The 72,089-nt window shown below is 31.2% G+C and overlaps 4 protein-coding genes and 2 long non-coding RNA genes across 12 annotated transcripts in view; 4 read left to right on the top strand and 2 right to left on the bottom strand.

Moving 5' to 3' along the window:
• Positions 1–277, bottom strand: part of LOC105773938 (importin subunit alpha-1a-like) — a 2,754-nt gene extending 2,477 nt beyond the window's left edge. For both annotated transcript variants that reach the window (XM_012596157.2, XM_052633006.1), the window contains exon 1: positions 118–277. In XM_012596157.2, the coding sequence (XP_012451611.1) occupies positions 118–146 (29 nt within the window). In that variant the 5' untranslated portion in view covers positions 147–277. The remainder of the gene's footprint in view (positions 1–117) is intronic.
• A 696-nt stretch (positions 278–973) lies between these two features.
• Positions 974–6,188, top strand: LOC105773937 (uncharacterized). The gene is made up of 3 exons (XR_008197128.1): positions 974–1,099; positions 1,322–1,391; positions 5,299–6,188. It is a non-coding gene; the product is annotated as an uncharacterized LOC105773937 (long non-coding RNA).
• Positions 6,189–17,636: 11,448 nt separating this feature from the next.
• On the top strand, positions 17,637–18,792 carry LOC105773979 (protein OXIDATIVE STRESS 3 LIKE 6). Its single transcript, XM_012596247.2, has 2 exons — positions 17,637–18,155; positions 18,249–18,792. Exons 1-2 carry the CDS (start codon positions 17,869–17,871, stop codon positions 18,658–18,660), a joined length of 699 nt encoding a protein of 232 aa, XP_012451701.1. The 5' UTR covers positions 17,637–17,868; the 3' UTR covers positions 18,661–18,792.
• A 22,437-nt stretch (positions 18,793–41,229) lies between these two features.
• Positions 41,230–42,461, top strand: LOC105772774 (uncharacterized). Its single transcript, XM_012594219.2, has 2 exons — positions 41,230–41,608; positions 42,129–42,461. The coding sequence occupies exons 1-2, from the start codon at positions 41,264–41,266 to the stop codon at positions 42,309–42,311; spliced, it is 528 nt and encodes a 175-aa protein (XP_012449673.1). The 5' UTR covers positions 41,230–41,263; the 3' UTR covers positions 42,312–42,461.
• Positions 42,462–42,877: 416 nt separating this feature from the next.
• On the bottom strand, positions 42,878–52,934 carry LOC105772773 (coatomer subunit beta-1). Of its 6 annotated transcripts, none has more exons than XM_052632854.1 (8): positions 52,654–52,934; positions 50,701–50,880; positions 49,580–49,878; positions 44,900–46,959; positions 44,154–44,663; positions 43,846–43,931; positions 43,308–43,551; positions 42,878–43,230 (listed from the first exon to the last, which is right to left on the bottom strand). In XM_052632854.1, the coding sequence occupies exons 4-7, from the start codon at positions 46,943–46,945 to the stop codon at positions 43,347–43,349; spliced, it is 2,847 nt and encodes a 948-aa protein (XP_052488814.1). In that variant the 5' UTR covers positions 46,946–46,959; positions 49,580–49,878; positions 50,701–50,880; positions 52,654–52,934; the 3' UTR covers positions 42,878–43,230; positions 43,308–43,346. The 6 variants fall into 6 exon arrangements, with proteins under 6 accessions (XP_052488814.1, XP_052488813.1, XP_052488816.1 ...); XM_052632853.1 differs by having other exon boundaries at positions 52,649–52,909; XM_052632856.1 differs by lacking the exon at positions 50,701–50,880 and having other exon boundaries at positions 52,654–52,909.
• Positions 52,935–57,605: 4,671 nt separating this feature from the next.
• On the top strand, positions 57,606–60,919 carry LOC105774392 (uncharacterized). Its single transcript, XR_008197036.1, has 3 exons — positions 57,606–59,904; positions 60,424–60,504; positions 60,602–60,919. It is a non-coding gene; the product is annotated as an uncharacterized LOC105774392 (long non-coding RNA).
• The last annotated feature ends 11,170 nt before the right edge of the window (positions 60,920–72,089 follow it).

Genomic DNA, 72,089 nt, shown 5'->3' on the forward strand with positions numbered 1-72,089 from the left:
ACATTTTTCGTTACAGGCAACAAAGAAACAAAGAAAGGCAACAAATTTCAGGCATAAAATCGGTTAAAAGTGTAGACAAGTAAAGAACAAGAAGAAAAAAAGAGCTTTATGCCATACCTTAAGCCAAGACCCAACGAAGAATTCATGGTAGATTTGCCTGAGAATGAGAGAAAGAGAGGAAACGAAACAGAATATGCTGAGAAGAGAAGATATGTGATGGACTTTTACCTGGAAGAGAAGATAAAGAACGGAAAAAGGAAAAGGAATGAAGAACAGAAGAAAGAGAAGGAGCCTTACCTAGATGAAGGAGGAACCGAAAAATGTCTTATAGAAATGAAATCCGTAAGACATTTTCCCCTAAAACCCATTCAGTTTACCCGTGTCTTGGAAAATATTTTCCAAATGTAAAATGTTTTCAGTCAAACAAACACTGGAAAATCAAGAAAACATTTTTCGAAAAATGTTTTCCTGCAAACAAATGGGCCTTTAGTCTCAAGTTTGATTCCTCTCCTACTTATATTTGTATTTTTTATTTCATGTTGTTTCAAGTCTTTTTTAATTAATATTTTTAAAACATTAGCTTTTTTTTATTAGATTTTGTTAATTGTGATTTCATCTTTGAGTCCCAAGTTTAATCTTTCTTATAAATATTTTAATATGTAATTTTTTATTTCATGTAGTTTCAATATGTAATTTTTATTTCATGTAGTTTCAAACTTTTTTAAATTTTTAATTAATTTTTATACTTAATAAACATATCGTTTTCAAGTTTTTTATTTTTAATTCATCTTTTAATTAATAACTCTTTTATTTATAAAATCAAATAATTATTTAAAATATCATTATTTTGTTTGCCAGGAAAACATTTTCTGGGTTTTACGGTGTTTGGAAGCTTGAAAACATTTTACATTTCGAAAATGTTTTCCTAGACACGGGTAAAATGAATGGGTTTTAGGGAAAATGTCTTACCGATTTTATTTGTATAAGACGTTTTCCATCTTTCCTCCTCCTTTCGTCCTTTTCCTTCTTCAATCTGTCTTATTCCCCTCACGAATTTGCAAGACCTAAATGTCCCAAAGTTGGCCCATCGTCGATACTTGTAAGTATCCCCTTCTGGTTCTATGTCAAAAGGCCCTAATACTAGCAAATTTCAGTGCTTGGTAGCTTGCATATGGTTATGTCCAATTGGGAATTTTTATCGTTCATGCTGCTAAGTCCTATCACCACGGTGATTTCTGTCCATGATGCCCACTAGCTCCTACTATTTGTTCTATATCAACGACCGCATCAAAGTAGAATATAATTGTCGGTTCTTACACAGGTTTCTAGAGAGCTACTCTCGGTTCAGGGCTAAGAGGCTTTGCTGGTGTTAGCGATTTGCATTCCGTTAGGTATGAAGTTATGAATTGCTTTTGACCCTCTTTCTGACATTCCAGTCCGTGTATGAATTTGTTTCTCTAAAACCAGATATCCCTGTATGTTCCAGGCCTATTGGAATTAACAACCACCTGGAGTGTTAACCTCCCTTAAATCTTACAAAAAACATTAGAAATTCTGGAGTAATGCCTATAAATTTTCTACTTTCCCGGTTAGATAATTTAGTTGAGAAAGTATGGGGGTGGTTATTAGATTCATCCTAACAATTAATAAGTTTGTTTATTTGTTGTTGTAACAATTGGGCAGCATCTTATACTATTTTAAGTTGCATAATATGACCAAGTGTGAGACAGCAGTAGTATTCAAAATTGAGTCCGACATCTATTTCCATAGTTAAAATAGCAAATGGCTTCTTAAGAATTCTTGAGCTTTGTTTCTCATTTCCTATTCTCTAGATGAAAAGATATGTGCATCCTTCTTTCTGCTTTTCATGTGTTGGACAATTGATGAACTTATATGCCTTCAAGCAAACATGGATAACTTGTTTTCTGCATTTAGATTAAAAAGTTATTAGAAAGGTTGTAGTGTGGGAGTTTATCAGGAGGCTTATCTATAGACAAATTAGATTGTTATTGTTCATTCAGTCTATCATCTTCTTGATTTTGTTCCTTCTAAAATAGACTTGACCTAGTTTTGTAAAAAGAAATGAAAAACCAATTTTCAGGTATGTGCATGAGCATGCATGTTAATTCACGCGATGGTTGCAGGACTGCATGCATTTGTTTGCATGTTTGTATGCATATGTTTGCTATGTGATGAGACTGCTGGCTGAAATGGCATTAGTTCAACTTAACTAGTATCTTCCCAATATAAATTGTCCATGCAATGTTGTTAGGATATTTTACAAGTGTTGTTCACAACATGATCATTAGAGAAATGATGAAAATTGGAAATGGTTTGATAATATGAAGATTACTTTTGTGGGTAATATTTTCAATAGATAGTGAGCTTCATGGGATCCATAAGTGAAAAACTCACTAAGCTTGTTACTTGAGGATCTTAGGATTTGTATATTGATTGGGATTTTCTTATTTGATACATGATTGTGTTACTATATTTGTCAGACTCATTTCTATAGAGTGCTATTCATTTAGTGACTAAAATTAAAGTGTGCACTATTAAGCTTTATGCTTTACAAGTTTGTATTCCTTTCCCATGCATAGGTTAGAAGACAGAAGAATAGAAAATTCCACAGTATGGCTCATTTACAAGAGTTATAAACACAAGCCCTTAAATTCAAAATATTACCATCATGGCCGAATATTCAATGTATACCTAATACACCATCAATGTGTCAATTTTTCATTTTTACCATTTGATACAATCCAAACATTACATATCTCTTGTTTGTTGTGTGAAATGGGAAACATTACTATCTAATCTTTGGATTTAAATGATAAAATGGAAAATTGGTGTATTGATAGCATATTTGTTGTATATTGAATATTTGGCCATAATAGAAATATCTTGAATTTAAATGGCTTGTGTTTATGGGAAATTGGTATATGGATGGCATATTAGGTGTAAATTGAATATTTGATCATGATGGAAAAAATGTCTTTAGTTTGATGGCTTATGTTTATGGAATTGGTATATTGATGGCTATTAGGAGTATACAGAATTTGGAATTTATAAACTATTAACTTTTGCTGAGCATATTGTCTACCTAAAATAATATGGGTGTAAAAAGCCTGGACTTAAACTATAGGTCAATGATACATTAGCTTGACAATAGGGATAGAAATTAGCAGTACCGTGATGTTGACATTATATATATTTGCACCTTATAGTGGTACTATGAGTCTACGACACCTTAAAGGTGATGCTACTGATATATGTGTATGGACACCTCAAAGATGGTGTCAACACTTTAAAGGCAAGGCAGTGTCACTTAGTTCCATTATCTTATTCTAATAGTTTGGTATTAGGCAAAATTGAACAATTTAATTAAAAAAATGGAGCTATATGATTAGTCATTGGTCATCTAAATGGTGATATTAGCATATTTTTATTTATATATGTATATGACATGACAACATTTAGCTTGATACTTGATAAAAATTATTTATGAAGTGAATGTCAAATTGTCTATTTATATATTGATGGCGATTCATGCTAAGTTAATTATGTAATGAACAACTGATGTGAGTGTATTAAACTAATGCTTGAATGGAATTTTAATATTGATTTATGTGATTTAGTTGAGAGTTATTGTAACGACCTAATTTTAACTGGTTTTAGTGATCATTGGTTTATTCTCAAGTTGAATCATATCTAATTTTAGTTGTGTCACTAAATTGGTACAAAGAAAGTAGTTTAATTTCTCAAAAAATTATTAATGCAATTATAATTAGCTTAATATGTATGTATGCACTTTAATCATGGTAACTTTAGTCACATATGTGATCTTATGAAAATCTTGCATCTTTTCTGTAGTGATCAAATATTTGTGTGGCATTATTTTGTATAGATGGATTGTAATCAAGATCAAAATGCAATTGTTGGAGTCGTGGCTTCAGTTTTAGCTTTTAGGGCTCTTTGGATTAAAAAATTAAAAACTAGGAAGGAAATTGCTTCTCACCCTCATATGAATCAAGATTATGAAAGAGAAAATTATATCAATAGTATTTTATATAGTGGTGACCAGCATTGATTGATGTGATAAGGATGAGACCGATTGCCTTTTTTAATTTGTGTGATATTCTTAGTAGGAATAATTTGTTACAATCAACTAAATATGTGAATATTAGGGAGCAAGTAGTTATATTTTTACATATAATTGGCCATAATGTAAGGTTTCGAGTGATTGGATTTAGATATTGTAGATCAACTGAGACAATTCACTGCTACTTTAGGGTTGTACTGAGAGCTATTTTGAAATTGTATAAACTAGTTATTAGATTACCTAATGAGTCAACTCCTAGTGAAATCAGAAACAATCCAAGGTTTTATCCTTATTTGAAATATTGTATTGGAGCATTAGATGGATCTCATGTTCATGCATCCGTTCCACTTAGCATTCAAAGAAGATTCCGTAGCCGTAAAGGGGGGATGACACAAAATGTATTGGCTGCCATTACATTTTATTTGAAATTTTCCTGTGTTCTAGCTAGTTGGGAAGGTAGTGCACATGATTCTCGTATTTTAAATTATGCACTTTCACGCCCAAAAGGATTAAGAATTCCGAAAGGTAATAATTATCATTAAATACCAAATAGTTCTAGTAAGCTCATAATTTATTGGTATTAGTTATGTTTTGTAAAATTGTAGGTAAATATTATCTTGCTGATGCTAGATATGGCATCCGAAATGGATATATTACCCCATATTGTGGTGTCTGATATCATTTAAAAGAGTTTAGTGCTCAGGGGCCTGAAAATGCAAAGGAACTCTTTAATCTTCGTCATTCATCATTACGAATCAATATTCAACGTGTTTTAGGATTTTGAAGAAACAGTTTCGTGTACTAGATGCTGAACCATTTTGGAATTTTCAAACTCAAGTAGATATAGTTTTTGCTTATTGTATCATTCATAATCATATAATGGAGTTGATCCTAGTGATTTACTTAATCAAGGATTATACGAGGAGCCTGAGTCTGATTTGATAATACCAACTTTTACGGTGCGAGAAGAAAGAGAAGAAGCAAGAGAATGGTCTGCTAAGAGAGACGAAATTGCACAAACTATGTGGACTAATTATATGGTTAGAAATATTAGGTAGGTTTAAGGCTTAGGGTTATTGTTTCTATGTTATGTATGTTTTAGTATTAAAATTGTTTTTTTTTGTTGGATATTGAATTTATTATGTTTTAAGCTTGTTGGATATTGAAATGATTGACAATGATAATTATTAATGTAGAATGGGTAAGGGCAACAAAGAAGGGACCTCCAAGCAATTCAGGTGGACAAAACTGATGGAACATCTTTTTCTTGAAATTCTAGCAGATGAGGCCCAGAGAGGAAATAAGCCTTCTAATACTTTCAAAGCAATTTCTATTAATCGAGTTGCCGAAGCTATTTTTGAAAGATTTCAAGTCCAATGCGATGCGAAGCATGTGGAAAATCATTTGAGGACTGTAAAAAACCAGTGGCAGATTATATGCACAATTCGGGGTGAAAGTGGTTTTGGATGGGATGATAACATGAAAATGATCACATGTGATAGAGCGACATATGATGCAGCAGTGATAGTAATATATGTATATATATATGTTAAGTATATTTCAATTGTTTTTTACTTGTTATTCTAATTGTATATAATATCTAACAGGCACACAAGAAGTGTGAACCATTTTGAATAAAAGCATTGATCATTAAGATGAAATGGCTTTCGTTGTTGGCAAAGATATGGCAACAGGGAGTTTTGCCAAAACATATGTTGACATAGATTTGGATGACGGTAACCAAGATTCAGTGCCTATAGACTGCGACAATGAAAAGACTAAAGAGGTAAGAACAAAAGTATCTTCATCTGGCACATCCAAACGTAAAAGAAAAAATGTTCAAGAAAGTGTCATTGATGAACAAATTAAATTTGTGGGTGAACAACTTTGCAAAATTGCTAATGCTTTGGAACAATTTACTGTGGATAAGACACCACATCTTTACGAAGAAGTGATGTCGATGGAGGAAGAAGGATTTGATGATGACTTCCTGTGTTCTGTGTTTGATTATCTAGTGAGTCATGAATCCGAGACCAAAGCTTTTTTAGTTAAAAGTAAGAAGCATAAAAAAATTTGGCTTCAAAAATTTTCTCAATGTTGAAGATATTGATACTTTTTTTAATGTGTTGTAATATTAGTTATGCACTTTGACAATGTTGTTGTTATTATGTGGTGTACTACTAATTATGCATTTGGATAATATTATTAATTTCTAGTATTAATTGTGGTTTGGAAGCTAATTTATAATTATTCAATCCTTGGTTTTTATTTTTTATAACACAATTACAAATAATTTATTTGACTTTGGTTATTTTCAATTTATGACGGTTAATATTCTAGCTTAATAATTGAGTATTATTATATATTTAATTTGATTTATTTATAAATAAATCATTGTAATATATGTAAAAACAATTTAAAATATAAATTTATTAATATATATAAATTTATTAATATATGTAAAAACAGCTTTTCCAGAAAATATTTTCAGGAAATCTGCTAAACAAGATAAAATAGTTTACACAGATTCATCCAAACACCAAAAAAGTAAATCATTTCCAGAAAAGTAAAACATTCTCCAGAAATCATTTTCCAAAAAACATTTTACTGGCAAACAAATGGAGCCTAAATTTTTAAAAAATAAAATTAAAATATTTAGTAGAATTTTTCATATATTTGTTTTTTTAACGGGACAATATCTTCGAATTAATTTGATCAATGTTTCTTTCGTTGCGTCGGGTAAGATTCTATTCATACTTATTAATAACAAGATATCCTTTTTCTTAATTGAGTGGATTCACGAGTTTTACTTCCCTTTAAAAATATTTTTGGTATTTTGTGGATACCATGATATATCAAAAATCATTTTACTATGAAATTTAATTCACTCGAAAAATAAGTATTTTATTTTAATAGATCACAATTGAACATTAGATTCCTTACTTTTAAATTTCAAATATTTTTAGGCAACTACATAATTAACAATTAACAAGGTACCAATTTTTATCATATTTTGAATTGATTATCATTGGATGACATGCACGATTGCTTGTTTGTTAACTGATTGACTGTAGTTGCTTCGGCAACGAATGCACCTTATAGCTTGAATCTTGCGATGGGATTGGGTATTAGGTGTTACACTACTTAAAAAAATAAAAAAAAATGGTTACCATAAAATTCTTTTTAAAAATTCATAAAATTCTGAGATTTTCTTAAAACCTAAAATTCCAAACAAAATTTTTTAAATTTTATGATTTTTCTAAATTTTGCATACTTCAAATTTTTTTAAAAAATTATAATTTTCTAATATATATAAATTTCTAAGTTTTAAGATTTTCGGGTTTTGTATTCCTTTTTATGCTTTTTTGTTGCATTTTTAATTATTTTTAATTATTTATAATTTTGAAATTTATAAATATTTTTATTTTCTTTGACATGTGACAACGTGTCATTGGTTGATTTCACTTTTTAATGGAAATTTGAGTTGGGGTAATGGGATATTAAAATGAAAGTACAAAGATCAAATTGATAAAAGAATAGTACAAGTACCAAAATGATAATTTAGTTGTAGTAAATAGCTAAAAGATGTATTAAGCATTTTTTTTTTTTGTGGAATGAGTGTTTTAAGAAAACCCAGGTCAATACTTAAACCAAAATAATCTATGGTGTTAATTATTTGGACTAACTAATAATATTATAAAAAAAGCTTAACCAATGTGGATGTAGGGTTGAGACGAGTCTCCATGTGGTGAGGGATTGCTCCTTTCCACGCGCAACTTGGATGACGTTAGTACCACGTTAGAGCCAGGTACTTTTCTTTTCTCTTTCTCTTGAGGATTGGCTGAAATGGAATTTAGAAAAGGTTACTACTTGCTTTGATGATGGGATCCCTTGGAATTCTGTCTTCTCTATTATTTGTTGGCTATTTTGGAAGAATCGAAATTTGTTTGTTTTCTCGGATGGTCACAGTTGTGTGCAAGAACTTGTGGATAAAGGCACAAGTTGGACGCGGAGTGTTTTATCTTCAGGACTCGAGCCGTCTTTTTCTCATCCAAGGGCAGTAGCTTCACACTGGTCGTGTCCTGAGGAGGGTTATGTCAAACTTAACATTGATTGTGATGTATTCTCACTAAGGAATTGTGCCTCTGTTGGAGGTGTTATTAGAGATGCTAATGGGGACTAGCGATGTGATTTTACAATGACAATTGGAGATGGTACTATATTTCAGGTGGAAGAAAGGGCGATGCTTGAAGGGCTTCTCTTGGCATGGGATAAAGGGTTTCGAAAGTTGGAGTTGGAGTGTGACAATGGCTTGTTGGTTTAGACCATTCTTGCTGAAGGTGCTGTAGATAGCAGGATGATGGAACTAAAGTTGTTACATAGTATGCTTATTTGTCCTTGGAAAGTTTGTGTAAGACATATTCCTTGGACCCAGAATACAGTGGCAGATCAGTTGAAAGAATTTGTAAGTCAAGAGTTGATAAGATTTAATTTGATGGAGGATCCCCCGTCGTCGATTAGGGAGAAGCTTATGGAGTCCAATCTGTCTGGTTTGAATTAGGGTGCACTTTTGTTTCGCTATTGCTATTTTTTATTTACTATAAAAAAAACCTTAACCCATAAGCTGATATCTAAACTATACCATTTTCCCATCTTGATATCTTCTTCTTCTTTTTTGTCACAAGTGGTACCTAAACTATTCCCAAGTTGATATCTCTATTAGCCAAACCGTTAAGTTTATTTCAAAAAAAAAAAAAACTTAACCAACAAATTGGTACCTAAACTATGTTTTTTTTTCCTATTTTGGTACTGAAACATTTTTTTGTCACAAGTGATGCCTTAACTACTTTTTTTTCCAAGTTGGTACTAGTTAAGTAGTCAAGTTTATTTAAAAATGATAAAAAAAATTTAAAATAAAGAAAATCGGTTCAACCAGTTTGTATCGATTCAACTATTATCTCTGAATTGATACCATGACCGACCGATTAGATCTGGTTTTGAAAATACTAGTTTTGATCAATGAAATAACTTTTTTCAATATGGTTAGGTCGAGCAAGCAGGTGGTGAAATTTGAAAACATAATTAATCACTAGCGTCTCGACCTCAAGAGGGCAAATTTTGAGTATTGTTGGTATTTCAAACATTATAAAAGAAGAGAAATAATATAAAAGAAAAAAAGAGAAATAATTTAATTAAAAATATTTTTAAGCCTATATAATAATGTGGCAGACTATTATTGATTGAATTTTTTTTAATGGATATAACATTTTGGTTTAAAATGGGTGCTGGGGATAAACCCGGTTAAGCAATGAACAAAGTGAATAAAATAATAATCGAAAAGATCAAACATGCAAATTTTACGTGGAAAAACTCCTCAAAGAGGATAAAAAATCACAGACAAAAGAAAATTTCACTATAATAAAGAAGAGTATAAAAAATGGAATAATTAAAAGAAAAACCCGAAGCCCCACAAGCAAAATCATTCGAAACAAAGAAAAAAATTCTCTCAATCTAAATTATATTTGTTGTGAGTAACTAAGGCCTATTTATAGACTGAAATTGTATCATATATTACTACAATAACTCTAAGTTAATCGAGTTAAAATAGGAAACTAAAAATGGAGTTTAATTGAAAGAAAAAAGCCAAAATAAACTTCAGTCAAAATAAGAGGTATTTTCCCACAATGGATAATATAAAAATACTTTAGGACTACTTGTAACAAAAAAATATTTAGGTACCAAATGAAAAAAAAGCATAGTTTAGGTACTAATTTGTGGGTTATGTTTTTTTAAACAGATTTAATAATATGACTAATAGAGGTAGCAACTTGGAGAAAAAGTAATTTAAGTATCATTTGTGAAAAAAAGTTTAGGTATCAAGATGGGAAAAAGGATATAGTTTAGATACCAATTTGTGAGTTAAGCCTTATCAAAATAAAAGATAAAATATGTCAAACAAATATAATAATTAAATCCCAAATTTAAATATGGTAAAAATACCAAAATTATAATTTGACCTTCATAAAAATTTAAACTTTTTTGTCAATTTGCTGTTTTATTTTTTTAAAAAGCTAACTGAATTGTTAAAATGGTACTGATATGACTGTCACGTGCACTTCATAAAAATAATAAAATTTCTCAAAGAATATCACATTAGCAGTAAAGTAAAATTGGTTTGCCAAGCATGCTATTATATTGTTAAAATTTCTAAAATTCAATCAATTTTTTTTATCTAAATAAATGCATTATGATTAAAATTTGAAGATTAAAAATGATTAAAAAAAAGAAAGAAAGAAAGAATTAGGCCAAAGTGATACGAGAGTATAAAAGGCTAAATTTATATGCCAAAAAGTGGACAAGGAAACACCTTTCCGGGTAAAATTTGTTGTCTCGGTTCACTGCTCCTATTCCTATTAGTACTAAAGCTTAGCTTAAAGAAATGGAATAAGAGCTTGGCATTGGCTCATTAGCCGAACATTGCCTTAGCAGCTGCCGTCCGCCCAATACTTGCCTATACAACTATGCTCTTGCAGCTGTTGAGAGCCCTGCTGCAGCATTTGCTTAAAGGTTTTAAAGGCATAGTGTGGCACTTCACATGCATTGCACCATCACCATTACCTGTGCCTGTTCTCCACAAGTTGCAACCAATTCTTGACAGGCCTTTTTGCTAATAATAGACTCAAGACGTGCGAATGTGAGAGCTAGTTTCTAGCCACTTGATTCGTCTCAGAATTTAATGAGGTGTGCATAGGACAGTGGGGCCAAACATTCACAGCGTGCCACCGGTTGTGATCTTGTAAAGAAAAAGGCTCAAGACTTTTAGGTACATACAGACCGTGCTGCCTGTGTGCAGGAGCTATATGCAAAATTTCAGTCCCAATGTCGAGTAAAATGCAAGTGTAGACATTGCAGGGGTTAGAGCAAATGCTCCATTCCCTTTTTCTACCAAGGCAGAAAAGGGGGGGGTCGATCTAAGCCAGACCACATCTTTCGTTGTGCGATTATCCGATGGTGTTGGTTAATATTAGATAGCTTCGCTAGCAAGTTGGCATTAACGATTGTAAGTTGTTGGATTCCATGTACAATATTTGTGATTCTTTAAATTTTTTTTTTTATGCTATCAAATGTGGAAGTGTTAGTAGTAATTGAAAGATGAAGTGAATGTGAAGGAATTAAATGTTAGGTAGAATTTTGTTTGAAGGAATTATAATAATGATAAATCAAAACTTATTTGAAGTTTGAAAAGAAAGAGGTGGTATTCAATTAGAAGATAAGTTGACCCATCAAATTCTTCCATTTTCTTGTTGGGCGGCTGTGAATCTGTGATCGTATCCTTTTGAGGATTGCCCCTGGCCCATACTCTCTATTCATCCCTGCTCGGTAGGAGTAATTACTTCATGATATATTAGATTTAATTCAACCATATGTGCTTTTTTTTATTAATTTTATATAAAATACTAAAACAACCTCATAAATATAATTTACTTTTTAAATATAGTATGTATATATGATAATGAATAATATAGATTTGAATATTTTAATTACTCTCTAAAATAGATGCAGAAATCAACTTTCAAATATTTTGTATCTTAATTCTATCTACTATTTCGAATAACAAATTCGGCTTTAATCTTTTATTCTTTTAATTCGGACAATCGAATCCTCTACCTACTTTACTTTTTAAGATTTATATTATGATATTAACATAATTAATTTGACTCGAAATATAATTTTTGAATTTCATTTAAATCCTACTTATAAATCTAATTATGTTGTCTAAGTGAATCAAATATTTTTATTCAAGAAATGTTGAAAATTAAAAGTAATGGGAATGTTTTTTTTTTTTTTTTAAAGTAGAGTAGAAAATCAACATAAGAACTGTAGGATAATGTTACATAAATTCAAAACTAGTTGTCAACCATCTGGTTTAATTTTCAACTTGTTATGATAATTTAATTAAATCAATGACACGTTTCATGGATATAGGAAAATTAGCATTTGGTGAAAGACAACCTTGGAATTGGTCGCTTTATTTGCTGTAAGAAAGTAGGACACAAATGTTGTCACACCTCATGATCGCCAACAATAATTAAGGTGCTGCTTTACCAATTGGAAGCAAATTTCGATTACCAAACCGTGCACGTTGGGTTCAAAACCAAGTCAAATATGGATCCAAAGTTAAGATAATATGCTTTGAACTTTGTATGAAGTTAGACTAATCGACTTATTGGCTTGAGGTTTGAGGTTCTACCATGCCTACAAACTTGACTTGAAAACCCATTTTGAAAGGCCAAATATGCACTAATTCTCTTTCATCTTCTGTTCCATTACATGCATCTCTCATCCTTATTTTCCCCAAATATCCCTACACTAGCATGTTTGGTAATGGTGAGTGAGGTCAAACGTTTGTTTTGGGAATCATTCTGAATGTTATGCCTATGCCACCGTGAATGATAATCTTTTTAGTTGGTTGAGTGGAGGTAAACTCTTTTCGGAAAAAGTTTTTTAAATTATTGTTTGTCGAGAGTTGACGAATCCCTTAATAGGTCGATATTTTCTCAAAATGACGAGGCATTTCTATTCTGTTAAATGCTTTGCGGCCCTCTTTAGGTAGTCTCAAGCACTCGTGTATCATTTTTTTACTAGTAGTAGTAGTACATACCGATACCGGTTTATTTCGATGTACTATTTTGGATTTACTGTTATTTTTAAAAAATATTGTATACATCTATATAAAAAATTATTTACAAATATCAAATAATGAGATTAAATAAATCTTAAATATAAAAAACTCATCAATAAGCTTCACAAATACAACCCATCATTAAACAAACTCCAAATAAAAAAAATACTAAAAATTTTAAATTTTAAAATTCATTTTTTGTATTGATTGTTACACAATATTCTGGTTGGTAAGGGCAAAATCAATCGGGAGGATCAATACCAACTGAGATTTACATTGGAATGGAACCTAAAGTATGTTGTTCAGATTTACTATTGGAACAAGGCATTTTGGCCGATACAAGCGATACCGAAACATAATTGACTACCAAGCTCCATAGAATCAGGAGATAAATCTCGAGGAAAAAACAGACTTGTTGAACAAGCAAAAAGTTATATTTCATAAACTAAACAATAAAATCATCTTAGACCATGCATATAACAATTGTTCAAGAAATGAATAATAAATTTTATTTTTTGTACCAGTTGGTACAAACAAAGTCAACTGATACAATTAGTATTAACTGAAATTTATATAGAAACGGAAGTCAAGATTATTGTTTAATTATTCTGGTCCACAGAGTTGAGAAACAAAAATAGTTGTATAAGAGTGTGAATTTTTTACGGATAACATTTGAATGGATTTGGGTAAAGCGAAAATGGTTATCTTTTAAGAATCAAAATAAAGAATGTTAAATTTATAGGGTAATCATAAACACATACATACATGAAAGAATTGTGGATGTGATTAGTTGGTACAAATGATGTGAAACAGACAACCATGGGTCTAGTTGGATGGCATGGCCTCATTTAAAATTAAAAAAGATGCTCCATTGGAAATTAAAGTGATATCTTTAGTGTTAAGGGATAAGCCTAGGTCCTCACCTCACTTTCCAAACGTTTTAATTATTAATGAGATTATTTTGGTTAGCTCAAAGTTTTATAATGAATTCAACGTGCCATATTCAATTTATCGGTACAATTAACATGATGTATATGTTTTGAAAAGTTGAGGAATAGTATGCAATTAATTAGAAATGAATGTAAATGGTGAATAAATCTCAATTAGGCAGTGAAATATCTTGGATTGATCCCAGGCTTATCCCATTAATGATATTACATTACGCGATTATCTTTTACTTTAATTATCTCAATTTCTCAACCAATCCTTAATTCCATCCACGCAATAAAAATAATTCATATTTACAAAAAGATTGTGCAAGTATGGACCAATACATATTTTATATTAATTAGGATAATAAAATAAATTAATATTTTTAGCTGAAATGGAATTTAAATATTTGCATGAGATTTAAATGAAGGTATAATGATTTATTTAGTCTTTCAATTTTACAAAAAAATTCATTTAAATTTTTATCTTTTAGCTCTTAAATTTACATTTTTGTCAAGTCACCCAAAATTGATGGAAAATTAATTTTATTGACATGACATACATGTGGATTGATACATGGATGACACATTAGCATTTAATTATTTTTAAAAATTTTAAAAGTTCAAAAATTCATTTCTAAAAATTAAAACTCATTAAAAATATAAAAGTTTTAAAAATTAATTAAATGTTCAAAGTTAACAAACGTTAACTTTTTCATCCAATTTAGGCGATTTGACAAAAATACAATTTAAGGGCTAAAAGAGGTAAAAAATTTAAATGAAGAGCTAATATGATTTTTTTATATAAAGTTTGAGGACCACAAAAGTCATTATGCCTAAAATAAATGAGAAAATATGTGTTTGAATGAAGGTTATTGTGGTTGTAAAATAAGAACAAAAAAATAGTTATTACAAAAATTAAAATAAGAGAGTAGTAATACAAATTTAATAATATTTGAGGTTTAAATTTATTTAAGATTTTATTTTAGATATTTTAATTAATTCACTAAAGTATCTAAATTAGTTGTAAAATGAGATGGTTCAAATTCTATCCTTTCTCTACCTCAATTTTGAATTTATCATAGAAAAAGCTAAGAAATTTGAATGAAACATTTGGATAATTTCCATTATAAGTCACTTAATTTAGCATTAATTTTCATTTAGGCCACAAACCTTCTTTTTTTTTCAAATTACATCTTTAAACTTTTATTATTAACAAATTAATTCACTTATACTAATTCCTTTAAGTAATTCTAAGGAAAAGTTATACTGACTTATTATGCATTTATGACTTAGCCTAACATCCTATGGTTGATTATGTCTAAAATATAAGTCTTGTAAGGGATGCGAAATTTCTAAATATGAAGGGCCTTTTTAAAATATAAAAATGTGTCAATTCTTTTTGAATATTTTTTTCGCAACAAACAAATTAATTTAATATTTTTTTAAAAAGCATGAATGATTTAATTGTAAAAAATTACAAGAAAAAATCACACTATATAAAATTAAATATTTCTTTCAAATATGCGAAAAGAATAAACTATTACTATACTCAAAATTTCGTAAATATCATTATAATTTTGTCTGTGTTGTATTACAAGATATCATCAAGTCCGACAATGTTATCAAAGGAAGATAATTTCTTAGCAAGACATACAAATCAAAATTCAAGAAAAGTCACTAACCTAATATGTACGAGTATGAGTCAAATTAACTAATTCTAGAATCTGACTTTAAAGTCCACATTGGACCTCTAAAGTTAAGGCCTACTTAGTGCTTAAAAAAAGCACTTTTGGCTCCAAAAATATTTTTAGAAGAAAAGTTGTGCTAAACAAGTTGCTTTTGGCTGAAATTTTTGGCTAAATTTTTTAATTTTTCCTCTCCTAAAAGTACTTTTGGTGCTTAATTACTTTTTCACCCCTCTAATAACATAGTACTTTCCCTTTTCTTTCTTAGTGCTTAATTACAAATCTGTTAAAATCATTAATTAAAAATAAAAAAATATGTTTTAAAATACTAATTACAAATATTTAATGGTTATATTTAAATATTTAAAATATATTTTATATATTCTAATTAAATTTTATAAATAATTAATATTTATTGCTTGAAAATATTTAAAATTTATATTTCATATTTAAAATATTAACAATAAGTTATAATAAATTTTTATATTCTTACTAAAATATAATAATATTAACTAATTTAAATATTATTTAAATGTATATTTGTTATTGTATAATGACATGTCTAAAATGGACATTTTATTTCTCAAAAGCATTTTTTGACAGTAATGCTAAACACTCAAATTTTAAACCAAACTTTTTAAAAACACTTTTCTACAATACTTTTCAAAAGCATTGCTAAACTAGTCATTAGTCTTTTAAGGCTCATCATATATTAATATTTGATTATTATTATCAAAATTATATAATTAAAAATTAAAAAATACTTTGTTAATATAAAATATGATCTTATGACTTAAAAGGGGCGAATGATATACAATGTGAACACCAAATCGAAAATTTCAAGGAGGGACCCCACGCCCCATGGATCCATCCCAACTTTTTACTTCAAAAATATTATACGAAATTAACCAATTTGCTAATAGTAATAGTATAATAATATAATTTGATGAAATAAAGATTTGTTACTTATATGAAAAATGATGTTAAGTTGAATAACCTAAAATGTAAACTACCCATAACCATTTTTTTACAGCTAATATGTTAATTTTTGAAAAATTTATGATTTATTTTTGCTATCATAAAGAGGAAGTTAAGACATGTGAGTGGTGTCCGTACTAACTTTCAATTCTATGTATCTCCAAATGAATGAATGAAAAGAAAAGTTAAGTTTGGCATGAAATGGATTAAAATATACCACCCCCGTACAGTTAAATTTTAATTTTCTAACATCATTAAAAACTTTCTATTAAATTTATTTACCCTCCAACTTTATAAAAATAAAATTCATTTTAGTTCTCCATTTAAACTTTTACCACTTTTAGTTATTAAACTTATATTTTTTGTCAAATCACCCCAAAATAATTGCTAAAGTGATATACATGTGGATGACATGTCAATATTTAATTATTTTTTAAATTTTAAATGCTAACGTATCATCCACGTGTATGTCACGTTCGTAAAGTTCCAAGTGATTTGACAAAAAATACAAGTTTAATGGTTAAAATACTTGTAGCTATATTAAAAATATATATAATAAAATGATAGGTTTTAAAAAATATATTTCTAAGAGTAGGAATAGATGCGTGTTAAAATTGTAAATAAGAAATTAGATAAAAACGTGTTTTGGGATATTTCTCATAATTGTGGTTGCCACCTGTTTTTGTCCCATCGGATATTGTATTAAATTCAATTCCTTTACGTATGATTTTAATAAATGCTTCCATTCAATTTTATTAAAATTCTTTTATATTCAAAATAAATAATTTCATAAGTATTTTTAAAAGTAATACTCTTTATAATGATTTAATAATTCGTGTTAATTATTGAGGGGCTCTGGTTTAATTTGAATTTTATCATCAATAATTTTGATGCATACTTCCCGGTTTCATCATGTTCATATACATGTACTCAATTTGTAAACACTAAATATTTCAAAAAAAATTTATCAAGTTAATTTTACATCTAGGTAAATTGGATTGAATGAATTTCGATTTGAAATTTTGAGTTTTTTCAAGTCAACTTATTTTCGTGTTAGTTTGTTTTGGGTTTGAGATATTCGATTTTTTTAATGTTATTATAAAATCAGATCATTTTGACATCTTTTTTGTCACTTGTTTTAAATTAAGGTTGTATAGGGTTTAAATTATTTTGATGGTTTAGATAAAATACAGATTTGAAATTTAATTATTTTTATAAATATAAATAATGGATAGAGGTGATGATAATGAAAATAGGGGAGTATATTAAAAGTCATCTTCTTATCTGCTCTGCCCATTTTCCTTCTCTCTCTATTTCTTTATATTTTTAAGGATTAAATGAAGTAGACATGGATTAGCTTAGCCCTATTGTTGTTGGTCTGGTCCCAAATCTTCCCTTTGTTATCCATATTTCTGTGCTTATAAATCCTTAATCTACGCCACCCCTTCACTCCTTGTTTTTATCTTTCCCTTCTTTAAACCTCTATAGATGGAAGTGCTGATGGGACCTACCTTCGCCATCGACGTTGCCGCATCGGCCGCGGCCTACACTAGAGACCGCTCTAAGGATACGATTCCCTCTCCTTGCTTGTTTATCAAGGACGATGAAGCTTGTCCCGGCTCGGATCCCAGGTCTCCGGATCTATCCTCTGATAGTTCCTCCTCGATCGGCTCCCCCGGAGACAGCGACGTTGAAGAAGAAGACGACGGCGTCGTTTCATCCGGGGAAAGTAAAGGCTTGTCTTTCGACTCCTTAGAGGACTCTCTTCCCATCAAGTTAGTATCGATTTTTTTCTTCGTTTTTTTGTAATTTTCTCTGGTCTGATTTTCATCTGATCTTTTTTATTATTATTATTCTTTTGGTTTTAGGAGAGGATTATCGAATCACTACGTGGGAAAATCAAAATCATTCGCAAATCTATCTGACATAAACTCAGTGAAAGAGCTGCAAAAAGTGGAGAGCCCCTTCAACAAGAGGAGGAGATTATTGCTTGCAAATAAATGGTCAACGAGGTCCAGGAAATCATCTTTCTATTCATGGCAAAACCCCAATTCCATGCCTCTTCTTGCTTTGGTTGAAGACGATGAAGATACAGACAACAACAGCCACAATAAACAAACACCATCATCATCGCCGCCTTCATTGTCCTCCTCCTCGTCGGAGTACGAAAAAATAACATCAACGAAACCTAAGTTGCAGCAAAGCAATCTGAGGGCTAGTTTCAAGTCTCAAAGTTGTCTTTCTCTTACGGATCTGCACGTACAAGTAGATCATCAATAACCCAGTTTTTGTTTTCTTTTTCACCATGAAAAATGCATTAGGATTTAGATTACTCGCCAAAAAATTTTACCATCAAAGTATATACGTAAAACTTTTAGAACTTTTTTTATATAAATAAAATCTTTTCACTGATTTTATTTTTGTTTTTTGGGGGATAGACAATTAGTTTGTAGTTATATGGATGATTTTTGTTTTGTCATGTTATGGTGATGAATGAATGGGGGGGCCGGCGTTGATATTTCAGTGTTAATAGACCAATGTCTTTGCTTTATCATCACCATCATCTATTTTATCTAGGAATAGTATTGGTTGAATATAGTGAAGGAATTTTAATTTTCCAAACATCACTCACCTTTTTTTTTTATTTTTTATTTTGCATTATGCTTTTATGATATTTATGGTATTAACAATTAATTTTTATTAAAACTTTAAATTATTACTTTTTAAAATAAATATCAAATCATATATTAAGTTGGATGAATGATGTTAATGTGTTTTCAGAGATGCGTGCCAACTACCAATGATGACGGGTTAGGTGGAAGAAAGATGCCGGAAAGCTTCTTTCTTTTTAATATTCAATTATTATTTTAATTATCTTTTTAAAAGTAATTAAAGTTTTTATTTTTATTTTAGATTTTGATATCCCGTAATCATAAGAGTCAAATGATAAAAATCTCTTAGGGTTTTTCTGGATAATATATATTAATTAAATGAAAATATAATTATTAATTACTATAAAAAATATTAGTATGATAAAAATAATTTCTAAGCAAATAAAAAATAAAATAACATCATCATATATATAATGTTAGTTTTAAAAAATAATTGATAATATGATTACTAATAAAAATAAGCATCATATAAAATTTTATCTAATTGTTCTACTCCATATTTGTTAGCTTATTCCCTCTTTAATAATTAACATATGCTCTTTATAATCATTTGCTGCTCATTGACCGAATTCATCATCATCTAAATTGAAATCTGCATCATTAAGATCATCAACATCTCGTATAGATCCTCTCAATTCCACGTATAATTGAAGTTATGAAATATGCAACATTTTAGTACGATTCAACCTTATTTCTTTATAACATACTAAGGTGGTGATGTTAACATGTGAAATATTTTTTCAGAACAAAAATGTCTTCTCAACCACATTTTGAAACATTGAATATCTCAAATTGAAAACTTCACGAGTTGTATATGGTGTTTGTGTTTAGTACCATTCTCTTAAATGGTATCATATTTCACGATATGGTGCAAGAAAATCCTTTCTATTTGCATAATTAACATCGACCTTATAATATTTGGGTTTACAATCCAAATAGTTTGTAGCTTTAATTAAAAATTTATTTAAATTTAATTTGAAGAAAGATTTATGCTAGGTGTTATCAATTTTAAAATTCATAAATTAAGTAAAAATAATATAAAATTTAAAATACATAACCTTTGTTAAAAAGTTTTATAAATTATCCAAAACTTTCATAATATTTTTATAAATAATATATTTTTTGTCATAACTTTAGAAAGTTATTTTTATAAATAAGTTATGATAAAAAAGTTATAATATTTTTATTAACATGAAATATTATTTTATAATATATAACATGAACAAATAAATAAGTCTTGACTATAACTTTTATAAATAAATATATCATAATACTTTTATAACATGTAAATTATTTTTTATAAAAAACTTTTTGGTCATAACTTTGGAAATTTTTAGCATTTAAATAATTAGAAAGTGTAATTAAGGTGCTCCAATTACATTTAATTCAGTGAGACCTACCAAGAGAAAAGATGGTATGAAATTGTGATTCCATGTCATCCATATCCCTTTTCAATAGGAGAATGACAAATCAGATTTTTCCTCTTGATTTTTAGTTTTTTTCTCCTAAAAAAATTTAAATCTAATTAAAAATGTTAAAAGTCAGGAGGAAAAATATAATTTACCATTCTCCTATTAGAAAAAAAATATAGATGACGTTGAACACAATTTCAAAAAATTCCTTTTCCAGCTGGTGAAACCTTATTTAAATAATAGCAAAATTGCTGGAGGGAGCGAATGGTTTTATTTTTGTAAGGGGAAACATGAAGTGGGGTTGTATTTAGGTAGATAAGATAGGATAAGATGGGATGCACCCACTTTGTGATTGTGATATTTGAATTTTGGAACCCTAATAATAATATAATTGAAAAAAAGCACGTGGCCTCCATCTCCCATTCCATGCTGAATGAAGAAAGAAAATGGATCTGCTTTTGGACAATAAAAATAGACATACATGTAATAACGTGCATGTTTAGTACAAAACAAAAAACGATGGTTTTGTTTGCTTTCCCTAAAGGCAAAATAACAATTAGTCTGGGTTAGAGAATGAGTGTAAAACATGGATGTGTGTTAGTGCAAGATGCTGATGGGGATGGCCATGCTCAGACATGCCTTTTGGGTTTTGGGCACTCACAAATGTTCTAAAATGACAAAACCTTTGGCTCAAACAAAAAACCATTTGCCTCTCAATGCCATCACATTGGTGCATGCATATTGCTTGCACGACTTCTATTTACTATTTCATTTCCCATTCATAAATTAACATCCTAATTCTTCATGCTTTTTGGGTCTTTGATGTTGGATTTAAGAATTACAGCCGTCCGATATTTTTTATTTTTTTAAATTATATGAAGCTAAATTCGTAAATCTGTTTTTTTTTATTCGTAAATTATTTGAATATTATGATCTTAATCTAAATTAAATATTATTGTCCGTTAAATATCTAAATCCAAAAATTCAATCATTTTTCAAGTATCTAAATTTAGAAAAATTCAAACTTGAATCAACTAAATTTTTTTATATATGAAATTAAATTTATCAAAGATTCGTCGTTATTCAAATAAGCAATACGAATTGAGATAATGGACATACATAATATCTATTCACATTCGCTTCTAAGTTCACGGTAGATAGTAATTTAAAATCTAAATCTGAGTATTATTTAAATCCATAATCCGAATTGTCATTCCTAGTTACTACTTCTTAATTGTTTAATTTCAGTCTTTCAAGATTAATTTTAGTATATATACTAACTTAATTCAACACAAATTTACAAATTTTATTATAACAATATTGACGTCTTTCAATAATTTTATACTTCATTGAAATCAAATATCTTACACCGCAACATTAAAAAAAAAAACCTCAAAATGAATGAGCGATAAAGTTGGAAGATGTAACTTATTTTGGATGTGGATTTAATTTTTATGTTAGGTGTTGATTTTATATAATTTTTCTTCACTTATAAATGGGTGTCACATAATCTAATTTAATATGAAAACTAATAATTTTTATTTTATATAGTGGAAATTAATCGATCAAATTGGTTTTAGTAGTATCAATTTGAATCGGGTCAGTTCAAAGTTTTAAAATATTTAGGGTTTTTATTTTGTCTCAACTTTATGCTCAAATTTTTTATTCTCTTTTATCATTTTGGTACTTCTTTTAACATGATTATGTCTGGTACAAATGGCGGTATAAGATCACAACACGTGGCATTGGTAGCATTACAATGGGTAAAAGTATTATGAAGGCCCCTATTTTAGGAGTCAAATTATATTTTGCTCCCTCTACTAAAAAAGTGAATAAATTAGTCCATATACATTAAGTTAAATAGCAAATTGATACTTTTGTTAAAAATTATATCCAATTTTGCTATTAAAAATAGTCCCCGTATGTTAGCATAAGGTACACATGGTATGCCATGTGTCACTGTTTGGTTATTCCGTTAGCCACACCAGTTTTTAATAGAACAAATAGATGAAATTTTTAACAGAAATGACTAATTTGCTTTTTGGTCTAATGTATAGAGACTAATTTTTCCATTTTTAAGCAAGGGGAGCAAAATACAATCTGTCTCTTAATACAAGGACCTCCATGGTACTTTTATCCATTACAATGACATCAAAAATTTTAAAAAATAGTTAAAAAAATTAATAAATAAAAATATATAAAATTTGAGAAGTTAAAAAAAAAAAACTAAAATTCCTTTCTTCTCGTGTTTTTTGATCAAGCAAAACTTGGGCAAGAAAACATTTTGGAAGGTGAGCCAAACACACCGAACAATCTTCAAAATTGAACCCATTCGTGCTAAACTCAAATTGCAGACCCCTAAAACATGGTGAAATGAGCATATCACTCCCAATCTTCACCTCATCCAAAATGGGTCCAACAAATGGTTATAGTATATACGAGAGCCAAGAACTTGGAAACGATATATATATATACACCAATTTTCTTTCATTTTTTAAATTAGTAAAGGAATAAACTATTATTTAAACTCTTGATTGAGTTGATTTTAAGAGTCAATTAAACATCAATTTAATTATGAAAATTAAAAAATATATCCTTTCTTAATTAAAATAAATTATATTATTCTAATCTTTTTATTTTCTTTTAAAACTCAATAGAAAATTGCATAGGATTGGATTTGAGTGGTTATTTACATCAATTAAAAATTAATTTTATCACTAAACTAAAGTTTTATTTTAATATAATATTTACATTTTAATTATATATTGTGTACTTTTTACCTTCATCAATTGTATATCTATACTTGCATTATTTAATCTCTTGACTTAGTTGGTGTTGCAAGTCAACCAGGCATCAAATTGGTTAGGAATATTACGAAATGTTCTTCTTTTATTAAAATAAGTTATATTATTTGAGGCTATTTTAATCTTTTTATTTAAAAAACACAATAAAAGTTTACATTTGGTGGGATCTAAACCCATGTTATTTTAATCAATAAAATATTAAATTTACCACTAAATCAAAATTTTATTTTAATATAATATTTACATTACCTTCGTCAATTTTTTTAAAAAACCAATAAAAATTGCATTTGGTGGGACTATAATATGTGTTATTTATATCAATAAAGCATTAATTTGTGTACTTATGTAATTAAAATAAGTTATATTATTAGAGGGTATTTTAGTCTTTTATTTAAATAATAATAATTTTTTTCATATGATTGGATTTGAAACTATGTTATTTACATCAATAAAATATTAATTTTACAACCGAACTAAAACTTTATTTCAATGTAAGATTTACATCTATACATTGTTTAATCCATTGACCGAGTTAGTGTCACAAGTCAACCGAACATCACTTTGATTAGAGAAATTATGAGAATGCCCTTCCATAATTAAAATAAGTTATATTATTTGAGGGTATTTTAATCATTTTATTTTAAAAACCCAATAAAAATGTGCGATTTGAACGTGTGTTATTTACATCAATAAAACATTAACTTTAACATTAAACCAAAGCTTTATTTTAATATAATATTCACATATATACTAATATTTACATCATGACAATACCATGATAAACAATTGTAATATATTTAGTATTCTTAATATGATGTGTTCATGTGTTTAAATTTCATTTTATTCACAATTTAATCTATATATTCTTTCAGTTTATATCTTACATATTTCATGTGTTATTATTAATTAGTTTCAAATAACATGTTTCATTATTTATTCTATATTATTTTAAAACACACCTTTATATTCTAAGTACGTAGTTTTCACACACACACGCATGTGATAGAATTTTTAGTATTGATAATTGTAATACCCCTCGCCTACCCTAATGGCTAGTATGGACGAAAGATGCTACTAGAACACATACGAGCTAAAATTCTTAAAATCATTAGAGAGTTGTAATTTAATTACACTTTTATAAAGTCAATAATCAAGTTTTGAATGTTTGAATAACTTTAAAAATAATTTAAAATCATTTAAAAATAGTTTAAAGTGAATTAGAGATGTTCAAAACTCAAATTGGGACCCAAAAGGCCAAAATGGCTTCAAATAGTGTAGGGATCAATGTCTTGCACTATGGTATCAGTACGAGTAGGGAGAAGTACCGATACTTCTCCCTAGTATTGTTTATCTTGACATTCTATTTAACTTATTGTGATACCATAAGGTCTAGATACTGATATTTTTATGTATGAAGCTAAAATTGTCTTGAAATTTCTTTTTTTTTTTTTTTATACCTAAGAGTGTAATGCTAAAGTTTAAACTTACAGGATTCAAAAAAATCAAGTTTAAAACATTGAAGATAACTACCGAAACACCTCATGACTTTGTAAACAAAAAGCATACTTAAAACATATCACATCCTAAAATTTGGTCTAATAGATTTTGGTTAGTGGACCGGGTATTCAATTTGGATCCCAGAATTAATTTCAAAAATTGAGGGCCTAATATTAGGTTTAGGAATTTAGAATTTAGAATTAAGATTTCGGAAATAATTTATTTGAAAACGGTTTTTAAAAATGAATTTGGATTTCAAAATAAGTAAGAAAAAAAATTTTAATTAAAAGATGACTAATTTGTAAAAGGGTCAAACTTGAGAGTTGCCAAAAGCAATTAATCCAAGTTTTAAAAATTAATTATTTCTCATGCAACTATAAAACCCATTCACGTTTCTTCCCTCATTCATTTTCTCATTTGAATTTTTTCCAAATACAAAATTATAAATCTCTCTCTTCAAACAACCAAACCATTTTGATTTTCTCACCTCCCAAACACTACATTTGTCACACCTGGTTTTCTTTAAGTTTGAAATTTAGGAATAATTGGGGGTTAAATTGAAAGAAGTCGTAAGTTGGATACTTCTATTGAAAAATGAAGAAAAATCTAGTGGCTGATTTGGACATAGTTGAGTTCCAATTCTAGTTCGGTTGGATTAAGACCAGTTGGCTCCTTAGTGGGAGATAAAATTATTACTAATGGACGGTTTTTATAGAGTTGATCACTGGACGTGATTGACTATAAATAGTAGGGAAATGAATTCTTAGGGCGAATTCTTTTCAACCTTGTTTGGTTCTCTCTGTCATTTTCTTCAGTTACTAAGAAGAAGAAGAAGAAGATAAGAGAGCTCTCCATGGAGCAATATTCGTGAAGATTGAGTCAAGAGGATAGATAAGCAAGGGGACTGGTAAGCTTCTAAGTTGTTCGGTATTCGTAAATTTGAGAAAATAGAGTTAAGAATGTTCAAAACCTTTGAAGGGGTTTTGCATGTTTCTGGAAACAGAGTTTTTCAGTTGGAATGCTAAGTTTAACTTATGACTTTAGTTGTAATGCTTAGCTACCAAGAGAATGGAAGCTCTAACATTTGGAAAAGCTAAGCTTAGGAGGCAAAGAAGCATCAGTTGAGTTTCTATACTCCATTCCTGGGATGCTGTATGACTGACATGAATTTGTGTTGAGTTCAGAGAGAGTTTTGTAATGTTGTATGATTTCTGCTGATTGAGAATTCTTTTACATGTATAAGATTGTGTAAGTATATGAGTATCCACAAATGTATTCCAATATGCATAAACTAATTATGATTCCATGCTAAAAAAATAGCGTACTCCATGATAATATATTTACGAAATATGTGTATTGCAGGTTTATAAAGGTGGAGTATGGAGGGAAAATAATTGATGGATTAGATGAAGTTAGAATTTGGTAATGTGGATGACTGGGCAGATGGTTTGAGAAATGGAGTTTCTATTTACCGTAATCCAAAATTACTGGGTGCAAACCGTAATGTGCGAAGCTCTAGGCCTTGTGGAGGGGACACTATGATGTTCAAGCATCAATGTTAGAAGTGAGGCGGAATGGATGAGCTATAATGAGGTATGATGTGTAAGATTATAACTCGACTATAGCAACATAGAGAGTTTGCATGGACATTAACATGGGGCATGATGTATAAGACTATAGCTCAGTTATGGCAGAATATGAAGCCCACCAAGACAATAAACATTAGATAGTCCACCAGGATAGGAAAAACATTATAGTCCGCTGGGACAGTAAATATGATATTGTCCACTGTGATAGTAAAAACGGGGTAGTCCGTGAGGACAGTAAACATGGGATAGTCCACAAGGATAGTAAAAATGGGGCAACCTGCCAATATGGTAATCATGGAAAATCAAGCAAATGAGGAAAAAGGGTTAGAGGAAAAATGCATCTGTTGACAAGCGATAGCTAGCCAACGGGTTTGAAGAATCTGCTGAAAAAGGAAAAAGTAATTGAAAAGGGAAAGTTTGCCAGAACGGTAAACATGGAAACTAGTAGGGCATATGGTGGTAACCCAACAAGAACTAGATATGAGCATGACATAATAGTAATACCTTGTATATAGGCAAATGAAAAAGGATTTATCCGAGGATCGTAAATAAGGAACCACTATTAAGAACCACAAGAAAGTGTTCAAAGAAACTCTGTATGTTAGAGGGAGGTCTTGGAAGAGTAATGAAAGATTCACTCCCAGTATAAAGCTCCGTTGAAACCGTAGTCTATACGAGGAGAGTAACATCCTATACCCGGTTTAGTCACTGTTCTGAACTATAAGGTATTATAGCTATAAAACCTTAATCTAAAACATATTTCATATCAAACATAATCAAATATAAATCATCATTAATCATTTCTATGCTTTTCAATCAAATCAGGACCTAAATTGAGCTTACAAAACATTTAAAACAAACCGGGATTAGTTCTGGATTAAATTGTAACTTTTATGAAGTTTTGATGAAAAAGTGTAAACAAGGGTCACACGGCCGTGTGGCAGAGGCCAACCCGTGTGGCCTTAAACATGGCCTTGTGGCTACTCCACACGTTCGTGTTCTATGACCATACACGATTTGAAGTTAGGGTCACACGACTATGTCGCCAGGTCGTGTAACTTACTATGATTGTATGGGCATCTGTAACATGGTTTGTGCAAGTGTACACAGTCGTTCAAGTAATAAGTAAGTAAAAATGAGTTATCATCTCCACAGGGACTGTGTATGTTAATCGATTATTTGTAAAATTATAAATTCACAATTTTATATAAAAAACTCAATAATTTTTGGATAGTGAAGATTAAATTAACTAAATGCAAAGAGTTATCCCTATGCAATTTTAATCTAGATGCAATTTACCTAAATGTATGAATGAATGACTTTAGTAACAAAAAAACCAACATTAAATGAGATAGGATAATTATATTAATCAATTCAATTTACTTTATCATGCTTAACAATGTTTAGAAATACTTCCATGGCAACTCGATCTTTCATGAGTTTAAAACCAAATTAAGTCATTTGAGTCTTTTACTTAGTTAAATATGCATTTTACTAATCATATTAACTAAGGGTTTCTTAGAATTTATGAAATTTTATAGGGTTTGCAATAGTTTAATTACATAAACCTAAAAACTATTCAAGATAATAGAGCTAACTAAAGATATTATGAACCTCAACTTAGTCAGATTTAAGTATCTAAATTGAGCATTACAATTTTCAATTATGTGTCTACTAGCCGTCGTCCGGTTAGGATCGCTCAGCTAATCTGAGTGCACACAATCACATATGAATAAAATGCATCTTGATATTAATTGAAAACATGACCGACTAAGGCCTAAACACATTAAACATGAATAAAATAAATTTTATTGAATTAACATAATCATCCTAGCAAATAAGATTTAAAATATCATCATTGATGTCAAAAACAATAAACTCAAAGCAAACATAATTAAAATAAATAACAAGAGGAAAGAGTAAACTCTATTTAGTTCAGTAGCCTTTCGAATATATTCTAACTGATGCTCTCCTCCGTTCTGCTTGATGCTTCTTTTGCTAAGAAGTTCCTAAGATGGTCGGTCAAAGAATGCTTTTGAAGCTTTTGTGGCTGAAGAATGGAAAGGGAAATGGGTGGCTATGCAAGGGAAATGAAAAGGAAAATGAAATGTAGAGAAAACGCTAATGAGAGAAGAGAAATGAGTTATGAGGGATGAATGATGATTTGGGAAGTGATAGGTGCATGGTATTTATAGGGGAAGGTAAGGGGTAGAGTTTGCTAAAAATAGAATTTGAATTCCGTCTTTTTCTATCACACACGGCCGACCACATTTCAAGGAAAAGGAGATGACTTAGTCTCCTCATTCTGAATTCAAACCAAGGTTATTAATAGTCATAAGGTGGACGGTTTCAACATCAAAGTTGTTGGGTTGATTTCTGATTATTCTCCAACTGTAAGGACCTTCAATTAAATACCCCAAAGCTTGCTTTTGGGCAACCATCTACTTGTTCCGAAACTGGGCTTTAATTCCCCCTTGTTGGATGGTTTCTTAGTCCAATAATTTAGTAGATATGTCCATCTTTTACTGGGTCAAATTATGAACCTTATGACCCAATTTGCATGGTTTTGCCATCCACATGAATTAATTTGTGCATGTCCATGTTTCATTCACATTAATCACATATTCAATAGTCCTCCTGCATAGTGAAAATCACATATTCAATGGTCCTCCTACATAGTGAAAAATCACATATTAATAAATTAGCATGAAATAATATAAAATATGTACAAAAACCATGTAATTAAACACAATTTCACATACTTTATAAATTCATGCCCAATATTACTAATTAAATAAAATTCACTTATTTTAATAACAATTACTTAAGATAAACATATTTATTCAGTAAAAAGATGGTAAAAATATATAGTAAAACCATATATAATTTCGAGTTTACACACCCCCAAACTTAAACCATTGCTCGTCCCGAGTAATGTTCATGCACAACACAAATTTTGCCAAGGCAATTTTTCAAAATGATAAAGTAGCATCAATCTTCGCACATAATCATACATCAACAAAATCATGCTGAAAAATACTTTTGTTGATAAGTAGCTCAAATGCTAATATTATTTCCAAACTTTATACTGAGCACATCATAATATTAACATGAATCATATTTTGCATGCATTTTCAAAGTCATACATAACATTCACTAATCAACGTGCTTTCCTTATCAACTAAACATAGCAATCTCAAGGTTTAATTAGTGGTCTTCAAGTTGAGCTTAGTAATTCCTCTCCACTAATGTAGTCGGTATAATCATCCAATCAATAGGTCTTTTATTAGGTTGTAATGGAGCTAGGCTAAAGTTAAGGATAAAGAGAAGTGAATTTTGACGTTCAATCTTAACCCTAATTTGTCTTGAATCTTTCTGTTTCACAACCTTCATACAATTGGGTTTTTGAAACACCCCCAACCTTCAACTTTTATTATTTTTTCAAACTTTGAGAAAATTTTGCTCTTTATTTTTGAGAATTTGAACAATCTTTTCTTTGCTTTTTATTCTTTCGTTCATTTTTTTTTAAACATGGGAAGAACATGTACATCTTTTCATATTTTTCCTCAAACTTTGATCACCAAGACAAATTTAGCTAAGACAGGTGCAAAAGAATAAGATAAAATAAAAAAGATGATAATGCAGCTTATAATGTACGTACTTTGCAATAAACAGACCATTAAGCTCAAAAATTAAGTTTCAAGGGTTAAATTAATAAGGTTGGTTTGAAAGGCTCAAACGATCCAAAGAAAGTGTGCCTATATCATATTAGATTCTTATATCTCCTATGATTTAACCTTAAGAAAGTTACTAAGTCAATTCTAAAGACCTATTGATCCTAATAATTATGCCGACTACATTAGTGGAGAGAAATTACTAAGTTCAGCATATGGAAACCACTATTAAACCTTGGGTTTGTTTTGCTTAATTAGAATAAGGAATAATAAATTGAATGGTGAAGATTAACATGTGACTATGAGGGACATATAAGATCATAATCTAGGTTAATATCTTTCTACTTTCTTGGTGTTAGATGTTGAAATAATACTTGCATTGAGTGACTTGTTACGAAAAAGAGTTTGTGGGCATATGTTTATTAAAACATGATTATGTAGAAATTGAATTTGATTAGAGATAGTGTTACAAGTTTGTGATTGTAAATTTGGTGAATTTGCATGAGTTATTACTTGGGAAAAGCAATGAATTAAGTTTTGGAGTGTGATAAGTATAAAATTATAGTTATCTATAGTACTTTCAAACTCATAATTCTTGCAATTTTGAATAATCGATAGCAAAATTAATGAATTTTATTCATTATTTTTTAAATTGGATAAAATATAAAAAATATATATTTTTACTCAGTTCCATGTTAAGTTTGCTTAATTTATATTATTTTTGCAATTTTGGACTAGTTTGTGTAGCAGAAAAATTTTCAGCCCTACAACTCACCCATTGAGGTCCTACATTACATCAAGTAAAGAAATCGAGTAATTAATCAGCATAGGGACATCCCAAATAATTATTAAAAATATTATTTAGACTCTCAGCTAATTAATTCACAAGAATGCTTGAAGCTAAAAAGGCCCGAAGAAATTTCCACGTAAAAGGGACGTAAGTGTGCATTATGAAGGCCCAATTTGCAATCAAATTATAGCAGGCCCAAACCACACCTATAGCCGCCCACCTCAGCTGAAATTATCTGATTTTTTCTATTTACAAAATAGCCTACAACTTTGTTAAATCTTAGTCTCACCCCTCCATTTTTCACTCTTTATATTTTTAAGCATATAGCTAAAAATAACTTAACAAAAAAACCACCCATCTCCAGTTCTCAAGGCCGGCCATGGAAGAGAGAAAAATGAGGGGGGTTGCTGCCATTTTTAGCAAATTTTAAGCCTCCCTCTAGTATAAATAACCCCATCCTATCACTTCTCAAATCATCCATTCACATCTCAACATTTTCTTATTCTCTCTTTCTCTTCCATGCATAAAGCTTGAGTTCTCTAGTTTTCCTTTGTTATTTCTTTAGTTCAAAGGCTAAGCGATTTTCAAGTGAGGAAAAACCTCTCTTGGTCAGCAACTTTGAGGAGCAATTGGAAAAAGAGAAACCACAAATATTGGAGGAAGCCATCACGACCGGTTCTCGGGAAACCACTAAAAGCATTGAGAAGTAGTCTTCTTTAATATTTATTTTTTTCTTGTTTATTCAAAATGCTTGCAAATTCCTTTGATGTTTTTCCGTTGAAAATTATAAAATTAATTGTGTTTTAGCTGGAATGATCACATAAATTTGATAAAATTTATTCGATTCATATTCATAATATTTTTGTGCCTCAGTTATTCATACTTTCAATTAAAATCACTTACGTATTTCATGCATTAAAATGTGTTTGAATGCATTAGAATTAGTTGCTCAGTACTAACTAGATGACGATTAATAGACACAATAATTGGAAGATGCATGCTTAATTTAAGTCGTAACCCGATTAAATTAAAGGTTCGTAATAACTCTAGCGAGCTCTTCTACCTTGCATAACGTTAGGTTTATGTGGTTAAATTGTTTCAAACCTAATCCATCCTCGTTACTTCACATAAATCCTAATAATTATTAGTTAAATATAGGTATAGAAATATACATGTTTTTCTAAGTATAAGACTTCGAAAGAACTTATATTAGATTTCAAGTTAATGAATGATCAAGTTGTCATGGAATATTTTCTAGAGTATTGTTAACATGATGATGAATTAATTGAGTCAAATGTCGTAATTGTTCTAGCTTACTCATATTAGTGTTGTTAAAACTTGTGAGTTACTATTTTTATTTATTTTTAAATTTTCTTTGCATATTTAAATTTTAGTTGATTAGATTAATTGCCACATCACACTATTTGATTAATTTTCACCAATTTTGTGATTAGTTAATTTTACAAATATTAATTAGCATATACAGTCCTTGTGGAGATGATAAATCTTAATACTTACATATTACTTGATAATGACTGTGTATCCTTACACATTCCGCTGAGAACCAAAAGCTGTACTAAACTTTAATTTGGTGCCCAAGGCCTTGTGTAGCTTACTCCAAAATCTGGAGGTAAATCTCGGGCCGCGGTCTGAAATAATCGACAATGTAACGCCATGCAAGCTGACAATTTTAGAGACATAGTTCAACTAACTTTTCAAGTGAGTAATCCATTCGTACGTGTATAAAATGCACAGGCTTCGTTAACCGGTCAATGATAACCCAAATCGCATCTTTCTTTCTTGGCGTTAATAGTAATCCTAATAAAAAATCCATAATAACATGTTACCATTTTCACTCGGGAATCATGACCGGTTGTAACAAACTGGATATAACTTGATGTTCGACTTTTACCTATTGACACACAAGACATCTCAACACAAACTCGAAAATTTCGTATTTCATTTTTCGCCACCAATATCTTTGTTTCAAATCGCAATACGTTTTCATGCTGCTCGGGTGAATAAGAACTTTTATAAGTTTCATTTAAGATATCCTATTTCAACTACGGATCTTCCGGTACACCCAACCTATTACAAAAATACAAACTACCATCAGCTCCAATACTGAAATAAGCTTGCTAACCATTTTCATACATTTCTCGCTTAGCCAACAAGTTTGGAGCTTTAGTTTGTAGTTCCAAATCCTATGCAAAAATAAAGGCTTAACCCACAACTTAGCTAAAATGGACCCATCACATTCTAAACTAAGTTGAGCATTCATTGATTGAAGAGCGAAAATGGATTTCTGGTTCAAAGCATCAGCAGCAACGTTTGCTTTACCCAGATGATAATCTATTATCAGATCATAATCTTTTAGTAATTCAATCCATCTTCAGTGACACAAATTCAACTCTTTTTGGGTCATCAAATATTTCAAACTTTTATGGTCCGTAAAGACATGACATTTCTCACCATACAAATAGTGACGCAAAATGTTCAATGTAAACACCACTGCATCAATTTAACATTTTACCATTGTAGGATATTTAATTAACATTTCCATAATTTAAGCATTCACAAGCATGTTGCATCAATATTCATTAAACATGGTCTTTAACTATTCAATAAGCATACATACCAATTTCATTAAGTTTTATATCTTACATGTCGTTGAGCCATTTTATATCTATTGACATATTACTTTAAACACAAAAACAAGTAGGTGTAGTAAGTTCCAATTAAACTTATCTATTCAAATGACTAAGATAAGTGAAAGCTCTTCCAATATTCATCACTCTCCAATCTTACCTTTATCCATAGTGTTTGGAGCTTTTTGTTTTAACTCTTTTTCTACTTAAACGTACAAAGCACATAACTAGAAAATGAAGTCACTAGATAGCCATATAATGACTAATCTTAATTAAGATTTCATGAATACTTAGCCTTTGGTACTTGAAACTTAAATGTCATAATTTTGTATAACTCGAAATTATTCCGTTCAAATGTAATTTCGACTTTAGAACTATAATCCAGGAACATCAAGGCTTCCAAAAACATGTCTATTGTTCAAGTTTTCTCTACTCTCTTTCTACACTTTCTAAGTACTTTACCATGTCCATTAAGCATTTTCCTATCAATATTCAACCTTCACATGTATGGGCACATGCCTAGACATCACCTTAAGTCATTAATTAATCAAAATTTAAGGAAGAAATCACTTATCCCTTTAATAGAAGCTCACAAACATGGAGAATAGAAGCTCACGGCCATGGAGGAGCTTGAAGAAAAAATTTCTTTTCTTTCATTCCTTATTTCCACTGTTTGAAAAAGAAAATGAATATAAAATCATCCCTTTCTCTTTCCCACTTAGCTTATTTAATTCAATTATTAACCTTTTTAATTAAAACATCAATGGTTGAGATTTAAGCATGAGAAATTGAGTGGAAATCTATGGCTTTTGCGATGCTTCTCTATTAACTTACAAAAATAGTTTTTTATTATTTAAGGCATTTGATTAATTCTTCATCCAATCCTCTAAATCTTGCTAGCGTATGATTTAGTCATTATGCATCAATTACTACTCTTAGTTAAATCATTTAATAATTCTTATCTATATTTCCATAATCATCTTTTAGACCTCTTGACTAAATAATAATTGTTATAAAATAAAGAGAGATAGAGAGTAAAGAAAAAGAAAATATGGGAAGCAATAGAAAATGTATTTTATTGATCATGGGGTGATTACAATGCTTCTTCAAAGTTTCTATTTATAGGCATAAGAAGTATAAATGAAGTAGAGATCTAATTCTAATGACTATTAGAATGTAAAGTACATCAAAACTTATCTTGATCTTGATGAACATCCACTTAATAAGATATTCATAACACTCCCCCTTGAATATCCATTGGTAGATAATGTGTCTCATTAAAACCTTATTAGGAAAAACCCTATAGGATAAAAAACCTAATAAAGGAAAAATAGTACACAATCTTTTATTACAAGTTGCCTCGTTAAAAACTTTTACCAGGAAAACCCAATGGGACAAAACCTTGGTTAAAGGAAAAGAGTACAACTTGTGTTTAAACTCCCTCTAATGGAAATATTACATTACATCTTTGAGTTGACGTAGTCTAATTTTGTGTAGTAGTATTTCAAATGTTGAAGTTGGCAATGCCTTAGTAAAAATATTTGCTAAATTATCACTAGAATGAATTTGTTGAACATTTATATCACCTCTTTTCTCAAGATCATGGGTGAAGAATAATTTTGGTAAAATATGTTTCGTTCTGTCACCTTTGAATTAACCACCCTTCAATTGAGCTATACATGCTGTATTATCTTCGTATAAGATAGTTGAAATTTTTTCCTGTAAAGGCAAATTACATATCTTCTGGATATGTTGGGTCAATAACCTTAGCCAAACACACTCTCGACTTGCCTCATGCTTTGTAATTATTTCTGTATGATTTGAAGAAGCGGCAACTAATGTTTGCTTTGTTGAACGCCATGATATGGTAGGACCCCCACATGTAAAAAAATTACCTGTTTAAGATCGACCTTTATGTGGATCCGATAAGTATCCAGCATCAGCATAGTTGACTAATAGAGATTTTGAATCATTTGAATAAAATAACCCCATATCAATAGTCCCTCTGAGATATCTAAATACATGTTTAATTCCATTCTAATGTCTACGTGTTGGAGAAGAACTAAATCTTGCTAACAAGTTTACATTGAAAGTTATATCAAGTCTTGTGTTGTTTGCAAGATACATCAATGCCCCTATGGCACTTAGATATGGTACTTCAGGACCAAGAAACTCTTCATCATTCTTGCAATGACGAAATTGATCTTTATTCACATCTAACGGTCATACAACCATCGGAGTACTCAATAGGTGTGCTTTATCCATGTAAAATTTCTTTAATATCTTTTCCATATAAGTTGATTGATGAACATGAATTCTATCTTTTAAATGCTCAATATGTAAGCCAAAACAAAATTTTATTGTTTCAAGATCTTTCATCTCAGATTCTTTATTTAAACAATTTACTGAATTTCAACTCATCAACATAAACAACAATTATCACAAAATCTGATCCAAACCTTTTGATAAAGACACATGGACAAATTGGATAATTTTTGTAACAATCTTTTAACAAGTATTCACTAAGACGATTGTACCACATACGTTCAGATTGTTTTAATCCATATAAACTTTTCTTTAATCTGATCGAGCAATTTTTCTGAGAAACTCTATATCCTTCTAGGATTTTAAATCCTTCAGGGATTTTCATATAAATTTCACTATCAAGTGTACCATACAAATAGGCTGTAACAACATCCATTAGATGCATGTCAAGTTTTTCACTTACTGTCAAACTAATAAGATATCTAGATGTAATTGTATTCACCACAGGAGAATGTCTCTTCATAATCAATGTCAGGTCTTTGCAAAAAATCCTTGTGCTACAAGTCGTGCTTTATATCTTACGACTTCATTTTTTTTATTTTGTTTTTGCACAAATACCCATTTATATCCTACCGTCTTTACACTTTTAGGTGTTTGGACTACAAGCCCAAAAACTTCACGTTTTAAAAGTGAATTCAATTCTGCTTGAATTTCATCTTTTCATTTTGGCCAATATTTTCTATTTTTACATTCCTTAATAGATTTAGGCTTAGAATCCTCATTTTCTTTTGTTATTTCAATGACATCATAAGTAAAATTATTGTTGGCAACTACATTTTTTTCCAGTTTCATATTTTTCTCGTATTGACATAAATTTTTTAGATCTATTTATTTTCATCATTTTTATTTTCACTTTTAGGTACCTGAATCTCTTCTTGAATTTTATAATTAGTTATGTCATGGGTCTCTTTAGGAACCCCCGCCTCCACTATATGACCATATTGAATGTTTGCTCATTTTCTTTTACGAGAATTTTTATCTTTGGAACCGATTGGCCTTCCACGCTTCAGGCGTGGATTACTTTCTTTAGCACTAACAGTTTGCCCTATTAGGACATCAATTCGTATTGGAGCATTTTCAACTGGTATGTGAGATTTAATGAATCTGACAGCTGTTTGTAAAATGAATTATTTGTTGAACTTTTGGTTCACATTGTTTTGTACGAGGATCTTAGACATTGATAATTCATTTCAAGTACTTTATTAATCTAGCTTTTTATTCTCTCCCCTTAATGTTGGGAAAACTGACAACTCATGTCATAACTAAATCTCAAATTAATAGCTCAAACATATTTAATAATATAAGTAGACTCATATAAATATACATTTCCAATCTCTTATAATGATCCATCTTCGCGCGTTGCAGTGGAGTAGTTGGAACATATACCGCAAATCCAAAAATTGTAAGATGGGAAATATTTGGCTCTTGACAAAAAATCAATTATAATGGGGAGTATTTATAATTTATTGGCTTGACGTGTACAACATGTAAACCAATACAATCTCATGTTGGAATAATAAATTTTGTTATCATTAGTGATGGTTTAGCTATTAGTTGTAGGCATTTGATAAATGATTCAGCTAAATCGTTTTATGTGTGAACATGAACTACAGGATGTTCAAATTTTATCCCGATTGACATACAATAATTATTGAAAGCTTGGGATATAAACTCACCAATATTAGCAAGATGAATAATTTTAATTGCATAATTTGGAATTAATCATTTAAACAAGCAATCTCGCAAATGACAGGCTGCGAGTTGATAAAGCATGTGATTATTTTGTAGATGCATCTACCAAAATCATATAATACCAAAACCATCCACTTTGTGGATGAATGAGCCCATATTCATTTAAAAAATGCAAGAGATTAAATCTCAACTTTAGCCAGTGAGTTTGTAATAATCAATTATCATTGAGAACAAACAACACATAAGAATTCTTTAAATGAAAGAATTTTTTGATTTTTTTAATAAATGTCTATATACATTCTTAATTAATTTTTGTACCATATATAATTCGTGATAGTCTAACTAGTCACGCCAAATAGTAAATGTATTTGTATCAAGAAACTTCGGTTTACTTTAACATGTTTTCAATTGTACTAATAATATCAATATAAATTTTGACAATTTATAATTTTATCGTCATTCTTTTATTTTGTATCTACATATAAGCAATATTGTGACATTTACTTGAAATGTCTACATCAATGTGAAGTCCATAATGTTATTAACTCAATAAAAGAAATATTAGATGCAAACAATTATTTGCAATATTCACTTTAGGAATATGCCAAAATCTTCAAATGTTCAAATTGACATAAATAATCAAAAGTGATTATACAATTTGTTATATTTATTGCAAACATTCACTTCAAGGAATGTGCAAAAAAAATCCGAACAATAGTGTAAGCATATATCATATTCCTTACCAATAAGATTATATAGATATCATTCGCTTCAAGGAATGATTAATTAGTATGAATTATTGGTCATTTTGTTCTAAGAATGAACAATTAGCAATCTTTCGAATCATCCATATTCTTTTCATCTATTTGTCAATAATGACAAGAGGTTCCATTTTATAATTGCTATGTATTGTTACATTCACTTTGAGGAATGGAGAAAAATCAGTGGAACAAATAATTCATTATTTTGTTTGGCATTAAGAAGGCATTAGATCAATCCAAAATACTTTTAAAGCCCTTTTCACAAGAGTTTTTCATCATCAATTAACTAGAAAGAAATAACCAAGTCATGCATGGATTTTATTGCAAATCAAATGTACAAATAAAACTGGCATTTAAAATATCAAACTTGATATAATACTAGTGCCAACAAAAAATTCATAAACCATTGCAGACATGTATGAAAGTTAGTTCAAAATCTTACATCTCATGTTCACTAAAACTTTTCCATTTATAATTGCTCATATAATTTATCTAAATAATTAACAAATATAAAGTGTATGAACTACCTTTAACAACTTTACGAAAGTAATAAGTTTCCTAGGGTTGTATAGTAAGAAAATATAAGGCATTTATAAAATCAAACCACACAAGTTGTTTTAATTCTTCTTATCAAACAACAAATGATTAATACAAACCATATTCATAGAAATGCAAACGGTCAAATTAATATAGTAATGATCATTTTAAGTTTATGAAAATGTTTTCAACCAAAATAATTCAAGAATTAAAATGACAACAATTAAACTTGAAATTCAATATTAGAACCAACCCAAAAATCAATTTCGACATTCCTCAAAAGATTTAGAACTACGCATGTATGAGTATTGAAAAGTTTCAAATTGTATAACTAAAATAATAATAGACATTAAAGGAACGTAATTTATATTCGAACTAAATCAAATCTGAACAATCATAAATTTCATAGGTTTATCAACACAAATTTACATACTAATATATTTTAGCCAAATACATAATTTAATTATAAAATCTACTATAGCAACATAAAGAAATCAATAAATATTCATTTTCATGAACAAATAAGATGTTTGAAACCATAAGTAATCCATGAAACCAAAACTTAAAATAAAATCATCTCAAATATTTAAACCATATATCAAATTAATTTAATATCTAAAGATGCTATTATTGAGAAAAGTGTAAAGATAGAGATCTAATTAAGTTGATGTACCTTTCTTATTCAACGAATCTTTGATGGTTTTATCAACAAGTAAGCAAATTTAAACTCCAATAGTAAACTTTGAATCCAATTAAAATTTATCAATAGCAAACTTTGAGAATGGATATTATTTCACAATTTCATATAGATAGCAATATCAAGTCATGCACCATCCTTAATAACATAAAAATAATATAAGTTAATCAAAATAATTATAATTGATCATGAATTAGCTAAAACAATCAAATATGAAGCATTAAATAAAAGAAACTTCCTGTAAAAACTTTAAATCTTGTCATCTAAGATCTTGAAAATCATGGAGAATAAATTTTATCGTCGATAAAAGGTTTTATCACTTTGAGCAAGATCGCATCGATAACGTGTTATAAAAAAAGAGATAGAGAGAGTAAAGAACAAATAAAATATGAGAAGCAATAGAGAATGTTTTTATTGATCAATGGGATGATTACAATGCTTCTTCAAAGTTTCTATTTATAGGCATAAGAAGTATAAATGAAGTAGAGATCTAATTCTAATGACTATTAGAATTTAATTTTGATTTTGATGGACATCCACTTAATAAGATATTCGTAACAATAATAATAATATCTTTTCAAAACAACTTAGTTTAAGAAATTTCGATCCGAAATCAATTTTTTTCAATAATGGCGAAAAGTGAGTATTACAATTCTCGTCTTCCAACTTGGTCCATAAGTTTTTTCTTTTATTTCTTAATGTATCTATTGGAACGAGCTCAATAATTAATCCTCCGCATTCTATAAGCCCATTAAGGGGGTAAATACTGGCCACGAGTTTTAAAGCTACTCCATACCTAAGGCGAGGATCAAACCTTTGACCATTGGTTAAGTTAGGAGAAACCCTTGCCATCTCACCTAACTCCTGTGGTTGGTCCATAAGTTATTTTACTTCTAGTATATCACATTTAGTTTTGATATCTTTTTCCGATGTCGTATTTAATTAATCAATAATTTACATTTAACTAACACTCGTACTTGAAAATTTTTTTACTTAGCTACTTCCTTGATATGAGTTATGACATCAAAAATTTTGGGGTGTTATGATAATATTATTGACTGAGTTGGTGTCACAAGTCAACTTGACGCTAACTCAGGATTGATGATAACAATATAACAACACCATGATAAATAATTGTAATGTGCTCGAGTATTTAAATTTTAATTTACTCACAATTTAATCTCTTTTTTTCATTTTAATATTGTACACATTTCATGTGTTATTATTAGTCATTTTTAAACCATACATTTTATTATTTATTTTATGTTATTTTTAAACACACTTCTATGTTCTAAATATGTAATTTCCACACATATATGCGTGCTATAGAATTTTTAGTATTCATAATATTGTTGATTGAGTTTTGAGTTGATGTCATAGGTCAACTCGACGCTAACTCAAAATTGATGATAACATCATGGTAAAGAATTGTAGTACATTTAGTACTATTAATATGATGCATTCACATGTTTAAAATTCATTTTACGCACAATTTAATCTATTTTTTATTTTAATACCGTATATATTTGATGTATTATTATATTTAGTTTCAAACTTGTGTGTGTGTGTGTGTGAATAGAATGATTATTTCATGTTGTGAATTAAAGTTGGGAGAAATTGAAATCCAAGCGGTAATATGTGAATTAGGTAAGATTTTAATTGGAGAGTGAAATCATTACATTTTACAAAGAGGCAGTCCAATCCATAAATCCGGCCCAATACCTTTATAATTCTCAATACGAAAATCCACAACCAAGTTACGCAACGCAGCGTTTTTAGTTATCGATGGCCGCACTAGCTCAGCCTGCGTGTTCCTTCACCACATTCCTTGGTTGCTTCCGCCCTTCCCCGAGAAGCTTTTCTAATATTAGGGTTCATCCCTCTCGGAACCTTTCGACCTCAATGAGTCTACAAAGCTCCGAACCTGTCGCCACCAAAACCGATCCTCCGACCGACGACGATGTGCTGCTGCAGTACGTGGTGCTTCGGAGAGACTTAATAGACAAGTGGCCTTTGGGGAGCGTGGTGACGCAGGGATGCCATGCTTCGGTCAGTGCCATTTGGTCTCACAAGGACGACCCCCACACCCTCCAGTATTGCAGCCCTGATAACATTGACTCTATGCACAAGGTAACCAATGTTCTTGTGTTTATTCTTCTTCTTTTTTTCCCACCATGAATGATTTCTTTTACATTCAACAGAGCGTAGTGTATTGTTTTGAAAAACCCTGTTTATGTTTTTTGGTCAATTGGAGGCAATCCTCATTGTGGCACATTGTTTTCTCTTCTCATACTGGGTTTGTTGTAGACCTTTGATTTGCTTGGAGTTTTATCCCCCCAAACGTAATGAGAATTGATCATTTTTAAGTTACAAATAATCCCATAGCTGAACTGAGAAACAAAGGAGAGAGGCATTTATCCCATAAAACTATCCAACAAGGGTGTTTAATGCAAAACAAACATTTTGGATACCTATCCAATTCTTTTCTTACACTGTTGTAAATATAGCATATTTCATGGTTTCAAATTAAACAAAAATTTGACCATATCTCATAACAATGAAAACCATGAGGTGTTAATTGTAGGGTGATTTGGTGCTGTATCTAGAGTTGTGGATGATGAGCTAAGTGGTGAGGTTTTGGAACATGTAGGTAACGCTTGAGGTGAAGGGAGAAACCCAGATATTGAACTTGTCAGAAAAGCTGTTGGCGGCGGGTATTGCTCATAAACTGTGGATTGAACAGCCTGAAAACTTCCCAACTTGCCTGGCTACAAAACCCTACCCCAAGTCCATGGTATCGCCGTTTTTCAAGAAATTGAAACTTTGCAAGTGATTGTTTGATGGTGGGTTCTAAATCATAATTATTTAGCTTGATTCTGTTGAATCCCTCTTTTGTTCTAAACTATGATTCTCTTGACATATGTTCCCTGTACGAGTTTAAATTTTTATATTCAGTATTGACGCAGCTAGAGCTATTTGCCTAGGACTCACTCTAAACTCAAGAAGATTGGCCCTTTATAAATAAAAGATGAAATGCACACTCTAATTTGTGTAGTTTTAGTTCCGATTTGGATAGTACCACGTGAATTTAATTCAGATTATAAATCACAAAACAGCATACAAGCACAAGCAAGGATAAGGATAGCTAGGAAGTTTTTGTTAATAATTACTACTTGATTCATGTTTGTTAATAATTTTAAAATGGTGTGTTTGTTAATAATTAACTTGTTCATGTTCATGAATATTTTCACAAATAATGTTCATAAACAAACAAATCTCTTTTAGATGTAAAACAATCATGTCTAAATTTTAACTAATTATATTATATAATAATTGAGCAACAGACAATTTAGTAAATGAACATGAAAAATAAAAATAAAACTTTTTTATAAACATAAATGAATCGAATGAGCCTTCAAATTTTGTTATCATTAATTTAATTTGATAAATGGACAAAAACAAAACTACTCATTGAACCTGAGGATTATGGAGCGAAGGAACTGCTAATAGATGTCTGAGAGGAACACTCTTCAAAGAATCAGCGAAATAAAATAAAATTCCCGTTTTAACATTGCCAAAAAGCACTATTTTAGCTATGGGTTCAATGATCCTTTCTAGCTACCAAATATGTAAACTCCAAATACAACACATGTCAAGTCTTTGGTGCCCCTCCGCTGCTGATAGATAGCACAACACTATTGACGATTGAAGGCAGCCCAGCCATTTTTTCAAAACAAGAGGACCTAAATATCCTGTATTTTCAAACATAAAACACCAAAATTACTATGCATTTCAAAATTCAATAGCAGATTTAACTAACAATGACTACCAGTATCCATGAAACAATTGATGTCGAAATATTATTGCATCAACTGCCTCCCTTTTGCTTAAGAGTGATCTTGTCCCCGAGACTAAGAGCAATCCCCTGGGTCTTGCTCCTTATCCGGATGTACCCACTCAGTTTCCCATCAGCTTGCTTCTCAATGCTCACGTTTACCAACGCATCCTCCCCAAACACGCTCTTTGCGTACAAGTTCGCAGCCAGGAATCCACACTCACCATCTAGCGCAGATCTGAAACGCAAACCAGCCAGCAAAAAGGATTAGAGAATAATCTATGAGGATCTCACTTGAGTGAATTTACTACTGTGTTCAAACAGATGTATTGCAAAACCAACATAAGGTTATCATTCTACAAACTGATAACAGATTCAAATACCTTTTTCACAACAATAAAGTGACCATTTTATAAATCATATATCAGGCTGTATTATTAATAATGTGCAACCTACAGCTTGGTACACAGAACCAAAGGATGCTCGGTTTATTTTCAAATTTATATAATATTTCTAAACAAGACAAACTTACGGTGCAGTGAGGCACTTCATGTTAGTTGACTTGATAATATGGTCGAGGAATTCCTTCTCATTTTTAATTACAGTGTTTACAGCAACCTGAATCACAAACAAAAAGAAATATAATAATAAAATTGAAACATCAATGCAGATGAGAACTGATAAGTTCAGTCCCAGGAGAAGCTTCAAAATTGCATATCAGTTACCCTAAGAAACAAATTATATTTGAAAGCCATCCATATTGGCCAGTTGACTAACAGAAACAAGGCGGCTGTAAATGCAACGTGGTAATAGTAAAAATGGAAATAGTTCAAGAAATACCTTATTTTCCCACTCAAATTCTGCCCACATGGTTCTGAATGCAGTATCCATACAGACAGCAGGAGAAATATAGTCCATGATATCAATGTGAATGTCATTCAGAACAACTACTGTTCTCTCAAGCACATTTGAAGTTTCATATACGATGTTGCCAAATATGACTCCAGTCTCAGTTGAAGACACCTTGATGTTGACCTTTATTTGCTTGCTAGATTCAGGAGCTACGGTATAATTTTGAGGACGCTCCACAAGTTTCAGATCACCCATAGTAGCCAACTCCAAGCACAAATTCTGAAGGGTTTCCCTGGTTCGGTTGACAACAGTAATATCAAGAACAATATCATAGTGATGGACGGTGACATATGCTTCTGCATATACCGGATCACTAAATCCTGTCAGTTGAAGAATGCGGTTGAGCTTATTTGCATCATCTGCATCCTTGACAAACTCTCCAGTTGCTCGTTTTAAATCATCTTGAACCTCATCCTCCAATTCCAGCTGACTCATACCCTGGAAGTTAGCAAAGGAAATTTGACAAAAAAACCAAGAAAAAAAATTAATGAGTCAATAATCAAAGAGATGCAAAAGCACAAAGGTGAACCAAAGGGATAAAGCAGAAAATTCTATCAAAACAAACAAAATACAAGCTTAACCCAGAAAAGAAATTGCATGCATGGCAAGATATTCGCACAAACCAAAGATGTTAAATCATGCACATAAGTTAATGACCACAAAAAAGTTCTTACCTTTCGACTCTTTAAATGGTAAAAGTCAATAAGGTCATCTGGTTGTGCATGAGAAACCTGAGCTTTTGCCTTTAATTCCTCAGTTTCTTGCAACTGTTTCTCTGAAAGCATTTTAACAAAACTCTGACGGCAAGACTGCAACCATATTTTTCTGATCTCATCACCAGTATTGCAGAATAATCTTATGCACAGAACAATTCTATCGTAAGAATCATTATCAATTGGGTGTGGAAGAACAGGAGATTGTCCTAATTGCAGCAAAGAGACAAAGATCAGCAATGCCTGTGTGGTTGCTTTGTTAACTTCAACTTTTGAAGGCTGTACCTCTTCCAGTCTCAGAACAAGTTTAGTCAGTGTGCAAGCAACAACTGCAGAGAGGAAAAAATCGCCAGTGAGGAGAAGAGATCTGAGATTCCCAGAAGTCAATGATCCCTGAACAATGGTAGGAGGGGAGAAAGCAGTTTCAGATGCAGCACTCTGGGTTGCATAAGTACCATCAGCAAGAATAGCAGGTCTCCTGGAGGAGACAGTAATGGAGTTTGATTGAGGAGTTTTCTTTGAAGCATCAATAGCTTCCGCTTCCTCAGAAACAGAGTAGAAAGGCAGCTCTCCAAGACACTGCTTGATGGTTGCTATGCCACTCTCAACTTCAGATGGAGAAAGGCAATATTCTCCAATGATCCAAAGGGCACAGGAGCAAACCCGTGCAGCTCGAATCTGATAGAATGTGTCCAACAACCGTGTTATAATGGACACCCTAAGTTTAGGGTTGGTTTCAATTATTTCTCGAACAAAAACTATAACATCAATAGCTGAAGCAACATTACTGTCTCCTAAGAAATCCATCATCAGATGCACAACTGTGCTTGCAACTTCTGGGAACTTGATTGCGCAGGAATGGATAGCTTGAATAAGCATTTGTCTGTATTCTCCATTCTTCTCAAGTTCTCCACTTTGAGTTTTCATCACTTCCTTCTTCAACAAAAGAACAACTTCATTGATGTTTCGGGGAGTTACTAACTCAAGAACAATATCAAGTGTCTTCCTTTGGATGTCAAGATTTGGACTTGAAAGTGCCCTAAGCACATCCATGATCAAATCAACCATAATATCACTATGAGAAGACTTGAGCTCATTCAGCCGATCTAGCACAATAAGCTTCACATTGTTATCGCTTTGAGAAAGAAGAAGCTGACAATAAGTGTTTGCAGCAGCTCTAATAGCAGTAGGAGCAGATGACAGAGAAACAAGGGTGCCAGCACATTCATAAATAACTGCAGTTGAGGGGGCATTTAATAAAGATATAATAATCTTAATATACTTCCCTTTCTCCCCACGATTTGTTCTGCAAACCTTACGAATCAGCTCTAACACAACCATCTGAAGCAATTCACCCCATTCGGAAACCCTATCAACATGGGTCAAAAGGTAATTAATGGCTCGATCGTGTGCACAATTAAATAGCATAAGAAATGCATTTCGCTTGGCAGATGGATCCTGCTCTGTTGAAAGGACCTTCTCAATCATTTCAGGTGCATCAACCAGGAGCTGCTCGCCTTGTGGAAGCTTATATATTGACATGACAGCCAATATAGCATTCCTACGAATAAATGGATGCCCATGCTCCAGATTTTGCAAAACTGAAGGGATTAGTGGCTCAATGATCTCTGCCTCATTCAAGCGGCAGAGAAATCTCAAGGTCACACCACGAATATATTCATTAGGATGTTGAAGATTGTTCCTCAAATTTTGGCATATTAAGATCATTTCAGGTAATATCCTCCCTTTCAAATCAGTTTTCTCAATTATCTCCAAGTATAGAAGCAAAAGTTTTTGGACGGTGTGATCCTCCGAAGGCAAAACATATCTGACAATGGTAATAAAAAGCTGGGGGAGGGTTTCACCATTCAACAAAAGCATAACTGCTTTCTTCATGGCATCAATCTTTGCAGGAACATCATTGCCTTCGAGTGCTTCTTTAATTTCATTAGCAATTGCTGGTGTTCCTTTGTCAAAGTGAATAAGAAGTGTACAAGACTTTTCCATTTCTTGCTACTTTTCTGAACAAAATTCAAATCATCAATATATATATAATGCAAATGGTGGTTCTCAATGCGGGGACTAGAATAAAATAATATCAGTGTAAAATATGCATCTATAACTAGAAATTTAAACATAGTTTATACAAATCATTCAGAAAGTCTTACAACAGGAACAAAACTTTTGTTGGCCAATTAAAATAGGACCAATTTAGTAAAAAGATTGCCAGTTGCTTCAAATGCCATAAGTTCGGTGAAAATTTAAAAGACAAATCAGCTCCATGACCATCTTCCTAAACAATACCCTCTCACATTTACCTCCAATGTGCATATTTGAGTAATGACAACATATCATAACTACAACATTTGCAGACAGATCATGCACAGAACATTGCTCCTGAACACTTCTAAACAATAAGGTCACCAACTAATGCACTGTTTAGATAAAAACTTGGCTAGAATCTTGCACGAAAAACTATAAAGCAAACATATATTTTTCAGACTGCTAGCAAATACTTAACGGGCTATTAAACTAGGTATCTCATAATTCACAGAAAAAAAGGAGCTAAATTTACAACTCAGGCAAATCGGCCTTAATGCCACAATTGAATCGTGGTTATTTCAGAAAATTATTAATGTAAGATCACCGTTGATCTGTCTACTGAGAAAGAAAAGGATGAGATATGTTAGTTTTCATATTTTTAATTCCAATATTAATGCTGAATTCATCATGTAAAATCAAAGCATTACGAAAGTAACAAACAAAAATATACAGTGCGAAAGCGCAACTATACATGGAAAGTGTAAAAAGGTAAAACCATATTGAATCCACAGAGCACAGTTCTATTCTGATTTGTAGTATTACTACAAAGGATTCGATCAAAATTTCAAATCACAATATTAGGAAATCCGAAACCTAAATCGAAACATTCAAGCTTCTAATGCAAACAAACAAAAAAAAACCAGCAACAACAGAAAAATGCCGCGAAACTGTGTAGAAAATAAATCCACAGATCTCGAAAATTGGAGACATATAGAGAGCGATGAACCTCGAACGATCAGAGGAACTGACACTTTTTTTAGCGGATGGAAATGAGGGAAATTCGATCTTCAAAACAAGCGCATCGTTTTGCTTTCTTTCTTTCGTTCTTTTCCCCCCCTTATTATTGTTCTACCAGATCTAAAGATGTATTTCGAGTTTAGGCGGTGAGCTTGTGGCAATTTCAATTTGGTAAAAACTTCATCTTCTCCCTCTCCATTTTGATGGTATAGAATTTGGTCTCTCTCAAAAAAGAAAAAGGTAAATTGCCGAAAATAAAATTGTGTTAGCAACTATTTTCATTTTGGTCACCTTCTATTAATTTGCTTCCATTAATTTGAGGTTAAATAATGTTATTTTACATTCATTTTAGTCATCCAATTTTAGTAAGTTTATATTTTGATCACTCATTTCTTTTCCTTTTTAAAATTAATTTTATTCTTTTCAAAAAGAAAAAAAATACAACGGCACATTTGATTCACTAGAATGGAATAGCTATTTTATGAGAATGAAATAAAAGCGTAATGAAATTGAATAGGCATAATAGTGGTTTGGTTGGATATAATAGGATGAGTATTATAATAATATTCATGCATTTGGTTGGGAGTAATAGATATGTAATAGCAAAAAGAAAAAAACAAACTCGAATGACTTAATAAATTAAATTATGTTTTTATTTTTGTAAAATTATTAAAACCAAAAGTGTTAAATGCTAAAATGACAAATATACCCTTTAGTTTTTTTAACATCTAAATCAATTATATTTTAATATACTTTATTGTATACTATTACTTTTGTATTTGCACATAACTTTATGTTATGTTTTATAAATTGAAGATCCAATTATATTACTTAAATATGTTTACCAAATATCCAACATTATATTCCATTATAGTAACATTATATTTTTCCTTAATAACATCGTTAGTATTGTTAAAGAGTGTTACTATCCGGATAAAAATATTGTTAGAGAAGTAGCACCAACATAATCCAATAATCATCTCAAGATCCATCTTAACATAACAAATCATGGTCACTTTCAAAAGTCCAATTATAGTAGAAAACTCATTTACACATATACAAAAGTGACAATATTAGTATTACATACTTCTATGTCATCATATCATCCTACAATTATATACAAAAAGTTATATTACTCCACCACCACACCCAATTACACATACAAAAAAGTGCAAAACCTACAATTACATACAAAAAGTGATATTAGTTCACCACTGCACCCATCTACACATACAAAAAGTGACGAAACTCTATGACATACAAAATGTTATATTCATCCACCACCACAGCCACATCTTTAATGGGTAGAAATAAATTTTCTCAACCATGCTAATTGCATAGAAGGTGGTAGACTTAGAAAAACGAGCATTTGCTTTGGATGTTCAAGAATTTTGATCAATGCATCAACTGCTTATCATTTGTTAAACCTTCTATTTCACCTAAAGACATATAGAGAGTTTGTACCTTTTCTTGAATGAACATTCTAGAGGCAATGCTCCTACTTAATTCAAGGGTCCTAATATTATCCCTCAATAATGTGATAGCATCGATAAGTGAAGTAGAAGAAATCGGTTCACTAACCTCAGAACTCTTTTTCTTCTTCTTTGAAAATGTAGAATTAGCTTTGTTTGGATTAGACGGATGCGATTGTGTAGCCGAGACATCCATCTTATCTAAGGAAACACCAACTTCGCATCCACTGTCATTGCTTCCTTCTTCAGTATTCCTTTCATTAGCAACATCCTCAGATGTAATTCTTCTAAAATATCAGTAATTGTTTGAGTATCTTTCCTTGTGGCTCAATCTTTTGTGTATATGGAAGTAAGTTGCTCATAATAAGGGAAACTTCGAGTTTTTAATTGCCCAACTTCTTTATGACTCTATAAAAAATATTTCATAAGTGTTATATACTATATGGATATAAGTAAGTCAAAGAAGAAAAGAAATACAATATGAGTCCCATACTGCACTTTCAGTAACAATCATCTGCCTATGCTCATCCTAACCAAAGCCACTGTTGTCTTTTCCTTTGAACATATCGTAAATGATTGCCCAATCCTTTTTTAATGTCTTAATCCTTGATTCAAGATTAGGTTTAGCCTTTAGCATTACATGAAATAAAATTTTTCCATCATTCTTTCCAATTCAAATAAATAATCATCCTTGAATCTCATATTTGCATTAAAAGTTTCAACATTGTGCAAGTCTACTATACATGAAATCAACACAATATCTTTTTTCGGAACCCATTCCTTTTTGGTTCCTCTGGAATTTTGGGAACAAGTTGCAGTTGATTGTGAAAAGCCTAACATACTTTTAAAGAAATTGCACATAATCAATTCATAGATAAAAAAAAACAACCGATTAATACAAGAATAACATAAACACAACATCAAAGATAAATAAAATAATATAAATCCTTTCAAACAACACTTTCAGACCTATTAATTTCTAGATGCTTGCCATTCATTGAACATTTGATTTGCTAGTTTCATCCTCCATTTTGCCTATGCATTAATTGGATGAATATCAATTATATTAGGTTCATCATCCTCTATCACATTACTATTTAAACCTTCTCTTAGCATCGCTTCAATAGGATCAAGACTCATTTCAGTTTGAATAAATTTATGAAGTAAGCAACAAGCAATAATGATTAATTGTACACCCTCACAAGATAAAATATGGACTACTAAGTATACCTCATTTAAGTTTTAATAAATCAAAACATCTTTCAATAACGTTGCGCACTGATGCACGTCTCATATTGGAAATTTCTTCTGGAGTACTTGGTCAATGAGCTTGGCGTCATTCATTCAAATGATAACTTTGTCCCTTAAAAGGTGCAAGAAATCCCTCACAATTTGTGTAACCAGCATCAACTAGATAATAACAACTTATATTCAGAAAACGATATTTATCAATGTATTGTTTTCAATATTAGTATGATCTAAAAATAATAATTCAACTTCCTCCATGTCTATACTTTACCATGAGGAACTTTTAGTCCATGTCTCCTAGTAATGGCATCTAGAAGAACTCGTCCATCAGCAACAAAACCTTTTTGAGTTTGATTTCTAAATTTATCATTTTTTTCACCTAACATATTTGTTGATATGTCACCTTTTCGAGTTCGATTTCTAAATTTATCAATTGATAGGTTCCATCTAAAGCACCTAAGCAATTCTACAAATAAAGTAAAAGTCAAGTTAGGATACAATATTGAAATCTAAATCAAGTGAATTATTTCTAAATAATATATATACTTACTCCAATACCTTGAACCATTTTCACCTTGTGTCTGTAGAATTAGCTGGAACTAGCTTGTTAAATAACACATCTTATAAGCGTATCACACCATTTAATACATTGTGAAATGTTCTACTAACGGTTTCCCTAAACCTATTAAAGTGATGCTTGATAACTCGGCTTTTAAGGTGATGAGCAATAAAATGTAAGAACATTGCCACTTGCTCATCTACAAGCATGTTCCTTGATGACTTCAATCCTTCTAAAGTTTGTAACATCTCACATAATTTAGAAAAAAACAAATCTATTTATCCTAACTTGTTTAATACATGTCTTGTACTAGCATGTACAAGTCGTTTCACCTAATCTCTTTGAGCATAAAAATCTAAAATGTATGACCTAATCCTTGGTCTATAAGTTTGTAGGCTAGAGACGACACCCAACATAATTAAGAACCACCTCACAACTGTATACATTTGTAACCATATTGTCAATGCAAGACCAATTCTTTTTCGCCTATCACTTTGTACTATGAAAGACAAATGAGTCATTGCTGCAAGATACTAAAGTGTTACACATCTTCAAATCTTCAAATTATAGTATAAATTAATCTTCAAATCATATTAAAGAGCAAAGATGAAATAATTCTCTAACTAAGAAGATAAAGAGCAACAAATATGCCACCATAATCAAGCTAAAATAACCACAATGCTAAAAGCTTCCAAAGCAAACCAATAATAACGATGAAATAAATTTAAATCGATTGTAGTAGATTTAAATAATTTGAAAAAGATTTAAATCGATTGTAACTGGTTTAAATTGCTTGTAACTGATTTAAATCAATTGAAACATATTTAAATCGATTGTAGCATATTTGGATCGAGTGAAATAGTTGCTGATATTTTTCATGCTTCTTGCTACATTTCTCTGCTTTTGTTTTTTGTGAAGCACAATTCAATGGCTTCTTCGAGCTCCCTCGAGAGCTCAATTCCAGCTCCAAGTACACTTCAATTTCAGTATTCCCCCCTTTTTAGTTGCTATTGCTATTAATTGTCTTATGAACTGTTCTGTTTTTTTGGTTGAAAAAAAAAGAGAGGTCATTTAAGTTCTCGTCTCATCACCTGCTATTGAGACAATCAACTTGAAATTTTGCTTACATGGATAAGCAGTAAATTGAAATGCCCATAAAAACCAAATGCAATTAGATGGATCATTTAAAACAAGTTTAGATTTCTAACCCTAATTTCATTCCCTAAAATAATCAAGACATCGGATCAACCAATTGACCATAATGTTTTTCAAAAAATCATTTTTTTCACAACTCCCTACTAACGAAATACAAGTAAAGGAGCAAAAAGATGAAATTGTAACAACAGAAGTGAGATTGAGGGGGGCAAGGACCTTACGAAGATCAAATTTGGGGAAGCTTGTTACAATGTAGATAACTCTGTCAACTACTTCTTTTTTACTAAGGTGATCGTCGTGGGATGAGAAGAACTGAACATGAACAAGGAGACCCAATTGGGGGTGTGGTGGCTTGAGGTGTTTGGTGATGCTGAGAGTGGTACAGGGCAATAATGGCAAGTTTTTTCTTTATTCCTTAGTGCGTTGAATTGCAATTCAGAGATGGGAGCAATGAATGGAATTCAGTGTTTTGGGGGGGGGGGGAGGGAATAGAGAGCTAAACTGACCAGCATGTAATGAGCCAATACATGGAACCAAATATATGCATTCTAGTAGGCCCATTGAATCAGGCCTAAATTAATGGCTCATTCCATTCAACCAAACAAGTTGTAAGCTTTTAAAAGGAATTGAATTATTCAGTTGCAAGGATGAAACCCAAGTTTTACTGAAAAACAACTCTAAAATTAATTCTAAAAAATTATAATAAAGAAAATTAAAAAGATAAAATGATTTTTCCTTATAAAATCCTCAATAATTTCCCTAGGTTTCCCTTTTATGGGGGAAAAATTAAAATTAATTCTAAGAAAAAGGAAAAAAAACAAAGGAAATTAAAATGATAAAACCGTTTTCCTTATAAAACCCAGATAATTCCTTGTAGAACCCTAGGGTTTTTCTTTTACTAAAAAATCTAAAATTAATTCTAGAAAAGGAAATTAAAAGAGAGAATAGTTTGTTCTTATAAAAAACCCTAGTAATTCATTGTAAAACCCAAGTTTTTCCCTAAAATTAATTTAAAAATGATAAAATGATTGACTAAAATGAAAATTTACTAAAGTTGGGTGCCTAAAATTAATATTGAATTAATGGTGGTTGACCAAGATGAAAATGGTTGTTAATGGTAATACCTAAAATACAAATTTTTATTTTGGGTACTCAAAATGAAAACTTATGAAAATTGGGTAAGCAACTGCACAGTTTACCCAAAGAAAAGAAAACAATTTACTTCAATTAATTCCAAAATGAGCAACTAAGAATAATTAACCACTTAGTTCACTTCTTTAGATGTAGCTTCAATACTTACACATTCCATCAATTTCGTTGAGTTATAAAAAATTAATAAATTTAATCTTAATATTTACACATTTATCAATTTAATTATGACTCTAAAAATATATCTAAAAATAATATATATAAACATTTTTTTTAAAAATCTAAAATTTTCAATAAGAATATATGAAAAATAAACTTAAAAGTTATTATTTTAAAATTCTTAAAATTTAAAATGTGTTGCATGAGATATACATTGTAGATTGAATACCCTATTGATAAATGGCAAATGACTTATTCGACCCTTCATTTTTACCAAAAAAAATAATTTTAGCTCTCTATTTAAATTTTTATCTCTTTTAATTTTTGAACTTGTATTGTTTGTCAAATCACCCCAAAATGGATGGAAAAGTTAATGTTTGTTAACTTTATCGATACATTAACAATTAATTAATTTTCTAAAATAAAAATATTTTTATACTTTTTATTTTTAATAATATTAATAAGTTATACTTTTTAAAAACAATTTTTATAATTTTGAATTTTTAAATTTTAAATTTTAAAAAATTAATGAATTATTGACGTGACATCTACATGGCAATCCACGTGTCTGCTACGTTAACAAAGTTAATAAACGTTAACTTTTCCATCCATTTTGGTGTGATTTGACAAACAACACAATTTTAAGGGTTAAAAAAGATGAAAAATTAAATAGAGGGCTAAAATAATTTTTTGTAAAGTTGGAGGGCCAAATAAATTATTATTCTTTATAAATAGTTCTCAATAACTTTCAACTAATCATTTTGTTATTGTACCATTAAAGTAGGATAAATTGACATAAAAAATGAGTGTCATGATTAATTATTCTTAGTTACAAACTTTCGAAATTGATAAGTACTAAATTACTCCATTTTTTTTGGAAGAATTAATTTACTCAATATCAAATTTAGGAAGAAGTAAAGACTTTCAATTTTCACAATTTTTTATTGGAAACTTGAATTTGAGTTTAAAAACTAGGATTTAGATTTCATAAATTCATAACTATTCTAGACCTCATAGAACTCACTCGGGTTTAAGCTTTTAGGGAGCAAGTGGTAGACTTTTATTTGGATAGTTCCCTTTGAACGTAATGTGTGCGAGTAAATATGATATGTTTCTATTATATGTGTGAGTACTAACTCTCTAATTACACAATACAAAAACAAAATCATTATAGAAACCAAATCATTATTATATATTTATGTCAATTATTAAAAAAATAGATTATTTGGTATCACTTTTGTTTTGGTATTAATACATGCTAATATAAGTACGTTTTCAGTATATTGCTCCAAATTTATTTATATTTAAATTTCTTTTATATATATTTATAGTTTATTTTTTTTAACATTAATCTTGTTATAGGTTTGTATCATATTTGTTCTTTTTGATACAATGTTTAGAACTACCCATAACCCCTTTCTAACCCTTAATTAGGAGAATAATGCGCTTCAGCGTACTTGAACTCTTAGCGGCGTTTGGATAAAAAATGCCGCTAAAGATCTAGCATTAGCGGCGTTTTTTGGAAAATGCCGCTAAAAATAAGTATTAGCGGCGTTTTCTAAAAAGATCTGCAAAAAACCTATGCCCAACGACGCCATTTTCTGAGCTTTCGGGGTTTTAGCGACGTTTTTGAGAAAGCGCAGCTATGCTCAGGGCTTTAGCGACGTTTTGAGAAAGTGCCGCTAGTGCTCAGGGCTTTAGCGGCGTTTCTGAGAAAGCGTCGCTAATGCTCAGGGTTTTAGCGGCGTTTTTGAGGAAGCGCCGCTAATGATCAAGGCTTTAGTGGCATTTTTGAGGAAGCGCTGCTAATGTTCAGGGCTTTAGCGGCGTTTTTGAGGAAGCCCCGCTAATGATCAGGGATTTAGCGGCGTTTTTGAGTTAGCGCCACTAATGCTCAGGGCTTTAGCAGTGTTTTTGAAGTAGCGCCGCTAATGCTCTATTTTTAGCAGTGTTTTCTAAAAAGCGCCGCTCATGCTCAGAGATTTAAAATAATTTAAAATATTTGTTAAAAATGGAAAAATTAAAGTACTATAAGTTCTTTTAAACAGAATATATGGCATAACCTTATATAAGGAATAAAAGGCGGCATCACGTGTTAAACTAATTCAATTATTATTTAAAATTTTATATAAATAAAATAGACATAATGATTTATTTATCCTTCTAACTTTACAAAAAATCATTACAACCCTTCATTTAATTTTTTTATCTTTGTAACCCTTAAATTTATATTATTTATTAAATCACTCAAAATAGATGAGAAAAATTATTCTTTATTAACTTTACTAAACATGGAAGCCAAAGGCCTGAAATGAAAACAATTTTCACCTAAGCATTTTTATAACTTATACACTTTTAAATTAATAATGGTAAAATTACATGTTAATCCCTAAAATGATAAAATTTTATTTAATCCTAATAAAATATAATTAAAATGGTAAAATTATATTTTTAACTATCCTAAAATATACAATTTAATTCCATCTCCTCCAAAAAATAAAAATAAAAGAAAAACATTACCGTTAATCTAGTTCATAGGAGGCTGAAAGTGATACCCGGTTCGATGAAGTTGTTTTACAGTAAGTGCAGTTTTAGATTGTAAATGTGGATGAACCTTATGAAATGCTTCAATGACGCCATTCTTACTTATTATCTCACAAAAACACCCAATTATTAATTAAACTAACAAAATATTTTCTATAAACTCCATTGAAATTTCGAAAGCCGAATGTTGAAACAATATGGTGATTCATTTATATAGGACTGAAATTTAACAATTTCAAACCGAATGTTGAAACAGGATGGTGATTCATTTATATAGGACTGAAATTTAACAATTTCAAAAAATATATATATTTTAAAATGTTTAGATAAGATAGATTTTTATTTGAATTTACCAGTAATTTATAATATCAACATTAAATCTACAATTCTTGATTTTCTTTTTTTTAAATAATTAAATTTTATTCTTATAGTATTTAAATAATTAGGGATTATGGATTATGGATTATGGTTTAAGGGTTGGGATTTAAGGTTTAGGGGTTAGAGGTTAGGGGTTAGGGGTTTAGGGGTTATGCTTTATGATTTAGGGTTTATGAGATAGGGGTTAGGGGTTTAGGGTTTAGATTAATTAGTATTTTTTAATTTATATATTAAAGAGTTTCTTATATAATTGTAAAAGAGATAATATTAATTTTAATATATTAAAATTATGATTATAGTTTAAATTATTTAAGAGATAATAGATAAACTTTATATATATTAAATGGTTTAAGTTTTAAGGTTTACTTGAGATTTGTTAAATGATACGTAGAAAATATTTGAAAATAAAAACATAGAAAAATAGATTTAAAATGGAAAAATACTATTATTTAAAATAATATTAAAGTGTTTTGGGTATATGACTGATTAGGTTTTTAATTTATATATTAAATAATTTATTATATAATTGTAAAAGAGATAATATGAATTTTAATTTATTAAAATTATCATTAATATAGTTTTTAAAGTTTTTTTTCATATTTTAAAATTTTTGTTTTTGTTTTTGTTTTCTTACATAAAAATTATATAAAAATTTTAAAATTTATCTAATTTTTTAAGTATTACTTAAATTTTCAAATTTTATTTATTTAAAATGGATATGAATTATATAATAATTAAATATAAAATTGTAAAAAAAGTCAATCATTAGCGGCGTTTATGAGAAAAACGTCGCAAAAGGTAAGCAATAGCGGTGTTTGGACGAAAAACGCCGCAAATATGTATTCAAAACGTGTCGTTTCACTACAAAAATTTAATTTTTTAGTGGCGTTTTTTCTAAAAACACCGCAAAATCCATAATCAATTGTAAAGAAAAGGGGGGAAAGATGAGGGGGGAAGATATTTCAACAAAAATAATTAAAATTAAATCAACGAAAGAAATCCCTAGAAGCCTAAAGAAAAGAGGGGAAAGATGAGGCCGATGCCGATGGAACTCGTGACGGACCCAGACGACCAAGGTTCAGCCATGGAAGTCGACGATGTTGACACACCGGAGATCTTCGGCGAAGGCGTCATCACTTTCGACAACAAGCTCGCCTATGCCGATTTCTTCAACAACTTCGAAACTGAATCAGTTGAATCAGTTGAGTCGATTCCTCCTCAACCTCCATCTTCCTCTCAAGCTCTAGTTTCAGCTACCTTTTCACCTTCTGTACTTAGTTTGAAGTCGGTTCGCCGGTCAGCTCTGTTTGGTGCTCACTCCACCACTCTCCAACGCTCCCGATGCTGTGAGTTTCTCTATCCAAGGTCCAGAAATTTAAAAAGAGCTTGCAGTACTAGTTTAGTCGATGACTTCTCTGATGAAGAATTCTCAAAAAAGATTCAAGAATTGGCACCCAAACTCTAGTCACCGGACGACAGCGATAAACCTATCAGCGAAATCAACATGAAGGATTTAGATTCTGAATCTTTGAAGCCGTCGTGGTTGGAAAGAGGAGAAGAAATAATCCCATCAAACATAGAACGTAAAGCCAACAGCGTGGATCTTCCGCTTTCGCTTCGGATTATAAAGAGGAAACTACAATGGCAAGAAGGGTTTCGTGATGCTGGGGAGTCGACTTATTGTTCAATGAAGAAGGCGTTTTCTTCAATGGTTTTTATAATCCGAGAGCTTTATAGTTACATTTTGCAGATGCGAGAGATTTTGTTTTATGAAGATTTACAAGGGGTTCTTGTTAGAGTTCAAAAAGAGATGCATGCTTCGTTTGTTTGGTTGGTCCAACAGGTCTTTTCTCATACGCCCACATTCAAAGTTCTAAACTAATTTTTCCCCTATAATTTCATTTTTAGATTCAAATTTTCGTTTTTTTTATTTTTTATTAACAGCATTGACTTTTAATATTTATTTTGATAGTTTTTTTGGGGACGTGGGGGGGCGAGTAAGCACATTTGCTTTTGAACATAAGATTGATTCTGCCTATGTTATGTATTTGCCATATTCCAGTTTTGGATTCAAAGTTTGTATGTGTTTCTTACCATTTTCTAAGAAATAAAAAATATGTTATTAATATTGTCTTTGTTAAGTCTTTTTCACATAATTTTCTTTGAAGTTTGAACATTGTTTTGCTCCTTTTCATTATGGAAAAACAAATCTTTTTCCAATTTAGTCTTTGTTTTAATTATTTTATATAATTAAATTACTCAAAGTTTGTTTCCTTTTTGATCCAAACTTTTCTTTTGTACAAAATTACTCTTTTCTTAACTTTTTATATTATATATATATGTTTTATAAGATTTGCTTTAGCTCTCAGTTTTCACTTTCACAATGAGTTATTTGAGCATTTTTCATATTTCTTTCTAATGTGGGACAGATTTCATTTTCTTAGAAAGAAAAAATTATATTGTTTTTGTTGCCTCAATCCTCTTTATTTGTCTCTTTAACCTCATTGGATATGGAGTCTATGTTGCCTTTTCTTTTCAGTTTTTCCATTTTAGATTTATAGTTAAACTTCAAAGTGGTTCTGCTTCAAGTTAACAGTGGGGTTTTTTACATTGATCATCTTAAGTTTTCAGAAAATATTTTTCCTGTTGATTTGGATTTTTTAAGGTTATTTTTGTTTTTCCTTCCTAAAATGCTTTTTTTTTGGATGATTTAATGAATATGGCAGGATTAAGCTTTAGAAATCCATGATTAACTGAAGACTTTATATTGGGTCCTCAGTTCAATTGTTTAAAATCTATATATATTTTTTATAATATGCTATGTTATTCAGACTTGGGTATGTCCTTGGATGATCATATCCCGGTACCTTTGTTTTGCATATGTGCTGGACACGGGTGCTTTAAATAAAATGAAGAGTGCTTGCTGTCAACTAGGAGTTTTGATGATTATGATCATGATTGTTTCATATATATATATATTTCACCTATAGTAACATTAATTTTGTAAAGATATTTTCTTCAATTCTTAAATTGCTTTAATATCTCTTATTATCTTAAAAGTTCTGTTTATCTTGGTAAACTTAATTTTGCAACTGCTACTGGATTTTTTGAGCTTCTCTGCTTCTAGCTTTTCATCTATGGTCAGATACTCAGTTGTGACTGATAAGGTCTCAATGGAGGTTGTTGAAGAATTCATTCTAGAACAGTTGAATTTGACAAAAGTCACAATATCTGAAATTAAGGTACCTAATTCTTTTTTTTTCCTTCTTAGCCATTAATCATTATTGAGTGTTGACATAGGGGATCTATGCTACTATATCTATGTTACTCTAACTCATCATTTTTTCTGAAGTGCTCATGTTTGAGACTTGTGTTTGATGCATATTTGGACATGGATACATGAACATGATCCTCCAAATATATGAAAATCCTTAAAAAAGTTGAGCATACCTATGTGGGATATATACCTTATCTGAAAATAAAGGTTATGCCTTTTTAAAAACCTGTTTAATACATTATATAAATGTCTTCTTAAAAGTTTGTTAGGGCTGAAGCATGCATTAGTCTACTATAATTTGCTGCATAAATGGAAATTAGCTAGTTGTCTACTGCACAACCTTCAATTAGACTTTACATAAAAAAATTCATTATTGAAGGCAAACTGCCTGGCTTGCTGAAACATGATGAGTTACAAACTGCCTTCATTTCTCCCATAAAGATCTGCCGAAATATGTTTCATCTAACAAGATTTTGATTGACAGCACATTCATTTGACAGGATAATTTGGAAACCCTATTGCAAGAGGACATTCAGGCTGATCTAGTCTGTTGCAGCATTTGCAGGTATTTTGTGTAGTTTAAGTTGTGAACATTGGGTTTTGATTTGTCATGTGAACAAATATGATGAATCTGAAATGCATTTCTATTCTTCTATTTGCAGTTAAGATTTGAAACTGAAGACAAAGCAAGGAGACTTCTAAGTAATGTGTCCTTTTTGTTGAAACCAGGGGGTTATTTTTTCGGTATTACTCCTGAAAAACTGATTGCCAAAAACTGTTGTTTCTGGATTTGTGTATTTTCCTTCTTTTTTTTTCTTGTGGTTATTGCTGCACCTGTTTCTGGGAAGTGATTGTGTAAACATTTTAGTGTGCTTTAGTTATTGTAAGAATATTTTTAACATTGTTAATTTTAATATTATTGTAAGAATATTTTGAATTATAATTCAGTTATCAATTTATATCATATATCTTTCATTGAATTTGAAGTATCATTTAAATTTTCCGTATTTGGTTGGATTTTATGTTACAAGAAGGATTTGTATATGGATGAAAATCGGATGTTACAAATTTGCCAAAATTAGTGACGTTTTTCCATAAACGCAGCTAAAGAACGTACTTTTAGTAGCATTTGTGATAAAAACACCGCTAAAGATCATGTTCTTTAACGGCGTTTGTGGGTAAAGAGTCGCTAAAGGTCATGTTCTTTAGCGGCGTTTGTGGTTAAAGCGCCGCTAAAGGTCAGGTTCTTTAGCGACGTTTGTGGGTAAAGCGCCGCTAAATGTCATGTTCTTTAGCGGCGTTTGTAGGTAAAGCGCAGAGGCGTTTGTGGGTAAAGCACTATTAAAGATCATGTTCTTTAGCAGCGTTTTTTCACATAAACGCCGCAAAAGTTAGCGACGTTATCAATGGCGACATTTTTTGCGGCGCTAGTGAAAGCGCCGCTAAGTTCCTAAAAAAACTCCACTACAAGCCTATTTTGGTGTAGTGCTGCGACAAAACTTAAACTACTCGATATGAATTATGGGCCAATATAATACGTACTAATCACTATGCCTAGTACCAATATAAAACATTGTATTCCAACATCTAACTAGCTTTACGAATTTGCAGTCACGGGGTCATCAAGTTTAATTTGCAACTTTGTAAAAGGCATAATGTCAAAATTGATTTTATCGCTTACAACTTTGTTCGTTTTAACCTACTTTTTTGAGCACTTTAACCCTTAATGTTACATTTTCAGTCAAATTGATTTTTTTAACGAAAAATGTTGATTAGACTGTTAAAATTTAATGGTGCTGACGTGACAATTTGAAGTGGATGATTTTTAAATGATATGACAAAAATGACTAGGAACAAATATTGGTGTGTGGGGATAAAAACAAGTTTATGAGAAATTAACTAAAGGCTTCAATGCATGTGACCATGCCTCTATATTTAAGGTTCTATTCACCTCAGCAATATTTTGGTGTGTAAAAGAGCTACTGATAAGTGAATCTTGAGGATACAATGATGTCTAATGGTTGTCAGCGTTTACACTGATAGAAACAGTCAAAATGAAATTTAGGTCGAATCTAATAGAATGTGTCCAACAACTGTGTTATAATGGACGCCCTAAGTTTAGGGTTGGTTTCAATTATTTCTCGAAAAACAACTATAACATCAATAGCTGAAGCAACATTACTGTCTCCTAAGAAATCCATCATCAGATGCACAACTGTGCTTGCAACTTCTGGGAACTTGATTGCGCAGGAATGGATAGCTTGAATAAGCATTTGTCTGTATTCTTCGTTCTTCTCAAGTTCTCCACTTTGAGTTTTCATCACTTCCTTCTTCAACAAAAGAACAACTTCATTGATGTTTCAGGGAGTTACTAACTCAAGAACAATATCAAGTGTCTTCCTTTGAAAGTGCCCTAAGCACATGAAACTTTATTTTTTGGGGAATATAAAGAAACTTTATTTCTATGTTTTTTGTTGTACCATGCAAATGAAATTACACTATGAATAGTTATATACTTGAGTAATTATAATTCTTTGTTAATTAACCAAGTGACATAACTTTTCATATTTAAGAGACATATCTTATCACTATGAATAGTGACAACTCTTAGTCAATATGCAAGTGATATAACTTTTGGATCACTTATAACATGTTATTTATAACTATTGGAACATTATAAATATTTTGAAAATGTCCCAACACATGAAATCATTATACCTTAAATTTGACATGAAAATAAAACATAATTTAAAAAAACAAAACAAATGAAATATGGAGTTCTTTGGGACTCCAATATACCAAAATAAAGTTTATCTTTGAAATGATAGTAGAAGACAATGCAAAAAGGTATCCACTTTAGGCATTAAGGAATATGAAATTCGAAATTGTCTTTATATATATTTTGTTGTTCTTCTAACAATCTCGAAGCACATACTAAGCTCTTCTCCGGTATGAGAATCAAAGACATAGATCCACATATCTTCCCTTCCAGCATTGAAATTATTTATCATGCTTTGGTTCCAATAAAGTTGCATGGAATGGTGATCGCCTCCTGACATGCGAACATTAAGAGTGTAAAATCATGCAAAAATATGAAGATAAGAGTTAAGTGCGGTTTATGCAATCGTACATGTCAAATTGTAATATAGTTAGTTTACAGCGAAACACTTGGTAAGTATTCCGAGAATCATATCCAAGGGATTGCAGATTGGAGAAAATCACTATTAAATCAATTATCGAAAATAATTACTAATCTAATCAAGTTACGAATTAGTAGTGTTAAATCCAATTTAAGATAATAAAACGAACTAAACTAATTAAAGTAAACTAACACTAAATCTAACCCTAGGTTAAGTTACTCAGATTTCTCCTATTCCTTGTTTCAACTATGCAAGCTACTTAGCCTAGAATCAATTACATTGCCCAATTATTAATTAAGCCAATAATTACCCTTAATTAAGTACTTACCACCGTATGTATATGATTTGTTTATGCTTGATTTTGGTGCCTTATTTAGGCATGTGGCTTGGCCGTGTGACCCAAGTCAGAGAGTTACACGGGCACGGACACGGGCTGGGACACGGCCATGTGCCCCTACTTCGAATGCCCACACGGTCTGAGACATGGACGTGTCTCTTGGCCGTGTGACCTCTGCAATGTTGAAAATTTTCTTTATTTTTTGAAAAATTCTCTGAGTTTTCGATTTAGTCTCGACTTGTTTCTAACATGTAATTTTGACCTCGAGGGCTCGTTTAAGAGACAATATGTATGTTTTGAATCGGTTTTAATGTCTTTATTGATATGATTTGAAAAGTTTGAAATTTATGTCCGTTTAATTTGCAAACTCTGGTAATGCTCTGTAACCCTATTTTGGTGACGGATACGGGTTAGGGGTGTTACACAGATTCACAGGAACTAGTTAATAGTATCTGAAACAAGAAAAAAAATTAAAATCTTATCTAAACTCCTGAACATGTAGAAAGGTTAGCCATCTTCCAGAGCATTGCAAAGGTGAAATAACTAGAAAAAAGGAAGGAATGTAATAGCCCGTTTTCAGTTAAATCAGAACAATAGTTTTGGGACCACAAATTTGACATGGAAATATTTATTTTATTATTATATTTTTTATAGGAATAAATTAGGATCGTGTTAAAATTTCGTCAAGAAATTTTAACGTTTGCATGCTTAATTAAGTCAAAAGGACTAAATCGTAAAAGGTACAAAAGTAGAGTTCTAGTAGCTAAAGGTAACTAATGGCTATAGAACCTTAATATAAGAGTACTTAGGTGGTAATTATACCATTTCTGTGTTAGTGGACATTTATGAGTTTGGTTTTATGGAAATTATTAAAGTTTTTAAACGGTATAAGGTAAATAGGTAATTGAGGTTAAAAATTAATAAAACAAAATCCATTTTATTTGATTCATCTTCTTCCTCCACCGAAATGGAAGAAGAAAGAACATATTTAGGGCTTTGAAGCATTCGGTTCAATCTCTATCTTGCATATCAAGTTAGACCTCGTACGAATTTAGATCGGGTCAAGATAAAGCTTCGGATTAGTCGACTCTGTTTCTACGCATTTATCATCGAGGTAAGTTCGTGTAATTGTGTAATGTTTTAATGCTATCTTTTGAGCTATATGTAAATTTTTGACTGTTATGTAATTAATTAATGTAACCCAACGATGTTACAACGACTATAGAACCCCATTTGAACCTTAGGAATTCATAGGATAGAAATGACATGTCATTAGGGTTTTCATGTTTTGGGTGTTGGTTTTAAATGTCCTACCGATGGTTGAGGTCCTGCATTTGTTGTGGATATTCCACAGCTCGTGTGAGCAGCATCGTGTAGCTTACATTTTGGCCTACAACTCATGTGAGCAGGTCCATTTCACAACTCGAGTGAGCAATGATGTAAACGAAAGGAAAATGTTACGATTATATGTTTAGCACACTTCATGTGAGCTATCTTGTGTATCTGGTGATATTCTAAATGGTTCAACGGGCATGAATTGGAAAGGAAATGCTAAGTGTTTAATATAAACCAAGATATGTATTTATCAAAAAGATTTGAAATAGTGAGATAGATGGAAAATATGTTATGTTATGGAAGATGACAAATCCAATTGAATTATGTTCAAGTGTAATGGTTATCTATGTTAAATTCATATGAATTATGTTCAAGTATTCTAACATGTGTTGTTGTTGGTACTTAGGCTTGTGCCAAGCTATTGGTTGGATTATATCATGTTAAATTTTAATGTTATGTAATGAAATGGTAAGTTATGTTTTATGTTATACGAACTTACTAAGCATTATATGCTTACGTAGTTTTCTTTCCTATGTTTTTATAGATAATTGGAAGCTCATCAGTTTAGAAGCTCGTCAGAGACCTATCACACTATCCCACATATATATCGGTAGATTTTAATGTTTTGGTCATGGTTATAATGGCATGTATAGGTGGACTTGTATTAATGATCTAGTTGTTATGTTTGGCATGTATATATGTGGTATTATGGTTGGTGAACTTTTGGTATTTTGATGCTTAAATGGTTGGTGTTGAAATGATCAAGTGAATATATATTTTGAATGACCAATTTGGTATGTTTGATTGTGACTTGGTATATGGTCAATTGTGCTATGGCTTGGTATGGAAGTAGGTAGTTTTTGTATGGTTGATTCATGCATAAATATGTTTATGTTTAAATTGATTTGATGATTGGTGATTGAGGTGCCTTTTGGCATACTGGTTGTAAGGATAAACGACCTATTGAATTAGTTTGTTATGCATGTTTTAGGTATGTTTTAAGGCTTGATTGTATGTACAAATGGCTTGTAGGTGTGTGCTTGATTTGGGTGAAAGAAAGGGCTTGAATTTTGCCTATTTCTTGTCCACACGGCCTAAGACACGGGCGTGTGTCTCAGCCATGTGTGACATACTACCATGCGATATGGCCGTGTGTCCCCTGTAGGTTTCAAAGGGTTGCAAGTCAGGCAATTACACGGCCTAGCACACTGTTGGAGCACCGACACCCCTACAACGCAGCGAAAAATAAAACATCCAGCGATCCTAACCATGGATCTAGGTGTGAGGAACGAATCAGGGTGAAAAAAAGTTTCAAAATAACCGAATCTTTATTCTGAGTAGACAGCGACGCCTCGACAACGAGTAATCTGGTCTACTATCGAACCAAGCCGCAATCTATCGTGACTCCAGCCTCTACGTAATCCACCCAGTTATCAATGAACGGAAGGAATCCCCAAAACTATTTTGGAGAAGACTTTGCTTTGACGGCTGCTAGACCCACTAAGCCAAGAAAAACAGGATTTTTTATATCTATTTTTAGGGTTTCTAGAAATTGAATAAATATAACAATGTTTTTTAAATCGAAAATTATAATTACATTAATTATAATAATGATTTCGGTAAACTATATATTTATTTGAATTTATATACGAACCAAATTCATGTGCTCATTATGTGTACAATAACCTTGTACATATAATGTATTCGATATTTGATTACCCAATTAAATTAATTCTATAATTAATTTAATTCAAGCGACAACCAAACACAATACCAACTATGTTTTATTTCGTTCATTTCAACTATAGGGTGTGACCTTGTAGGTTTTTGTAACGTTAGCAGTAATACTAGAACGATTCCAATGTTACAATGAGTGGCACCTAACAATGCATCATTGCTACCTAAGTCACAAGAAATCATGATTCGACATAACCTTTTTATGATTAACCTTTTATGCAATAATCCTTAAGTCCTTTATCTCTGGATTGGACACAAGTCATGGAATAGTCACACTTGCATAGTCCATTCCATGTTCCTTGATATCTTAAGTAGATTATGATATACAAATAAGTATGACATCTCATATCAGCTTATTTGAGCATGTCCATGCATTTCTAGTCTCACTCAATCAAGTGGCCTAAGATATTACTCCCATTATGTAGGAGGGACTTATCCTATATCGATCAACCATATCCCTCTACACAGATCGTGGTATATCCAACATCAATCTTTATAGAACAACCAGTTACGGTGTATGTTTAACTGTATCAAAATATACAACTCACGATGTTAGGATTATGATGATCTCAAGTCTGAGGATCATATACATATTAATCACTATGAGTAATGTTGTGACAATTACAAGAAACATACTCATAATGGGTCAGTCCAATATGTTGTTCTCTAACACAGATATTCATGCATCGATTTTGACACTCCATATCAATGACAACTCTTTATCATCAATCAACTACATGTTAGCCTTAATGCATTATCGTTGTCCTAGCCAACAATAATATTTGACTGAGGACCTTTTAAGAATAATCATATTATTTTCAGGACATTATTATAAAACAGTTTATTTATACACACAGAAAAGAATCTGAAATAATAATGGTAACGCCTTATACTAATAAACATGATAAATCAAGTATTTTATTACAACCATCTCATGATTGATCTTTGGGCATACTCTAACAATCTCCCACTAGCACTAAGACCAATCACTTATATATCTAATACCAAGCGACTTAGTGTGATGATCATGCTTCTGCTGTTTCAGAGGCTTGGTCAGGGGATCAGTAATGTTATTATCTGTAGGTACTCTGCATATCTCTACATTCCCTCGATCGATAATCTCTCGAATAAGATGGTAGCACCTAAGTATATGTTTGGATCGCTGGTGAGATCTAGGTTCTTTAGCTTGTGCAATGGCTCCATTATTATCTCATCGGAGTTCTATAGCATCTGATATGCTAGACACAACCCCTAGTTCAATAATGAACTTCTTGATCCAAACCGCTTCCTTTGCTGCCTCACTGACTGCAATATGCTCGGCCTCTATTGTAGAATCGACCACTGTACTTTGCTTTGAACTCTTCCAGCTCACAGCACCACCATTAAGGAAAAACACAAAACCTGATTGTGATCGAGAATCATCCTTGTCGGTTTGGAAGCTGGCATCAGTGTAACCTTTTACACTTAACTCTTCCTCACCTCCATATATTAGGAACGTATCCTTAGTTCTTCTTAAGTACTTAAGGATATTCTTGACTGTGGTCCAGTGACCTTCACCAGGATCTACTTGGTACCTGCTCGTCATACTTAAGGCATATGAGACATCTGGACGGGTACATAACATGGCATACATGATAGATCCAATAGCGAAAGCATAAGGAATTTTACTCATGCGTTCTCTCTCTTGTGGAGTTGAAGGACACAATTCCTTCTAGAGTGAAATACCATGTCTCATAGGTAGGAATCCTCTCTTAGATTCTTCCATACTGAACCTTTTCTATGTATGTACTTTGGCTTAGGCCTAGTAGTCGTCTTGATCTATCTCTATAGATCTTCACTCCTAAGATGTAAGTGGCTTCACCCAAGTCCTTCATAGAAAAACAACTTCCTAACCAAGTCTTAATAGATTGCAAGGTAGGTATGTCATTTCCTATGATAAGTATGTCATCCACATACAATACCAAGAATGTTATAGTGCTCCTACTAACTTTCTTGTAAATACATGGCTCATCTTCATTTTTGATAAAACCAAACTCCTTGATCGCATCGTTAAAATGAAGATTCCAACTTCGAGAACCTTGCTTTAATCCATAAATGGATCTCTGTAGCTTACATACCTTTCTAGCATCCTTTGGATTGACAAAACCTTCAGGTTGTGTCATGTACACATCCTCTTCAAGTTTCCCATTAAGGAAAGTTGTTTTGACATCCATCTGCCAGATTTCATAGTCATGAAATGCAGCTATAGCGAGCAAGATCCTGATGGATTTAAACATAGTTACAGGAGAAAAGGTTTCATCATAGTCAACACCATAAACTTGGCAAAAACCTTTAGCGACTAATTCCCTCTTGTATGTTTGTATATTACCATCCATGTCGGTTTTCTTTTTGAAAACCCACTTGCACCCTATGGGTTTAACCCCTTCGGGTGGGTCAACCAAAGTCCATACTTGGTTTCATACATGGAATCCATCTCAGATCTCATGGCCTCAAGCCATTTCTCAGAGTCTGGGCTCGTCACCACTTCTTGATAAGTCCTAGGCTTATCTTGATCTATAAGAAGAACGTCACCATACGTTGTAATGAGAAATCCATATCTCTCAAGTGCTTGGCGTTCTCTTAAAGATCTACGCGGTGATTGTGTTTCTACAACAGTTACTTGTTCCTTAATTTCTTGTAGAATTTACTGTTGTTCTATCTCTGGTTCAGTGGTATTTTGTGATTCTCAAATTTCTTCAAGTTCAATCTTTTTCCCACTTCCTTTTCTAGAAACAAATTCTCTCTCTAGGAAGACACCAGTCCGAGCAACAAGTATTTTGTTCTCAGTGGGATTGAAGAAATAATATCCTTTGGTTTCTTTCGGATACATCACAAAAACACACTTTTCAGATTTGGGTTCAAGCTTAGTGGACATCTGACGTTTAACATAAGCTTCGCAACCCTAAATTTTCATAAAAGACATACTAGGATGTTTTCCAGTCCACATCTCATATGGCGTCTTTTGAACCGATTTAGATGGAACACGATTTAGTGTGAAAACAGTTGTCTCAAGTGCATGTCCCCAAAAAGAAGTCGGCAGATCAGCATGACTCATTATGGATCAAACCATGTCTAACAGAGTTCGATTTCTTCTCTTAGAAACTCCATTCCATTGAGGAGTACCAGGAGGAGTAAGTTGTGAGGCAATCCCACATTCCTTCAAAAGATCATCAAACTCTAAGCTCAAATACTCTCCACCTCGATCAGATCAAAGTGTCTTAATAGTTTTGCCTAGTTGATTTTGTACTTCATTTTTGGATTCCTTGAACTTTTCAAGGGACTCAGACTTATGGAGCATGAGATAGACATACCCATATTCACTGAAATCATCAGTGAAAGTAAGGAAGCAGTGAAATCCACCTCTAGCCTGTGTATTTATTGGCCCACGTACATTAGAATGTATTAGGCCCAATAAATCACTAGCTTATTCACTTTTACCAGTAAAAGGAGATTTAGTCATTTTTCTCAATAAGTAAGATTCACATACTTCAAATTGTTCAAAAACAAATGAATTCAAGAGACCATCTTTATGGAGATTGGATATGCATTCCTCACTTATGTGGCCCAAACGACAATGCCATAGATAAGTTTGATTTGAGTCATTTATTTTCGATCTTTTAGTATTTATGTTGTAAATGGGATTCATTTGATCTAAAATATAGAGGCCATTAATCAATTGTACCGAACCATAGAAAACATTATTGAGATAAAAGGAACAACAAGTATTCTTAATAATTATTTCAAAACCAATTTTTTCTAAACAAGAAATTGAAATAATGTTTTTAGTCAAACTGGGCACAAAATAACAATCCTTTAAACATAAACCAAGTTCACTAGGCAAAGATAAATTATATGTTCCCGCAGCTAATGCAGCAACTTGTGCTCCATTTCCAACTCGTAAGTCCACATCTTCTCTAGCCAAAGTCCTACTCCTTTGTAGTCCTTGTATAGAAGTACAAATGTGAGAACCACAACCAGTATCTAATACCTATAAAGTAGTAGTTGATAAATTAATATCAATAACATAAATACTTGAAGCAGACGTTCCGCTTATTTTGGCCTTCTTGACTTCCTCAAGATAGATAGGGCAGTTGCGCTTCCAATGTCCAGTCACACCACAATGAAAGCAGTTTCCTTCCTTAGCCACCCCACCTTTAGGTTTCAATGCAGCCTTTACTTTTCCAGGCTTGGGCCTACCTTTGGCCTTGGGCTTTGTCTGAACTTCGGCCTTTCCCTTGCCCTTGTTATTACGGACCATCAGTATGGGCCTGGGTCCAACCTTTTTCATGTTGCCTTCAGCAGTTCGTAACATACTGAGCAACTATGGCAGAGTCTTGTCAATTTCATTCATATTGAAATTGAGGACAAACTGGCTGTAGCTATCCGGCAACGATTGCAGAATAACATCAGTGGCAAACTCTTGGCTCAATGGAAACCCAAGCTTAGATAGGCTTTCAATATAGCCAATCATCTTAAGAACATGAGGTCTTACTGGGCTTTCTTCAGCCAATTTACATTGAAATCGGGCCTTAGAGATATCGAACCTATCTTGCTGTGCTTGCCCCTGATAAAGTTCTTTCAGGTGCTCAATCATTTCATAAGCAACCATGTCCTCATATTGCTTCTGAAGCTCAGGATTCATAGTGGCAAGATAAGACATCCAATGTCTACCATGTCATCGAGATGCTTCTTGCAAGCATCTCTATCAGCCCTCGAGGCATTAGCGAGTGGTTCATTAGGAAGCGGTTGTTCAATGACATATAATTTTCGTTCTTGTTTAAGGATAATCCTCAAGTTACAGAACCAGTCAAGAAAATTCAAACCATTCAATTTGTCCTTCTCAAAGACCGATCGCAATGAGAGTGTATTAGTGTTTGCAGCCATAATATATCTACAACAATAAAATATGCGTGTGTAAATTTACCAAGTTTATATCAATCATTAAAAATGATTTTATTAAATGATGTTCCCACTATTTTATTACAAAATTAATAACCCTCATATATTAGTTTTGAAAAGACTTTCTCGAAAAGTATTTCAAGTGGGTTAAGGAGCCATATTTCACCTCCTCTTAAGTCAGCTTTGGCTTTACTCTCAAGATTATGGTTATCTAGGTAAGCAACACTTGCTAATTACATCATATATAACTCCTAAAGTTTGGTGAACAACTCTTGTTCTAATCATCTTATGATTTATCCAAATTAATTGCCTATAGGTTTCTAATCCTATTAGAATAACCTAGTTAAGTCATTAACCAATTTTAACCAGCGAATATCACTTGTTTATTCTTCGCGTTTAACCAAGATAAATGCTAGTACTTCGCTTTAGCAGAACCTACACAATATTGATCGAGGCCTTAACGAGGGCAAAATTGGAAGGCTATATTGACTTAATATTTTAATAGAGGGATTTTGTTAAGGTTGTTCCACCTCACCAATTATGGTTTACTTTAGTCCATTTAGCTATTTAATTGATCTCATCAATTAATATGGTTCATTATTATCAAATTTTAACATATTTAAAATTTGGCATGCTTTAGACATCCATAGCATCTCATACATG

The sequence above is a fragment of the Gossypium raimondii genome, chromosome 6 (genome assembly GCF_025698545.1).
Source record: "Gossypium raimondii isolate GPD5lz chromosome 6, ASM2569854v1, whole genome shotgun sequence".
NCBI classification, from domain to species: domain Eukaryota; kingdom Viridiplantae; phylum Streptophyta; class Magnoliopsida; order Malvales; family Malvaceae; genus Gossypium; species Gossypium raimondii.

Bases quoted from the DNA above. Each gene is read 5' to 3' on its own strand.
- LOC105773979 (XM_012596247.2), top strand. From the start codon at position 17,869: ATGGAAGTGCTGATGGGACCTACCTTCGCCATCGACGTTGCCGCATCG. The intron at 18,156-18,248 runs GTTAGTATCGAT...TTTTGGTTTTAG, and splicing joins GAGGACTCTCTTCCCATCAA to GAGAGGATTATCGAATCACT.
- LOC105772774 (XM_012594219.2), top strand. From the start codon at position 41,264: ATGGCCGCACTAGCTCAGCCTGCGTGTTCCTTCACCACATTCCTTGGT. The intron at 41,609-42,128 runs GTAACCAATGTT...TGGAACATGTAG, and splicing joins ACATTGACTCTATGCACAAG to GTAACGCTTGAGGTGAAGGG.
- LOC105772773 (XM_052632854.1), bottom strand. From the start codon at position 46,945: ATGGAAAAGTCTTGTACACTTCTTATTCACTTTGACAAAGGAACACCA. The intron at 43,932-44,153 runs GTATTTCTTGAA...TTTGTGATTCAG, and splicing joins AATTTGAGTGGGAAAATAAG to GTTGCTGTAAACACTGTAAT. The intron at 43,552-43,845 runs GTAAGTTTGTCT...TTTGCGTTTCAG, and splicing joins ATGAAGTGCCTCACTGCACC to ATCTGCGCTAGATGGTGAGT.